This window comes from Emys orbicularis, chromosome 4, assembly GCF_028017835.1.
Source record: "Emys orbicularis isolate rEmyOrb1 chromosome 4, rEmyOrb1.hap1, whole genome shotgun sequence".
Lineage (NCBI taxonomy): Eukaryota > Metazoa > Chordata > Testudines > Emydidae > Emys > Emys orbicularis.
In genome coordinates, this window is record NC_088686.1 from 44,673,269 (window position 1) to 44,744,280 (window position 71,012).

The window sequence follows — 71,012 nt, forward strand, 5'->3', positions numbered from 1 at the left end:
CTATATGGCAGGGCAGTGACCTAGGGCTGCCAGGGTCATGACAGGGGAAAGGTTAGAGTGCAGCATGGAAGCTGTTCGGGGATGCCGGAGCATAGTATGGGCGAGGCTTGAGGAGGTTTGAGTGGGTTGTGGTCATAGCAGGGATGAAGTTTGAGAGTGTGAGGGGAGCAGTAGGGAAGCAGTTTAGAGGGATTGGGAGAGGCCCGGGGAGCTATTTGAGGGAGTAGAGGAGTTGTGGGGGGAGTGAGGAAGGCATTGGAGGGTTGGGAAGCTGTATGAGCTCTTTGGAGTGCAGGTTGAGAGTGGATAGGGCTAATGGGAGTAGGTAGGCTGAGGCTTGGCTCCGATCTCACTTCATGCTGGTGTAGATCAGGATTAACCCCATTGAACTCACCTGGGTTTTACCCTGGTGGAACTCTAATGAAGCAGATCTGAATCAGGCCTTTTAGTTTTTATTCTGTACAAACTCTGTGCCTTAAGAAAATAATCCCACATAAAGTAGAAGCTCAGCTTTTCCATCCCACAAAAATAAACAGCTGAACTCTGGCTCCAGGATTCCCAGATGGACTGAGCCAGCCCTGTCCCACTGGAGCAGAGAGCACCCTGGCTGTCCCAGTGAGACCCAGTACCAGCGCTGGGCCTCCTTGACCCTTAGCACCGGCACAGAGGGACCCAGTTTGTCTCTTTCTTGAAATTCTGCTGTTCAGCCCTACGTCTTTCCTTCCCGGGGTGTTTGCGGGAGCTGCAGAGGGAGTAGCAGTGCTGAGGGAAAGGCAGCGAAAAGAAAGAGAATGAAAAAAGGCAGCATTTCTGAGTCCTTAGCTGAATTAGCAGGACAAACATTGTGGGAAGTAATCAGGCAACGTGCAGCTCTCCTTCGGGAATGTTTGCCGCTGATCACACCGCAGCTGGAGTGCTAGAGAGTGAGTGAACGCTGGGCTCTTGACACAAATGTGAAGTAGGGTTTTGCTGCAGCTAGAGGGCTGTGCTGATGCACATCTCTAGTGCTCTGTCTGGCTATGCTGATGCACATTCCCAGTGCTGTCTCCGGCTGCGCTGAGGAGCGGTCCCCAGTGCTATACCTGGTGCTGTCACTGACTACCTAAGGCTTGCAAGCAAAGCAGCTCAAGAATCCGTCCTGAAAGGAAGAGGCTGGAATCATTCCAGGGGAAGGGCTGTTCCTAGCCAGCATCATGCCTGGATCAGGTTTACTTCAGCTACCTTCTCTCCAACTTAGTGGGTGAGACACTGTTCATCACTCAGGTAAGGAACATCCCTGGACTTTTCTTATCCAGGTTACTTTCCTGCTTTGATCAGACAACAGCAGCCAGGGCAGGATTAACGGATAGTTGTTTCTGGGAGGGGCAGGGGCTGGTTAGGATTTAGCAAAAGATTTTTGACCCCAAATATTTCAGAGAAATTGCAGAGCCACTTCAGGCGGGTCTGAAAATCTGAGGCGGCTGCAGAGAGAAGGGCTCTGTGGACTTTCCCTTTCAACTCAGCCCTCTGCTAAAGTTTGGAGATCCGTAATTAGACGGTGTGGCTAAAGAGAACTAATAGTCAAACCATGCATGATAGATGCTAGTCATGTCACTCAAGGCATCACTGGAAAATGCTGAGGTTCCTGGAAGATGTATAAAAAGCTAAATAGAATAGAAGAGACAATTAGTCATTTTGGTTCATTGTGCCAATAACAATACCTTCTACTTGTATGCATGCAAACCGGGATTGAAAAGGGGGTTACAAGGTCCTATCAGGGCAGTGCCTGTGGGAAAGGAGCTGTGTGTTTGGAGTTTCAAAGGGCTAGTGTGGAAGGAAAGTGTCTTTGGTATCTGACCAGTGCCTGGCTTGTAATTCATTCTCCTAGGCTGCTCCAGGTTTTATAGAAACCCCTGCTGTTCTACTCAGCCCCCCTTATGAAGCTGCTTGCATAGCTTCCAAAAACTAGATTTCCTCTGAATGAGCGCAGCATCTGCCACCAGAAACTTCTCCCCCCAAAGGGACCTGAAGGGAAAGCGATGATGCTATGTAAATAATACAGATCATAAGTGGAGGCAGGTGTGAGGCTGGCTGAGACTCACAAGAAAATCCACTTTGTTTCAAGAGGATCATAGATGGCTACTTCCCAACTTGGCAGCGGGAGGAATTAGCCCATCAAAAAGGGTGTCGATCTATTTAGCAAAAGTTTCCAGTGCAATTTAAATAGCTGGTAGATGTGCAGCATTTGGAAGCTAAACGCTCTTCATTCTGATTCCCTGCCTCTCCACCAGAGGCAGGGAGTAAACAGGCTACTGGAGAGCAAGTAGGTTGCTGCAGCTCCCGTTTGGGATCCTCAGTCTGTTCAGCACAGGTCCCTGCTTTGGAAGTCCTCGGGGCTTTGTCCCTCCCTGTCCCCTCCTAACCTTCAGACTTCAGTGCTCCTTGGGGAGAGGAGTCAGGCACTCTCAGGCCCTGCTATGAATCTCCCTTTCATACTGTCTGTCCCATGTCCCCTGTGCCCAGCCTGGTAAAGGCTGTCCGCACTGCCCAACCGGGGTGCTCTGTCAGGCTGGCCCAGCATTCTAATGTGACCCGTCCCCTTTTGATGAAAATCAGACACTGCCCAGGAAGGGTTAAACTGTGAGGCCGTCAGGCAGCTTCCCCAGGGTGAAGGGAAACGCTGCCTGAATTGTGAGATTGGACTCTCGGAAGCTGGAGAGGGAAGTCCCCTGTTAGCTCACCTTGCCCATCTCCTGGGCCGGGTCATTCCATGTTGGCTGTTCTCTAGCATTTGGTCCAGACTAGTGCTGAACGTCCAAGGGATGGAGCTACCCCTCACCCCTTAGGAGATGATCTCCCAGCCCAAGAGAAAAAACAACAAGGAGTCCTTGTGGCACCTTAGAGACTAACAAATTTATTTGGGCATAAGCTTTCGTGGGCTAGAACCCACTTCATCAGATGCATGGAGTGGAAGATACAGGAGCAGGTATAAATACATGAAAAGATGTGATTTGCCTTACCAAGTGTGAGGTCAGTCTAACGAGAAATTCAATTGACAGCAGGATAAATAACTTTTGAAGTGGTAATGACAGTGGCCCATTTCAGACAGTTCACAAGAAGGTGTGAGTAACAGTAGGGGGAAATTAGGTTTAGGTTGCTGTTCAGTAGGTGTTTCCTTATATTCAGCCCAAATGATCTCACTGTTATTTCCATCTCATTACACCTAGGTACATCCCTGTGTATCACCCTAAACAACCCCTCCCCCGCCTTGGGGCATACACCCTTCTGACATTTGCCAGCTGCTAACGTGCTGGCATTTTGCTCCTTTAATCTCTCCTGCCCTCTGTCATTTTCATTGCTTTTTTTTCTGGACTCTTTCCAGTTCATCAAGCTTCCTCTGTAACGGGGTGCCTAGAATTGAATGTGGTAACCCAGAGTGGTGGCACCAGAGCCACCTTCCCCTCCCTGCTCCAGGGCATTCAACCTTGGAGTGTGCAGCACCAAACTGCCTTGACCTTTGTTATAACACAATCCTTTGCAGTGTGGTATTTGCTGCCCACTCTCCCCACCAAATCTCACAGCCGTTCCTGGTCTCAGCTCTCCCTCCCGCTGATAATAGTGTTTGGGGTTATTGTCCCCGGGCGTAATAAAACACTTTCCCAAACTGAACCTTAGGCCAGGTCTGCATACAGACCTATGCTGGTATATCTATTTTGCTGCACGCCCCTGAGCAGTATAGTTACACCGACCTTAAACACCCCCCCCCCCCCCGTGTAGACAGCACTACGTTGACGGGAGAGCTTCTCTAACTATGCCGATAAGAGAGCTCTCTGAGAGCTCTGCGCATAGGAGCGTCTTCGTGCAAGCACTACAGTGGTGCAGCTGCACCAGTGCAGCATTTTAAGTGTAAACCTGCCCTTACTTTGCTATTTTTCTAACCTTTCTAACGCCAAGTGGCAGCTTCTTTTGTGGCTTTAGCATGGGACTAGCAAGCAGAAGATGCAGATTCAAGTTTCATCTCTGCCACTGACTTGCTATGTGATCTTGGGCAAGTCACTAAAATGTCTCGGTGCATCGGTTTCCCCATCTGTAAAATGTGGATAATACTGACTCCCCTCACAAGGGGGAGGAAGAGTGTGTGAGGACTTTTATTATGTATTGAGGGAGAGGCAGAGAGACCCTGAGCCAGTACAGTATATGCATAACATTAAGCCAGTGGTCCCCAAACTTTTTCACTTGTGCCCCCCACTTACCTGGTCTGTGCCTCCCAGGGAGCTTCAGTAGGGAGCAGGAACCAGGAGCGCAGTCATAGATGGGAATGGGGCCGTGGTTGGGGCCGGGGCCAGCATTGCAGCTAGGGCCACAGTCAGGGCCCAGAGCTGGGGGCCGCAGCCAGGAGCAGAGTCAGGGCTGGGACCAGAGCTGCAGCTGGGGCTGTGACCAGGAATGGGGCTGTTGGCAGCAGAGCCGGGGGCAGAGTGGGGCTGAGTGGTGCTCCCTCCTGGGGGACAGGCCTGGGCCCTGGCTATGCCCCCCAAACGTTCCTCCATGCCCCCTTAGGGGGGCGCACCCCACAGTTTGAGGACCCCTACAGTAAGCACATGAGTAGTATGCATTGATTTATATGGGGCTACGTACATGCTGAGGGTTATGCACCTGTTTAAGTGCTTTGCTGGATTCAAGCCCCAGCATCCAAAAGATGCTAGATGCATTACAGAAGTCTGAGACCCAGTCTCCCTGTGCCAAAGCGCTTCAGGCCTCAGGAGAGGACAAAGGGAAGAAATCTCAGTTGCATTTCTCCCCAGTTGTTCCTTCAAGGAGTTTTCACCCCTCTCCCCACCCAGCAGTCATGGGGGCTGCACCACAAACCCTGCTTACTGCCTAGGATCTCCACAGATCCCAGAGGATGTTGGTACAGGGGAGCTTGGAGACGTCTGCAGGGGGTCTTTGTGCCTCTGCAGCAGCTCTTTGGTACTTTGGCTCCAACAAAATCTCACTACTAGGGCTTCCCCTGGAATTCCCCTTAAAGGGGAATCCCATCATGGGGTGGGATGTTACCTTGGTGCCCTGAGCTCTGCTGGGCTGGGAGGGGGAGGATGCATTTCCCCACCTCCTTGTATACACCCCTCAACTGTGGAGTGCCCTCTAGTGACCAGAGGAACCGGTTACTGTCATGGAGGCAGCTGAGCCCCTTCTACTTGGGAGGGCAAGAGACATGCATGGAGGTTCCATCCAGGCACAGCTCATGGGAGCATAATCAGGCCCTTAATTGATTGATGTTCATGAATAAGGCTGCGATTCTTTCACAGAGGTCACAGAATCCGCAACTTCCATGACCTCTGTGACGTCTGCGGACTTCGAGCGCTCTACGGCCATCCACACCAGGCACTGCTGGAGCAACCTGGGGCCAGCTGCTCCAGTGGTCCCTGGGGCCAGCCGCACCGGCCTTTGCTTGGGAGGCCCAGGGCCAGCTGGCTTCAGAGATCACCCGAGCAGCGATCCTGGGGGTGACCTGGGGACTGCCCGAGCAGCAGCGGTCCCCGGGCAGCTGGAGCAGCGGTCCCCGGGCAGCTGGAGCTGAGGGGCAGTCAACCCCCAGCACTGGAGCAGGGGCCCCCCCGGAGCAGTGGGGCCCCCGAAGTAGAGATTTAGTCGGGTCGTTTTGGTAAAAGTCATGGACAGGCCACAGGTTGTGAATTTTTATTTATTGCCAGTGACCTGTCTGTGACTTTTACCAAAAATACCTGTGACTAAATCTTAACCTTATTCATGAAGCACTAGGTACCTTTAGACACACGAGTGCTCAGTAGGATAGATACCCCACTGAGGACAGAGAAGTGTGCTTATGTAGCTCCTCCTTAATATCATCTGTGAACATCATTAACCTCCCCATTTCAGATCACTAATAAAGATGTTAAATCAGACCAGACCCAATACTAGCTCTACAGCCCACTCCCCGCTCCATTCCTTGCTGTTTGTCTTCACCCTTTGTTTCCAGGCCCTTGGCAGGTTCTCAGTCCAGGTGGCTGCATCAGACCCAAGCCAGGCTGAACTGGTTTTTCAAGTCTGATTATATGGTGCACAGTCTAAAATTCCAGTGATGATGCTTTATTTTTAAAGCACCTAAAAGTGTGCGTGGCACTTCATGAAACGCGGAGAGGCCCAGCCCCTGCCTCCAAGACCTGCCGATCTAAATCCAGCTGGGACATGACAAGGAGGGAAGAAAAACAGACCGGCGGGGTAAATTCCAACTCCAGTAGACATAACCATGCTAGCTCAATCAGCCCTAGCATGTGTATATCTCCTTGGGCTGGAAATTACCCTCCCCCCCAGCTCCGAGGGGGCCAGACCCAAAGGAGAAGGGAAGGACAAAGGCAGTGATAACACTGTTCAGCAAGGCATGGGCACAGCGTGATGGCTCCATTTAAAAAATCCCTACATGGCATCCACTGCCATCATCTGCCTCCTTGCCATCACACCTGCCTCTCCCCCAACACACGGCCCTGTTGCTGAGTATAATCCCTCCAGCTACCGGCAAAAGCAGGAGGTGAGGGAAAGAGAGGGAGCGCCTTTGTGTTGGATCTTTTTGCCTAGAGCAACCTGTGCCTGGGGCTGGAAATGAACAGGGTTGAGGAAGGGCTTGGGGGAATATTGAATCCCTTTTCCCCTCCCCGGCTACAGTTGCTCCTGACTTCAGACTGAGTGTGGGAGAATCAGTGCTAAAAGTCTGGGGCGGGGTGTCTATCATCTGGGAGTCGTGGCTGTGGTAAGACAGTGCCTCAAGTGCTCCCCTCAGCAACCGGGCTCGGTTTTTAATTTGAATTTTCTTTTCTTTTGTTGCTGGGTCCATGACCCCTAAGCAGTGCCCCCCATCCGCCGCACACACTTTAAGCACTGGGGGGAATGCTGGGCTTTACACAGTCACTGCAGCACTGTGGTTTCTCTGACTAGAGCTGAGTGCCAGTCCAAGCCCAGACACATCAGAGGAGATTTGCAAAGGGGCGTTGGATGCCCAACTCCTGTCAATGTTCACGGAGATTTGGGGGGCCTGTCGGGCCTTCTGTGACTTTGAAAATCTCCCCCCTCATCTTATCTTTAAACAATTCATTTGCTGTGCATTTTGTTTTTATAGGCTGGCATGTGTGGCCTTTCTACCAGGGTTAGACATTCTCTGGGCAGGGCTCTCTTCTCCCTCCCAGCCATATGGCAAGAGTCTTTGTGACTATAAGCCATAAGACTCTACATTGTTGAAGTTCCCATACTTCCCTCTTCCCATGGGCGTTGCAAGGAGAGCAAGAGTAGTTTAAAAGCCTGAAGCAGATGTTACTTCTCCTGTCATCCTTGAAAACATAATAAGCTCCTTCACTCCAACAGCTCCCGCCAATTTGGAGGCAAACTTTCTTAAAGACAGAGAGCAAATCTCCATCAGACTAGTCCAGGTGGAAACATCAGACACTAAAAACAAGGCTAAAAAAATCTCAGGCTGCAGCTATTAAGCTGGGTAATGAGACAGGCCTCACACTTTGTATCAAACAGGGAATTCTTTACCTGAACTTTAATGGAATGATTCATTTCTTCACTACACCAGCTTATTGCATCTGTGAGAAATACTTCTGAGTTTGAAAAACTGAAATAGAAAAGTGCAGCATCCAAAATATGGCTTAGTTTTTAAAGTGATAGCAGATACTTAGCACTAGAAGTAAAGCATAGTGAGTAAGGGCTTTAAATATATTAGCAGTAGCACCCATGGGCCCACATGAGGGTCAGGGCCCCATTGCACTGAGCATGGTAGGCAAAGACAGTAATAGTCTCTGCCCTGAGGCTCTTAGCATCTAATATGAAACAAGACAGGATTCTGAGTATAACAAACACTAGGAAGGCAGAAATACCAGCAATGCCTGACAGCCCCACCTTTACGAAGCTGTGACGGGTTCCTGCCAGGGTGCCACTTGGAACTGAGGTACCACTGAACCCTCTGACCCACCAGCCTGGGCTCCCTCTCACACTGTACTGCTGTGACAAGCTGCAAAGCCCTCCAGCCTGCACTGTCACCAGCATTCACACAGGTAGGGACACACCCAGCTGCAGTTACATGCAGGCTCTCTAACCACCAGCTTCCCAGCCTAGGACCCCAGAGTAGAACCGTCCTGCCCTGGTCAAATCTGGCCACTGTATGGGTTTAATACCTGGCCCGCCTCTCCCTCAATGTGAAGAGGACAATGCACACGTGTGGTACCAAGCAGAGATTTTCCCCAAGCACTCCAGTCAAAGCTCACTGGTTTAGATTAAAACAAAAGCAAGTTTATTAACTACAAAAGATATATTTTAAGTGATAGCAAACAGATCAAAGCAGATTACCTAGCAAATAAACAAAAAAAATGCAAACTGAGCTTAATATACTAAATAGAATGGGCATGAATAGCAGATTCTCACCCTAACTGATGGTACAGGCAGACTTGTAGATTCTTAAGGCACAAGCTGCACTTGCTTTGCAGCTTGGAATGCCCAGGTGTTTCATATACAGGCTAGAAATCCCTTTAGCCTGAGACCAGCACTTCCCCCAGTTCAGTCTTTGTTCCTCAGGTGTTTCCAGGAGTCTTCTTGTGTGGGGAGTGAAGAAACCCAGATGATGTCACTCCCTGCCTTATATAGCTTTAGCATAGGGCGGGAACCCTTTGTTTCAAAACTTGATTCCCAGACCGGTTTGTGGAAAAATACTGACATCCCAAGATGGAGTCCAACATCATGTGGCCTGGTCACATGTCTTTGTAGAGTCATAGCAGCCATTACTTACAGGCTGTCTGGAGTGTTCTCAGGAAGGCTCAACAGGTGGGAGATAAGCTTCTCCTAAGGCCTATTGTTTTCCCTAATGGGTCATTGCCCTGACTAGGCCCTTCCCAACCAGCCATCTAGACTGAAAGCATCTTGTCTAGTGGGGGTTACCCAGGTGTAACTACATTTGAAGTACAGATAGATGGTCAGTATTTATATCTTTGGATACAAAAATGAGATGTGCATACAAATAGGATAATCATATTCAGCAAATCATAACTTTTCCAATGACACCTCACATGACTTATCTTGTACAAAATGCATCATAATTATGCCACAACCATATTCTAATAATATTACTATGACGAATATGGGGTGCAGTGTCACAGAAGCCATCAATGGTTGGTAGAAATAGATCTTGAGGAGGGAATCTGCAGCGGGCTGCTTTACAGGTCAGCTCAGGGCATTCCAGACATCGGGGGCAGTGTGGAAGAAGGCACAGAGATGTTCGGGAGAGAAGTAGACCAGTGGGCTGGTGTCTAGCCTAAGAGGTGGTGTGATAAGAGAGAAGAGTGGATAAGGAAGGCAGGGCAGAGTGGTAAAGGTTCTGGAAGGTGAGGGCAAGAAACTGGAATTGATGTGATGGAAAACAGGGAGCCAGTGGATGAATCCAAAGAGGGGGGGTTACCATAGGCTGGGAAGACTATCTTGGCAGAGATCTTGGCACTCCTAAAGCTCTCCATGAGACCAAATGCATATTGTAGTACAGCAAACATGAGCAACTGCTGAAAAGCATGGTGGAGAATTCAGAAACATAACCACTAGCACATGAAATCAACCACAGGCACATAATAGTGCACAAGCTTCTGTGCATGTTCAAGCAGCAGCAGCTATCTCTTGTCTCATCCTTAGCATCCAAAGCCTGACAGAGCTCCAAGAAAAGGCAGAGCTAGTTTTATGGGATGACAAAATCTGATCGCATTATACTTCTACCCCCAGCCAGGTCCCCTGGGTGGGGAATAGTGGAGTCAGTGAAGATGAGTGCCATCTCATTGTTGGAAAACATTCATAGCCACTGGATCCCATAAATCTAAGTTTGGTTCTCAGAAGCTGTACATGCTTGAAATTTCAAGCAGGTTTTCTTGGGGACTAGATGACAATCTCTCTTTCATCTTCTCTACTAGTGTTTATTTGCCAGCCAGCCTATATATGGCAACTCTGGCATGATTTTCTTGGTGAGATTCAGAAGTGAGCAAGGGGAACTTGAAGCACGCAGCCTGCACTCCTGTTACTCTGTTTCTGTGCTGTGAAGTCTGAGGATGGCTGCAAGTTGCTGTAGAAGTTACAATTCCCTTTTTCATGGCCCAGACTCTCTGGTCTGGCACTTTATTGCTGAGATGGGCTGTCAGAGCCCTGACAGCTAGCACCATGTCAGATACTCAAGTGTCTCCCAAGCTTCTCTCATGGGTTAATTCCTCAAAGGGCTTGAGAATTTGAATGACAGCCTCCGCCAGACTCCACTGTGCTGAAGTCAATGCCTTGGCCTTCACCTCCTCTGAGCAGAGCATTATCAGCGGCCAGTTGTTCCCTTCCAAATTAAAAAAAAAAATCAGTTGCGTCTGACACGATTTGCTCTTTACAACCCCCCAATGTTGCTTACTGCTCACATTGCCCTCTAGGGGTAGAGACTTTTCCTTTTACTCCTGGTTCCATTATTTGATTAGGGATTGAAGGCAGAGTTATGGGGAATGAGGCTGCTCTGGTGTAAATCCAGAGTAGCTGCACTGAAGCCAATGGAATTACACTAGTATCACAATCTGCACCACTAAAGCTCTTGACCAGGCCCTCATCATTTCCTGACTTCATTACTGGAACCTCTTGCTCTCCGGCCTCCCTGACACCTCCTCGCAGACCTCAGGTCAATTCAGGATGCTGCTCCTAAGGTCATCTTCTTGGGCCTTGCCCTCTGCTGGCTCTGCTTTCTCCACCACATCACATTCAAGCTTCTTGTCCTCCCCTGTAAGGCCCGGCACAGCTCTGCTTGTCCCTACTTACCTGCATTTGTACCTTGGTGTGTTGCCTTCCCCATCCACTCTGCTCCACCAGTGACACCAGCCTCCATTTGGCCACTTCTCCCACAAGCACCATTGTGCCTCCTTCCATGTCTCTTCACTGTGCATAGGACACCCTCCCAGAACTGATCCAGAAGGGCACTACCCTCTCCTCCTCAAGCCCCACTCCTGCCACCATCCCCATGGGAAATCGATGGATAATGGCTAGTGTAGAATGTCCTGGTGCCCAGTTTATTTATTTATGTCTTATAAATTAAAAGACCACACTGACTGGAAACATGCTACTATGCACCTGTAGCCTATGTAACCATGTGTTCCTCTTCCACTGTTACCCACGTCCTCCCTCACTCTTCCCTTTGATTGTTTGATACACCAAATTGTTGTCTCTGTTGCATTTTGCCTTAAACTAGACAGTAAGCTCTTTGGGGCATGGACCATATCTTCCCATGTGTATCTGCAGTGCCCAGTGCAATGGAGCCATGATCTTGATTGAGGCCCTTGGGTGCTACTGTAATTAATAATAACTAGTGTGAGCAAGACCAGAATCCATGTAATTGCTGGATTCATACTCAACTTTTTCTGAGGATCACTCCCACTTTTGTCTTTCTCCAATCTTTTACACCACTGGATCAAGTCAAGAGAGCTAGGAGTCCGAGGCCCCTCCCATTGGTTCTCAGCCTTTCCAAACTACCCCTTTCAAGAGTCTGATTTGTCTTGCGTACCCCAAGTTTCACCTCACTTAAAAACTACTTGTTTACAAAATCAGACCTAAAAATACAAAAGTGTCACAGCACACTTACTGAAAAATTGCTTACTCTCATTTTGACCATATAATTATAAAATAAATCAACTGGAATATAAATGTTATACTGACATTTCAGTGTGATACCTGAATCTGTTTTTCACTGGTGAGCCTTGTCTGAAGCCAAAGCCCCGCCGCCTGGGGCTGAAGCATGTAACTTAGCTTCACGGGGCCCGGGCAATTGCCCAGCTTGCCACCCCCTAATGCCGACCCTGCACTTGCAACCCCCTAACCCCATCCCATGACCAATATTCCCTCTAATTTTCTCCATCCTTGTGTGGAATGAATTTTTTTTATGTGCAGCACCAATATCGAGGTAATGCTAAGATCTGGGAGCCATTGTGACTTCATTGGATTATGTGGGAAAGTTATGGAAAAACTTCCATATGAGGAAAGATTAGTACTATTTAGATTAGAGAATGCATAGGTAAGAAAGGATATAGTAGAGTTGCATAAAATAATGAATGGGATAGAGAAGGTAAATGGGGAGCTCCTGTTTTACCCTCTCTTAATACAAGAACAAGGTGGCATTCAATCAAAATGAAAAGCAACCCATCTAAAACTGATAAAAGGAAACATTTTAACATAATGAACAATTGACTTATGGGACTCGCTGCCAATAGATATAACTGTACACAAGGGTTTGTAAGCATTCATAAAAGGATTACATGTTTATATGAATAAAAATACCCCCTGTCACCTGAGCAAGCAATGCTCTATGGAGAGACCCTGCTGCTACCTATGGCAGGTGGGAGACAAATATAAACAATTACTTTCCTTTCTGCAGCTCCGTCCCTTACCCTTCCCAGGAGTCTAGTGCCCTCTTCTCCCTGTTCCTGTCCTCAGAGCAACTACTGACCAATCCTGCTCCTCCCCGCTTCCAACTGCAGCTCCCTCCCCTTTGTCCCCTTCTCCATCAGAACCCATGTTGAGTGGCTGATTGTAACTCAGCTCACTGCCTGGGCTAAGACTAAACTAAGCACAGTAAACTGAGTGCAGTGCAGACCAGTGCCCTAAGCCTAAAGATCTAACAAGGAGAAAAGGAAAGGACCTTTCTACAGCAACCCCTTCTCTGATAGAGACAAGAAATACTCTCTTCCCCCCCAGCATCAGAAAGACATCCCTAAAAGTGTGAGTAAGTGCCTCTGATAGGCCTGAGGGACAGTGTGTGTGAACGGATATGTGGGAAAGTGTGAGAGAGCAGATATATGGGAGGGAGAATAAGATACACCAAAATATACAGTCAAGAGAAGGGGGAAAAAGGAGGGAAGGAAAAGGGAAGGACGTATAAACACAAATGATACATAATACATTACAATAATATTAATATAAAGCTATTTTATTAATATTGGTTTATTGCTTCGGATTCTCATTAACTAAAGGTTTCATATCCCATAAGTTTCCTGAACCATCCAAGCCATACAACCCCCCCCCCCCAAAAAAAAAACCCCAACATAGTTAATGGAGGAGTAATAATAAAACTACTAATAATTTACACCTCTTCCTTCTGAGGCCATCAAATAAGTTTATACATTTGAATTAATTTAGCCACACAATAACTATTTTGAAGCAGGTAAATATCATCAGCTCCTTTCTACAAATGGAGAAATTGTACTAATACTATTATTTCTGTCATCGTAGCTTTATGACAAAGTAGTCTGCTCCCCAAGTGCACAGGGTAAGAGCAGAGGTCAGGTAACAATGTATTTCTTTAAACATATTGGCTATTTTTAAAAGTTATTTTATATTTCAGCTCAATTGTACTAGAGTAAAAAAATGTGTCATTTTCTATTGTCTGGTTGTGGGAGCAGCAGCAGTTTTCAAAGCTGATAAATAATGTAAACTCCAAGTTCAGCTCAGATTTTAATATAAATTGCAATGTTTAATAATAAATTGTTTCCAGTGCTGCTGAGGGAGCCCCCTCTCCTCGCCGCAGCGCTGGGGCTGGGAGAGAGGCATCTCTCCTCCCCCATAGCCCTGCACACCCCAAGCTCCCCCAAGTCACCATCACCAACCCTCACCTCATCCCACTGCCCCCACCCACCCTACACGCTCGCCCATGTGCGCGCCTGCGCGGTTGGTGCACAGGCCTTGATGGCCTCCTGTGTAGCTGCGCAGGCATGCACCTTAGAGGGAACACAGCCCATGACCCCACTGTGGGCTGCAACCCCCAGGTTGAGAGACACTCACCTAGATGAATTGAGTACCCCCTGGAAGACCTCTGAGTACCCCAGGGATACACAGACCCCTGGTTGAGAACCACTCTAAACTATCCATGCCCCATACCTGATTGGGAATCAACTCTTTACCTTCTGATAAATGCACCATTCTCTGTAGAGCGACTGAGACATCTAGTGGCCAGATAGAAAAGTAGCAGGTCCATGGATTTCATAGGAAAATCTATTTTTTGTATGCTGATGCTGCACATTGTGTGCTGGGCGCTGCCTACACATGTGAAGAGGCTCCCGGCCCCAAGGAGCTCACATTCCAGAGTACAGGCAATGTAGAAATGATGTGGGAGAGCAGGAGACAGTCGAAATGTGGACCTCTTATATATACATTGGTAAACTCACATGTAGCGTGTTAACTTACCCTGCATGTTCCAAGCTCCTCTTGTCTAAGCGCACCCTAACCTGCGAGAGCCCATCTGGTTTGCGTTGGTACGTTTTAATAGAACTGGGAGGGAGGTATGGGGGAATGTAAGGAATCCTGATGAAGCGTCCCCTTTGTGATGCTGCTTAGGCAGCTGCTGGACTAGCGCCCCTGAAGGGATTGGGGGCTGATGTTCTGGCTGTCACCATCAGGAGCAGGGCCGGCTCCAGGGTTTTTGCCGCCCCAAGCGGGGAAAAAAAGAAGAAGCCGCGATCGCGATCTGCGGCGGCAATTCAGCGGAAGGTCCTTCGCTCCAAGTGGGAGTGAGGGACCGTCCGCCGAATTGCCGCCGAATAGCTTACGTGCCGCCCCTCTCCAGAGTGGCCGCCCCAAGCACCTGCTTGGCAAGCTGGTGCCTGGATCTGGCCCTGATCAGGAGCCATGCTTCGGCCCTAAGTAGTTTGGATGAAATGTTTCTGCAGAGAAACATTTATCTAAGTAAGAATGAAGATTTGATTTGCATCTGGAAATCAACCAGTTTCACTAGCGAATCCCTGAAAAGCAGCACACGGTATCCCAATTCTCAAAGCAATTTAGTCTCTGTCAGCTCTGGAAGCCCATCACTGAGGCAGCTGACTCTGCCCCTATTAGGAGGGCAGAACAAATGCCATATTCATTCCTTTCCAGCTCTCTCAAACAAGTTGCTTCACAGCTGTGCATGAGTTGTTCTTCATCAGAGACACCCTGTATCGTGCCCATTAGCCAGGTCCACAATCTGTGTCACCTTCTTCCCTGTAAATCCTTCCCTTATAATAGCTCTAAAATCCCCTCTCTCATCATCCTGCTTGCTAGAACCCCTGTACGCACCCGGCTCATAGGTTGCTTGGATTACACTTCCCTCTCCCTGTGTCTCCCGCAGACCCCATCCCTTCCATCCATATGCTGCTCTGACCAGCTTTTTCCCTTGGTCTCTTTCCACCTTGCATCCCTTCCCTGGCTTCCTCTCCTTTTGCATTAAGTTCAAGCTCCTCGCTCTCTTCTTCAAGGCCCTACGTAATCTCACCACTGCCTACATCACTGCATTCATTTCTGCCTTATCTTCCCCCACTATACCCTACTCTGAGCTTATTGCTCTCACTTTAAGGCTCTTTTGTCTCTTGCTCACTCTTGACCTGGCCCCTTTCCTCATGCTGCCTCGTCCACTTGGGACAGCTTTCCGCACACCCATGTGACTGAATGGCTGGTCTCTGCTCCTTCTGATCCCTCCTGTAAACTATTTCTTTTGCTCACCCTTCCAACCGTGACCCTCTTCCTGGTATCCTCTTCCCCTGCTTTTCACCTGCCCGTTTGGGTTGGTTCTCTCTTGGTCTGAACCAGATAATTAGCTCCCGGAGGCAGTGATGTCTCCTCCTTGTGTGTCAGGCAGGAGCAGGGCCTCCTCTTATCTCTGGAAAGCACCAAGCACAATTATGATCATGTGCACTTACGGGTTGGCACGCCACAAGTAACAATAATAACGTCTCCGTTGCCTTCTCTGTGCTGTCATGTCAAGTGCTGCGCAACATGGAGTCTGCCTATCGTTATGCCTTGAGGCCAAGGCAGGTGAGACTATTTGTATGCTATTTTCACTGTAGCTGGAGCAGGAGCTCCTCTCCCTGCAGCTGCTGTGCTGTGCTGTTATCTCCTGGCTTCCCTGATTGCTCCTCTCTCAAACAGCTTCACCATGAGCCTGGCAGAGTGGCTGCAGTGCCCGGTACTGCTCTCTGAATGTGCCAGCATGGCTCAGTTGGGAGCGCTCTTGCATGTCAGCCAGAAGGTCCTGTGGCTTAAAGTCTCACATCAGGATGTTCTAACCTCCTCTGGAGGCATCTGGGGAGATGTAATCCAGACATATCCTAACAGTGAGGCAGGGCTGAATGTTTACCTGACAGAACAACTAAATTGTGATTGATTATTGGAAAAGCTACTTAATTTACCATTAACCCAGCTTGTTACCCCCAGCATCTGTGCCAAGTGTCAAATTAGAATCAAGGACTGTCCACAGAGAGGCGTATTCAGTGACTGTAACCTTATTGCACTGGGGAGGATAAACATGCCAGTCTAGTCTTGAGAGCTGGGGGCTTTGGAGCTGGGAGACATCAGTCACACTCAACGAGACCCAGATTTATCCTGGGGCTACTGAGACCAGAATCTGGCCCTGTTTGTTTTTTCCTTAGCTCAGTTCATGTCCATTGTCTCCAATGCAGCACTTGTTTTGGTGATCTCTTGGTGTGAAGCACACTGATCAGTTTTGTGTTCTGCCAAGGACTGGAGCAATGGGCAGGGGAGGCTGAGACTGGGGGTGTAGAGGCCTCACCCTCTGGAGAGACTATGAGTGTGCAACTGTAGGGAGAAAACAGCCAAGTAATTATGGATACACAGCATCCATGGGTACCTGGGCGATATCCCAGCCTGACTGCAGGTACGGTCTGTCTCTGACAATCTGATAGACACTCTCCTCCAGGTGCATCTCTCTGTCTGAGCTCTGTGTGTATGTATCTTCCCTAACCACCAACGACACCTGCTGTTACCCGGTCTCAGTATTATGCAGACTAATTCTGTGGGGTGAATAGTGCCGCATTCCATCCAAGTGAGTTTATAATGAGGATGGAGTGTGCTTTGCTCTCAGCCAATTTTGTCTGTTCACTGCTTCTTCGCTTTGATCTGCCAGTTTCATTCTTTCTCTCCAAAGCCTGATGATGGGTAATAAGGCCCCAATTTCGTTAAACTCACTGAAGAACTCAAGGAAGTCCAGGCTGGTTTGGAGTTTACTGCATGATTTGCTGGACTCTGTCTCTTCAGGGGTCGGGGAGGGGGATGACTGTATGTCTTTCTTTTCTTGCTTTTCCTGTGATTCCCTGCACCATCCACGTATTCTCAGGAGCATCGTAGGTGCTGTGCAAACATATGAAACGCAGTCCCTGTCCCGAAGAACTTACTTTGTTCACTGCACACAAACACGTGTACGCACACACACTCACCTGCTATATTTGTGCAATGCTCTGACCTTGGTGCCTTTAAGAAATTAGAATGATCTCTAAACCTTCAACAATTGTGTCTTCCTTCCCCTGCCCTGGCTGCCTCTGTGATATTAGAGGGCTCTTCAGAGGACATGCTAACCCTGTTATATTAAAGCAGGAAGCATATTCCTTGCTTGCATTACAATATAGCTGAGCACAGCACCTATAGGGCTCTGACACGATATCCCTCAATGCTCCACTTCCACATAAAGCTACAGCTGCAACCTAATAATCAGACTGTTCCTGTGGCTGCACTTCAGGGTAACTTTGCATATTCATGAGACCTGTGGTGGAAAGGTCTCGCTTCTCATTTCTCTCCTTATCCTGGGGCCCTTGTTATCCAGCTTTCTCCCTAGAGAGGGAGCTGCCGATGCAGTTTGCTGGGATTTTTCTGTAGCTGTTCCACAAAAGAGAGATTGCTGACCATGATCCTCCCTGTGCAGAGTTGGCCATCAACTTCATACAGCAATTCCCGCACTCCTTCCTGCTGCAGCCACAGTCTTATGGGATGGCTCAGGGCAGATGTACTTAGGTTACCTCTGTTGGCCCTTTGATCCCCTACAATCAACACCCTAATATCGTTTTTTCCTCTCTTTATAACACCATCTCTGGGAGCCAAGCCCCTGAGGTGTTGAAGGGCAGCAAGGAAAAGAGTGTTGGGGGCCTTATATCACAGAGAACATTATAACAGAGGGAGCTCTGTTCCACAGAGTTACAGAAGCTAGCGAGGGAAAAGACCCTGGGTGCCTCCCGTCCACCCGCTGTCAATGCGGGATTGTTCTCTACGTAGCTTAGTGCTTTGTCCAGCATAGCTTTAAAAGTCCCAGGCGGCTGGCCTTCATCACTTCCCATGGGAGAGAATTCTGCAACCACTACCGCTCACTCTTGGGGAGACTTTCTTATTACTTAACTTACATTTTCCCATCTGTTCCTTGATTACTCCCAATTTTATTCCCTTGAGCCACCCTGAGTAATTCATCACCCTTCTGGATACTTACACCCTTCAGCTATTTGCAGACTGTTACCATGTCCCTCTGTGTTGTTCCAACTAGACAGATTTTGCTCTTTCAAGCTTTCCTTGTAAATCTGTCCATCCAGCCCCATCTTTGTTGTTCTTCTCTGAACTTTTTCCAGTTCATCAGTATCTTTCTAGTTATAAGGTTCCCAAGCTCACATAATCCAGGTTCAGTTGCAGTAGAGCTATATAAAGAGAAACAATCACCTTTGGGCTTTGTTATTTGATGCCTCACAAAGGCCTGTTTTGCTGCCATATTGCACTGCTGGTCTAACTTGCTGTCCAATATCACCACTAAATCTCTTTTAGCCATCTCTGCATCCCAGCGCTTCAATTCCATTTGATTGCCTGTGTTTCAGATTATTTTCCTCATGTTTTAGCTGCCTTTTTCCAAGTTCAGTTTCATTTTATCTCATACTTATGATTTCAATTTCCCCAGGACCCTTTGCATTATTTCTTTACCCACCAATATTCACAACGCTTCCCATTGTAGTACCGTGAGCAAATTTCATTAATGTGCAGTTCATTCCTTCTTCCGGATCGTTTAATGAAGATCTTAAATAAGACTAGATGTAACATTGAAACATGCAATATTCACTAAACGTTGCCCTGCAACCCCATACAGGACCATTTATCAGCACCCTTTGTTCATGGTCCTTCAGGCAGTTTTCTGTCCAGTTCAGTGACTATTTCCCACTTTGAATGAACTTTGGCAGAAAAAAATGTAATGAGAAAAGTTGTCAAATGCTTTACTAAAAATGCAAGTTTGTCTGCCAAGATCTTTTCTTCGCAGACTCCATGGTTGGATCATTATCCTGTAGACGTCTCGTGATTTTTCACCCCTTAATATTTGTTCCATTATTTTATTAGAAGTAGAATTTAAATTTACAGGAAAGTAATTGGCAGGATCACTTTTTTCCCTTTTCCAACCCTCCATTACAAGCCCAGTTCTCTGTGACTTCCTTGAATTAACTGTCAGTGCTATAATTTGTTAGATCATTCCTTCAATATTCTTAAAACACACCTCATCCAGATTGTTGTACTTCTCTATTGAAAATTTCCCATATATGCCTGTACCAGCCTTTATTAATTTATTTTAACTAGGTCTTCCTTACTTGTTAATGGTTCAAATAGAAATTCTTAGTAGGATGGGAAAATTAAAAATCTGGGGCATGCCATTAGTCTTATTTCGGTTGTTGGGTTTAGTGTGTGGGTGCTGGGTGGTATTGGTGGGCTGTGACATACCGAAGGTCAGACTATGATCTGTCCACGCTAACCCCCCAGTTCGAACTACGATACGCAACTTCAGCTACGTGAATAACGTAGCTGAAGTCGAAGTACCTTAGTTCGAACTACAAAGTACTTACTGCGGGTCCACACGCGGCAGGCAGGCTCCCCCGTCGACTCCGCGTACTCCTCTTGCGGAGCAGGAGTACCGGCGTCGACGGCGAGCACTTCCGGGATCGATTTATCGCGTCTAGACAAGACGCAATAAATCAATCCCAGAAGATCGATTGCTTACCGCCGAACCTGGAGGTAAGTATAGACGTACCCTCAATGACTGTCTTGGTGGGAAGAGACATGAAAGATGTGTGAATTAAGATGGGTAGGCCTTTAACAACACAAGATGGTGCTGAAGGATTTGAGGGGAGGGAGAGAATGATTTCATCTTCCTGAAGGGAGGCTCAACTTTCAAAAGTTTGGGAAATGCTGCTCTAAGGGAAGGGATGGAAGCTCATTGATAGGGATATTTTGAAGCTGGATACCATACTAGGAATTGTACAGTAGGGGATAAGCTGGGATTGGCCCTGGGGACAAACACATGGGAGCTAATTGGGCTTTTGATCCTCAGGAGTCTTCAATTCAACTTCTTTATTTAAATTTTCATCTGGAGGACAGATAAAACGAAGGTGATATGCTTTAGATCAGAAAGAGTGGCATACCCCAGAGAGCCCTACATGGGGCAGATGAATCTGCCTATACTATATAACATACTGCAGAGAAAGAAATTACTAAGGTGTCTAAAAAGAAATGACATTCTGGGCTGCAAGGCAGAAGGGTGTCCCATTGAGGTCTATTTAGGAGACAGGTGCATGCTAAAGAACTGCTGTAAAAACACTGTGTCTAGTGTTAGAATTAGAGGTGGCCAAATAACGGCGTTTGTACCCCAGGGGAAAGTCTGATATTCTAACATTTGTTTTCATGCCAAATCAGGAGGAAAAGTCAAAATATCAGCCATTTTCACAGAACAAAGGGTTCCAAAATATTTTGATTTGGAAATGTTAAAACGAGTGATGTCTACATTGTTAATTAAAACAAAATGATTCATCGTTCCCAAAATACAGTTTGATTTGAATTGACATTTTTAAAAAAAAAGATTCTTTTCATGTCATTTAAGAAATGTCTGTTCAAAACCAAATGTTTGTTTCGTTTATATTTTGCTGATGGAAAGTCAAACAATTTTGTCAAAATCAACATCTTCCCATGGCAAATTTTGATTTTGACAATCACATTTTCTGATGGGAAATTGTTTTGTGCAAAAAAATGTCAGCCAGCTCAAGTTAGAGTCTCCGGAACTGAGCTCAGTGGTAGGGCTTTTCTATGCCCAGGGTGCTGCTGGTTTGATTAAAGCTGTGATGTTGCGCTAGTTTAGAAAAATGGGTTTAGAAAGGAAAGATGGTGCAGTAGTTAGGAGGCTATTCGGGGCTGTAGGAGACCCGGGTTCAATTTCTGCTGTCACAAACATCCTGCGTGCCCCTAGGCAAGTCACATAGGGCTGTCCTACACTACAAAGTTAGGTCAGTTTAACTACATCTCTCAGGGCCATGAAAAATGTCACACCCTGTGTCGTATAATTAAGCTGACCTAAGCCCCAGTGATAGAATTCTTCTATCAGTCTAACTACCGCCTCTGAGAGGTGGTTTTACTACATGAATGGAGGAACCCCTTCCACTGCTGTAGTGAGTGTCTACACTGCAGTGGTGCAGCTGAACCATAGTAGCGTGTCTAATGGAGACATACCCCTAGGCTGGGTAGGTCTACACTTGAAGCTGGGGGTGTGATTCATGGCTCGAGGAGACATACTTGTGCTAGGTCTCATTGAGCCAGCAGCTAAGAATAGAATATAGCCATGGCTGTGAGACAGGCTAGCCACCGAGTATGTACCGCTCCGAGATCCTAGGCAGGGACTCGGGGTAGCCACAGCTGCATTCTGTTCATAACAGGCTAGCTCAATGACAACTAGCGTAAGTGTTTCCATGAGATGGGAATCACGCCCCAGCTCAAAGTGTAGCCATACCCTTTTTTCTCTGTGCCTCAGTTCCCCATCTGTATAATGGGGACAATAGCACTTCCCCACCACACAGCGGTATTGGGAGGACAAATACATGAAAGATTGTGAGGTGCTCAGGTACTACAGTGATGGGGCCATATAAGGACCTTCAATAGATAGGTAAATGCAGCTGTGGGTGTAGACCAGGCCTCAGCCTCTCAAGCCCTCTCTCCCTTACTGTGCTTTGTATATGTCAGATTTACTCCCGAGCCATAAGTTTTTGCTTCTTCAGCTTCTTTTGAGAGATCTTTTTCTTCTGAGCAACTTCCTCTTCTGGCTTTGGAACAATCTGCTCCTTCTCAGTGAGGATCATCTCAATATGACAGGGGGAGCTCATGTAGGGGTTGATACGACCATGAGCTCTGTAGGTACGCCTGTGCATTTTGGGGGCCTTGTTGACCTGGATGTGCTCAATTACCAGAGAATCCACATCAAGACCCTTTTTGAGCATGTGCATGTGCTCTTCCCCGGTGCGGGTGGCCCCTGAGTTAAGCTCTGAAAATGGTCCGCTACTCACTTGATCCAGAGAACCCCACCAAATCATGCAAGTCAAGGGGTTCTAACCTTCGAGTCCACTTCAAGAACACTCGTGAGACAGCTCAAGCTATCAAGGGCATGCATATCCGGAAAGCCACTAAATACTTAAAGGATGTGACCCTAAAAAAGCAGTGTGTTCCCTTCCGTCGTTACAATGGTGGAGTTGGCAGATGCGCTCAGGCCAAGCAGTGGGGCTGGACACAGGGGCGTTGGCCTAAAAAGAGTGCAGAGTTCCTACTGCACATGCTCAAAAATGCTGAGAGTAATGCTGAACTCAAGGGTCTTGATGTGGATTCTCTGGTAATTGAGCACATCCAGGTCAACAAGGCCCTCAAAATGCGCAGTTGTGCTTTGTATAGTGTATGGAGAGGCAGACCCCCAAGAGAACACTAAGACGGTAACAGTAATTAAAATATCCTCACAGCAACCTTCCATCTTCCCTGAATTTATACTCACTCCCTCACCAGCCCGAGCCCAGGCATTAAAAAGCGCTATGAAAGCTTGAGTATGTTTAGAAACCATTAGCTGCTGAAACTGTAATGCATGAAGGGCTGTAATTTACTGTGTGTCCTGCTAGTTTCGGACGTCAGAAAGGCCCCTCAAGTGGATGCCAGCTGTGCATCTACTGCAATGCCATCTGGTATCCTCTACAGCAATATAAATTATGAGCCACCAGAAAGGCATGGCTTGTATGGTCCCTTCTCAGTGTGCATTGTAGATACAGCAAATCCTCCACTCATTCCAGCCTGATGTTATCAGATCATCTCATCACATGCTTAGCTTACTATCAGCTTGTGACAGATGAACAGCTCCTCAATTATCTGAGCCAGTGTTCAAGCCATGGAATAGGGTTCCTAGATTCTTGTTCTCCCTAGTGCAGCCAGATAGTGCCATTTTGCACTGGCCAGTGTCCTGCAGTCCTCTCTGCTGTGCCCAGTAGATGTTACTATGAATGGTACCCCTGAATCTGCAGCCTCGCCTTGTTGATATTATACACTCACTCCTTCTACTCTCTTTTATTCCTCAGGGTTACCCTCCTGTTAGCTTCTCCAGGCCATTTTTAGCAGAATGGAAAGTTTGAGTGAGCTTCAGAACCCACTGCTGGCCAAGAGCAGCAAGCATCTTCACGGTAGCTACTCCTACCATCAGCATCACCCTAGTCATTGCTGCCAGGGGAAACTTTACATCTTTCAAAACACTGGCAGTGCCAGGACTCACCAGCTGCTGGATGCCAGTTCTCTGCAGCTGGCCGTTGAAGCATTGTATGGTCCCAACTTCATCCTGGTGAAGGATGAGACCAGTCTCAAGGCCAAGGACAACAAAGGGGAGAGCTGCGAGACGACCTTCATGGAAAACAAAGAGGCCCCCTCTGAGGCTGCAGATGGGCGAGAAAAACAAGGGCCATGCCAGATGGAGAGTGACATCAGAATCCAAACAGTGTCCTATGAGGTGGAGGAGGAGGAATTCCAGGAGTATGAGGTGAGCTACTTCTAGGAGAAACAGCAACAAGCTGCTCCCCGGTGAATATGTCCGACTGTCCTTGGGGGTAGATGGTGCACAGATGGTACTGAAGGTGTTAAATTTCTACCATCCCCTTCTGTGTCTGAACTCGGCATCACCACAGAGTGTCCCAGCTGCTTCTGTTGGTGTCCAACGGGGTTATTTTTGGTGGGATACTTTGCAAATTTAATCTGACTCTGAAATCAAAGTGGAGCTGAGATTAAAGCATCCAGGAGGACTTAATCAATTATTATAATGTGATCTCATTTCATTTGCATATTGCAGTCCCATTGGTTGAAATAAAAGAACAAGGAGTACTTGTGGCACCTTCGAGACTAACAAGTTTATTTGGGCATAAGCTTTCGTGGGCTATTTCCCCATGCTAATTTTTCCCCTACTGTTACTCACACCTTCTTGTCAACTGTTTGAAATGGGCCACCCTGATTATCACTACAAAAGTTTTTTTTTCTCCTGCTGGTAATAGCCCACCTTAACTGATTAGTCTCGTTAGAGCTGGTATGACAACACCCATATTTTCATGTTCTCTGTGTTTATATATCTTCCTACTGTATTTTCCACTGTATGCATCTGATGAAGTGGGTTTTAGCCCACGAAAGCTTATGCTTGTTAGTCTCTAAGGTGCCACAAGTACTCCTCTTTCTTTTTGCTGATACAGACTAACACAGCTACCACTCTGAAACCTGTCACCCTTGGTTGAAATGTTATCCTAGTATTGTGAGTTTCTCTTACACTGTAAAAAGCTCATTTGTCCTTTCCCACCCACCCACCCCTCTCCTCTCCAGCTCTGGCTTATTACAGAGCCAATGTTACTATTTCTGTCAGCTAGCTAGCTGCACAGCAGCAGCACTGTACTGAAGGTGTTGTTATATTTTTAGGGTTGGAAAGTAATCTGGGGCACCGTGAATTGGCCAGAAATTCAGCCAAGAGAATGAGCCATCTCAGGGGGGGTGTCCTTTGAAATAGCCCTTTTTTAACGCAATGGCTAAGTCTAGATGAATAATGATGTCACACTTTGTGTGGCAGCCACATGTGGCGTACATGCTGCTCTGTCACAAGGCACTTGGGTATCTTGATTGGCTGCTCAGAGGGGACCTCATTTACCCATGGGGTGAGGAAGCTGCCATTCTATCCCTCTCCATCCCCCTCCCCTATAGCATTCTTGTCTTGTCACCATCCTCCCAGTCCCCTCTTGACACCCTCTGTGCCACACCCAATCTCCTGCCTCCCACACATTCTCCCTACATGCTCCCCCTAGTTTCCTGTTGTTGATGCATGCCATGCTCCATATTTTCCCTCCCAGTCCTTTGATAGTCTCTTATCATTCAATTCTCCCACTCTGCTACCCACATTCCTCTGCATCCTCAATCTCTCTCATGCTCTCTGTATTACCCTGCACCTCCTCAATCACCTTCCTGGCACTCCTTAGCCTCTGACTCTGCCCCCACATTTCCCTCAGTCTCCCTCCTGTACCCTACATTCCCTAGAACTCCCTCAGTTTCCCTTCCTGCTCCTCATCTTTCCCAGTAATCTCCTATGCCTCCATGCACCCTCCAGCTTCCTGTCTCTTCTCTCTCTCTCTGTACCCAACATTTCCCCGTCTCTTCACAATTTCTGGTCCAGTTTCCTAACCCCAGAGCCGAGGAGGTGGCCAACTTTCCTGGTATCAGCCTGACTTCAGCTCAGTTGAGAACAATGGGAGATGGTGGCCATCTTCATTGGGAGCAGCCTCACTTTCCAATGCAAGGCAGTGGTGGCCATCTTGACTATGGCTGTGGCATTACAGAAAATAATGGGAAATGGTGGCCATTCTGAATAAGGGCAGGTGAGAGGGTATATAGACCCCACACAGACCAATAAGGGGTTAATAAGAGCCTATAGACTTAATCAGCCCCACCCTGCTATACCCGTTGTAGGTGTCAAGAATAGAGGGAGGAATTAAAAGGACGAAAGTACAGCACAGTAGTGGCTGACCAGGAGAGGGGATAGACCTCTTGTGCTAGCTCCTTGAAAGAAGGGCTGGCTGGGGCTAGGGCCTGTCCAGAGAGTGCCTGAAGGAAGGCCTGGCTGAGGCCAGGGAATATTCAGAGATTGTCAGAGGCCAAAGCCTCCCTGGGGGCAGAAGGGCCTGGTGTGGGACTCTAATATTCACTTCGTTGCCTGTGACTAATGCATCTTTTCCTTTAGGACCTGGGAGATGGAGTTTGTTGTCCTGTCTGGTCTTGCTTAAGGTCTTAAGGTCAGAGTACGACCAGGGTAGCCAGTGGGCTTTGTCTCCCACGCCCCAGCCCTCAAGGGGACAGACACTTGGAGTAAACCTGGGTTGATTGGACCCTACCAGAGCCCATGTAGTAATTCGTCATGAAATCTGAAGCAACTCAGTCATAGTTTGATACCAACTTGTGGATAGTTCCACAAGTTTGATACCAACCATCATGAGACGCTTAAAATATAAATATATCATGAGTCTTGCAATAAAATAATGACTGGCGAATCTGTGCTATGGCTATTTATATTGATGTGTCCTGTGTTCACTCAGGATTTTCCATGAAGTATAGAAGTCAAGAACAATACACAAGATTAACAAAGGCAGGACTCTGTTGGAGTGGATTCCATTAGCCCTGCTATTGTTGGCATCTGCTGTTTATCTCCAAATCCATTTCTTTGGACCATGGCAATATGCCTCTTCCAGACTGAAACAGGCACTTGCCCATTTCCATGGGTTTACACCACTAAAACGTGCCCCCTCCAAACTGAACGTGGGCCAAAAGGTGCCCAAGACAGGGAGAAAAGTACTAGACACTCTGAGTGGCACACACATTGAAAAGAGGAACAGGGGTCCTCATGAGATTAGGGTAGGGTCAAATTCAAGCCCTTTCCCTTACTCTCAAACCCCGTCTGGCAGGGGACTGGTCCACTTAGTCCTAATGAGAATGAGGCACTTCGCCAAAGCCAGCACACAGCCCATTATGCCAAAGCTCAAGATGTTTAGGTATAAGAATAATTTCCAGGGAAATCCCAAATCTCCACCAAGTTTGCTGAAGACTCAAGCTGGGAAGGAAATCAGAATCCATTTCAATCCCCAAATTTTCTCATTACATTTCTTTCTCCTCAAAGCAGCTTGAGAGGATGCAGTGTTTTAGAAACTCACTCTCTGAAGGTTTGGGTCAGAAGAGTTAGAGAATATATGAAAGGGACGGGAAAGAAAAGGAGGTGAGACTGAAATACAGAGAGTGACGGATGTGGGGATGGGGGTGGGAAGCGCTGCTTAGATACAAAGTGATAAGTGCCCTAGAAATACCATCGGTGGGCAGACTGACAGGGGCAGTTCTGATTCAGGGAAAGCCCTTAGTAATAGGACACAGAACATTTTGTGTCAAGAGCTCCGAGTTGCCAGAGGTTGGTAGTGACCAAAAGTTTTTTCCACCAGCGGCTGTGTGGTGGTCTGCAGGCCATGAGATCCTGCATCTCAGCCCCGTTCCCATCACACTTGCCCCCACACAGCAGGTCTGGACGGGCCACAGTGACTGCACCCCTTTTTTATCCCTGTGGCAGATCCCTCCAGTGCAGGCCAGCATCAGACTGGTTGGAGGAGGGGAGGACGCCCCTGTGTCAGTGTTTGCAGTCTCCCACCTCCCCCGCGCCCGGTTTTGACAGGCTGGCCTCATGACATGTTTCAGGGTCACGTAAGTGTCAGACATGCCAGCCTGTCCCACTAAGGGGTGAATGGGGTGCGCTTGCACTGCTCTTCCCAGGCTCGCTCTGCCTGGGCACTCTCCAGGCCTGACGGCTCTGCGCTGCTCAGCAGCACTGAACTCATTTGTTTTCCAGAGTGACTCCTCGAGTGACAGCGAGAGTGAGGATCATTTCCTGATGCTCCCCCCACGAGACCACCTGGGCCTGGCCATTTTTTCAATGCTCTGCTGCTTCTGGCCCCTGGGAATCGCTGCCTTCTACTTCTCCCATAGGGTGAGGAATCTATTTGCTGATGTCTCCTTTTCTGGGCTGCACATGCTGGGTTAGGTCCCTCTAATGCAGGGACCCTGCAAGCCAGAAGAACCCCTTGAGTCAGGGGCCTGGCACCATTCCAGTCAGTGAGACACACATCTCTGTCACTCCATTGGTCCTGTTTCCAACCCTCACTGACCCAGCTCTGTGTGCTGGGGCACAGCAAGTCATGCTCCAGGGCGTGTAGTGCTCTGGGCACCCTTCATCCATGCCCCACAGCAGAATTACATGGTTCCACTGCAGCCAGGGCTCTCCATGATCATGTGGGGGAACTAGAGGACTTGCCCTTCAGTGCAGAGACTAGATACTATGGACCAGAGTCCCACCCTTTGTGCCATTCTGGTGGTGCAAAGGGACCCGAAACTGACCATAACTTGCCAAATGAGAATTTCTCCAGCATGGGTGAGTCTTTGGCTGGGGTGGAGCTGCTATAGTCAGTTCCTACATTGCCCTGCTCCAATTTCTGTGCTTCAACAATCCCCGGAGGGTGGATGGTCTCCTGGGTGACTTTTACCATCTGGTGTAGCTTGGAGCTGCCCTCAGGCTACTCCAAACTGTTCCAGAGCCAGCAATGGACCTGCTTGAGAATCCAGCTGCCTTGGAGACTGGGCAGAGCAGAGGCTCTGGCCTCTGTTTCTTATTACAGGGGTCCCTCTATTCATTATGTCTGTAGTAATGGCCTCTGATGTTGTCAAATAAAGCCAGTTCCCCCTCTATAAAATAGGGATCATAACACCTCCCTTTGCCAACCTGCTGGTTAAACCTTGAGTCAATATTATTCTCCTGCTTAAAGCTGGGGAAGGATTGACAGCTCTCCCGATTAAAACATGAGTCCATTGTGATCTTCCCAGATCACACAAGGGGCTTGATTCTCCTCACACTTGTGTGTAAGTCAAGTGTAACTCGGCCGTGTAAAGCCTGGCACAAATAAGGAGAGAATCTGGGCCTTGGCCTGTGTTAGCTCATACTGGCTGCTGCTCTAGTCAGGGCATGGGCCAGATTCTGTTCTCAGTTACACAGATGTAGATCCAGAATAATTCACTCGGAGTTGATGGAGTTGCGCCAGATTTATACTGGATGATACCAAGATCAACGTTTTTCTCACAGTCTTAAGAATGGAGACAGTAGAAATAATAATAAAAGATAAGTTATAATGCACCTAGCTGAGAATAATATGAAAGGAACAACCTAGCACAGCATCTGTGAGGCAAAATGGGGTCTTTAATCTGCTGGAGTTCTTTGAAGAGGAACTCTTGTTGTTTGTTTATCTAATGTAATTGCTGTACATGGTGCTTGGTTATTACTCGGATTGTTTGTTAGTTCTTCAGGGCAGGGACTGTCTCTGTGTTTGTTTAACAACTGAGAACACGCACAGTGTTTAAAGGAAGTTAAAAGCACCCATCCTGAAGAACTTGCAGTCTAACATCTCTCTCCACCACTGTATCACTCCAGTTTTATGCCCAGTGGGTTTCCATTGAAATCAATGACATTATGCCAGTGTAAAACTAGAACAATGCAGTGGGGAATCAGCTTGTAGGTTTTAACTAAGAATGAACAAGTAGTGGATAAAAGATGATAGATGGGTTTATTTAGACCTTCAAAGGCTTTTGATAAAGTCCCAAACAATAGGCTACAAAGGAAAGGTGGTAACCCTGGGCAAGGTGGGTACAGTTCTGTTATAGGTTATTATACACTGGTTAGAAGGTAAAAAGTTAAAGGACAAGGCTAAATAATTGTCAATCCTCAACCAAGAAGGAGATTAATAATGGGTTCCCCTAGGGAACAGTTCTCAGATTAGTTATGTTAGATATTTTATTAATGATTTAGATGTTGGGGTTGAATAAAGAGGCGTCAACATTTGCTGATGACACAAAATCATTTAGGTGAGGAGGGCTGAGAGGAACTCTTGAAGAATGTAACACAACCAGGAAACTGGGTAACATGATGGCAGATGAGTTGGTACAGACAAGTGCAAGCTGATGCCCACTGCAAGGAGCACTTCAATCTTGCTGGCCACTGAATTAGCCGCTCAGGAAGCAGTGCGGTGTGTCACTGTAAGCAACCCTGAATCTGTGCAGTGTGCAGTGGTGGCCCAGAGAGCAAATGAGATGCCTGGATATTGAAAGGGGAATAGAGAGGAATGTAACAATGCCATAGCATAGAGTGGTGTGCGTCCTCACCTTGAATACTGCATTCAGTACAGGGCACTTCATCTTAAAGATGAGGTGCAATAGGAGAAACAGGAAAAGGTAACAGCAATTAAAAAATGACTAGGAATACAGGTACTGACAGATCCATGGTCCAGTCTGTCTGCTGCCTTTTCCCTGCTTGTCCCCAGAACCAGATGCCAAGGTGTAAATTCCCATAACAATCAATTATGGAATAATCTGCCTCTGGGGGAATATTCTTCTTCACTCTTATCAGTCAATGATTGGTTTTTCCTAGCTAATGTATCTACACTATTCTTGTTGTTCATATACATGTTGACTCCACTATGTCCTAATAGCATGTGGCAGTGAGTTCCACAGGTTATTTATGCATCGTGGGAAAAACTGTATTTCCTTTTATCACTTTTAAATGTGTTGCCTTTTAATTTCAGTAAATGTCCCTGTGCTCTGGGATTATGAGAAAGTGTAAAGGGCAGTGCACCATTTACACCCTCTATCCTATTCACTATATTGTGAATATTTTCATTTTATGGAAATGATCAGAGGCCTGGAAAGACCCTTTTAACCTCTACCACATGAAAGTATTTCTAGGCCTCTGATCATTTTCATTGCTCCCCTTCAAACTCTTTCTATAACTGCCATATCCTTTTTGAAATGATGTGGCCAGAACTGAACACCAGAGGAGGGTGACCCACCAATATATGCAATGACATTATACTGTTTCAGTATTCTTCTTTATCCCTTTTTTAATACAATGTAACCAGAAATAATTTACATATTCCTGATTAGCCAACATACTGAAGACTATTAGTACAATCTAGCTAGTATCTCTGCATGTACAATCCTTCTGGCATGACGACATGAACTTCCATTGCACTTATATTTCAAGACCACAAGTGCACGAAGTGACATATTCAAAAGTCCAAACACAACCAGTTCAAAGACTGATCCATCTACAAATGTATGGATATCTGTAGCTACTCACCAAGAAATACACCTCTACCCCGATATAACGCGAATTCGGATATAACGTGGTAAAGCAGCACTCCGGGGGGGCGGGGCTGCAAGTTTGATATAACGTGGTTTCACCTATAACGCAGTAAGATTTTTTGGCTCCCGAGGACAGTGTTATATCGGGGTAGAGGTGTACTGTGCTGGGAAGAGCTGGTGCAATTATCCCTGTACCATGAGAGTGGAGTTTAAGAATATCAGATGCACACATGTACTTCAAACTTCTTAACCCCTCAGACCTACCTTTTAAAGGAAAGCCGTGTCAAAGTAAAGTTGCACAGCAGGGAAGGGGAGGATAAAGGTTGGGAGTCAGTGCTGTTCCCTGGAGTAAGTGAACAGTCATTCCTCTTCCCCAGAGGGGTTAGATGGTGTTAATAGTCACTTACACATTGTCTTCTCTTTCCAGACCAGTAAGGCTGTTTCCAAGGGGGACTTCCACATGGCAAGTTCGGCCTCCCGGCGGGCCCTCTTCCTTGCTGCGCTCTCCATCACCATCGGCACAGGGGTCTATGTTGGTGTGATTGTAGCACTGATTGCTTATCTATCCAAAAGTGGCCATGTATAGCAGAGACCTTCACGCCAAAGCTCAGCACTCTGCACCCAAAGGCCAATGCTAGGGGGATTCACGCTTTTGTATGGAGCATAGGACATAACGCAACGCTTGCAAGGGCCGCTGAGCAGCTCCATGAGTGGAGGGATCCAGGCTTGGATGCGCTGTACAGGGTCTTTCCCTTTTACATGAACAATAGACTCCATTCTCCTTTACACCTTGGACAACTGGCTAACAATGTCCTGCTAGTAAAGAACTCAGCACAGGCTGAAAGTCCTGGATTCTGAGGCTGGGAGGAGCATGTTTCGCTTAAGGAAGAATGTGGAAGAGAGATTTTTAGTTCATCTGCAGGGCCTGGTGCAGCCACTTATAGTTTTCAAAACAACATGTTCATGTTCTAGTCCTGCACTGTGAATCCCACTACCTAGTGTATCAGCCCTGGTCTGATTTTGAGGCACATGGGGAAGAGAGGGCAGTGGCTCACAGGCTGATTGAGAGAGAGAGTGGTCAAGGCTCCTGTTATGGGGAAAACACTTCAGTTTTAGTGCCATAGGCTGGCAACTGTCCCTTTAATTGCCACAAACTAGGAGGACACAGTGCAGCCATAAATAAAGAGAGAGCTCTGGGACTCAGTCTGCAAAACCTCAGCTAACAGCTCTGACACCAGGCTTTATTTACCCTAGTCTCATTTACCAATCCATGGCTCAGCCCTTGGTGATTCAGACCTAGCTCTGGACTCATAAATCCATTCTAAACAAAACAACGAAAGGTCATTTGGGTTGGTAATTGTGTCTCATCATTTCATGTGTAGAAGCTGGTTGGGAAAAACCTCACAAGTCTTGTGTGTTATCGTCGTCACAGTAGCACCTAGTGGCCCAACTGTTGTGCTAGGTTCTGTAAAGACACATGGTAAGAGCTCAGGCTCCAAAGAACGTACAGTCTCAGGAGCCAAAACTGACAAAGGCTGTGTGTGAAACGGAGGCACTGAGAGCTGACATGATTTACCCGAGGTCACTGATGTCAGGGCCATAGAACCCTAGGCTAGGTACCTCACTGCTAAAGCTAAAGGTGAGCAATGAAACACTCCAGGTACTGCCAGTTAGGGCAACACCCAGAAGAAAATATCCTGTTCTGCCCCCAATGCGTCTACTTCCAGGTAAATAACAACCCCCTCAGCCGGAACTGGCCTGATCCCATTAATGCTGGTCACAGACAAATAAGGAGGTCAACAAAAAAACCTCTTAACTCAGCTTTGTGTATAACCTCCAGCCAAAAATACTGTTTGTTACTGGACAAAAGCCAGAGAAGGAGAAAATATATGTTCCAGGGTTGGAGACTGAATGACAAGTGATGGAGCCAAAACCCCAGGTGGAGGGTGGGAAGAAGTGTCTGTGCAAGGCTCTGTGCTGGACAGGACCCACATTGGAAATGCCAATGCCACTTAGCCCTGCTTACAGCCTATTGCTTATGTGTATAGTGCCAATAACACGCTAGGTGCTTCACAGACGGATGTGGAGGCAAGGTCTTTGCCCCAAAGAGCTTACTGTAAAGACACTCTTTCTGCTTCAACCTGAGCTCCACTCTGTGCCTCAGACGCCACATCTTAAACCCTCCTCACCTTGGCCAGTCCGCCCTGCACTTCTTCCCTTGCCTCCCCACGCCTTACCCTGATGGGGCGTAGGCAGGCTCCCAACTCACCCCTCCTCCCTGGGGTTTCCATGCACACTATAGCATATTCTGTAAGAAACTCAGCATGTTCCTTGATCCGTGTAGTGTTCATATGTACATTTAATTCTAAAGCAGCATGTTAATATCTGAGATTTCTATTGTACTTGAGCCATAAAAGAAGGAAACACACAAGAGATGAGACCTGTTCAGAAGCTTCTCTGAAGGTCCCATTATGTTTTATAACATGAAAGAGTTAATAAAAGAGCGGGAAACTGGAATGTATCCTCGATGAGTTGGATGTGGACAGAATGGGGGCACACTGTGCAAATGGCACAAAGCTATTTAGATCAGGAAAACCCCAGGATGCTTGTGAGGGAGGCTGGAGGATGTAATCCAGTCAGTGGCTGGGCAACACAATGGGAGATTACAGTTAACTTAGATCACTGCAAAGAAATACACTTTGAGGAAAAGAACCTAAACTTAGAGCCTTTGAATTCATAGTAGCTTCTTAGGGGAAAGATTTAGGAGTCTCCATGGAGTTCAGGTTGCCCAGTGCACAGTAGATGTTTAAAAAGTAAAGATGCTCAAAAGAGAGAGAAAAAATATAATGATTTTGAATAACAGTGAACTCCTCTGTGGAGTTACTAACAGGTCCCCCAGAGAGGCTGGAAACAGTCAGAGAAGCCAACAGAAATGATTCAAGGCCTGGCAGGACTTGAATAAAAGAGATGAAAGTTAGAGCAGTGCCAAGGTTTTCGTTTCCTTTTTTACCATTCGGTAAAAGCTTACCAGTTTGACCGATTCATAACTCAGGGAGTGGGGTCACTTGAATCATAGTGAAAGAAAGTAAATGGGAAACAAAGAGAGGGAAATGGGCATCTAGTTAGCCTGGGGGAGTCAGTGCCCCATGGGGTCACCATGCCGGAAATCATGGCTGGATTTCAAAAGAGAATTTGATGGCGAATAATCACTTCTGAAGCTGTGCAAACTAAAAGAAGTGTAATGAAATCTCAGCCCATCAACTAGCTCCCAAGGAGGTAATACGGACTCCCCCTCCCAGCCATAGCAAGGCACAAGTGAACAGCAGCATGGGTGGGAGGGTCCCATCAGCTACTGTCCACTAGATAGAAGCAATAGTCTAAGGGTCTGATGTGTTACATTATTTGTACTGCAGTGGTGCCTAGAGGCCTCACCAGAGATTGGGACATTACATTGTGTACCAGCATATAGTACAAGACAGTTCCTGGCCCAAAGAGCTTACTGTCTAAATAGACAGGCCCAGGGACCACACTGCCATGCGTCCCTTACAGCAGGAGCTGAAATACTGGGCACAGGATTGACCAGTGGCCTGATCCAGGACATCAGGAGCCAGGATCCCAGGGACTACATGGTATTGCAAATCAGATGTGGTTGCAGCACAGAGGGGCCAGTGTCTGGATGAAAATCTGGGGAAGTGTCTGCTGATCAGAGGGTGAGGACAAGAAGGTAGAATTTGATGCAGTAGAAAATGGGGAGCCAATAGAGAGATTCAACGTGTGTGTGGGGGGCAGGCACGCCAATGACCACGTTAGGAGTCCAGGGTCCCATCCTCCCTGTGAGCTGGAGCTGCCTGAGCCAGAGTAGGGCAGAGCTAAGGAGAGAGCAGACACCGGAGCTGAGCTGGAGGCAGAGCAGCAGTAGCCAGAACCAGAGGGACCAGAGAAGCAGCCCAGAAGGCAGAGCTGAGCTGGAGGCAGAGCGGAGCTGCAGCTAGAGCAGCCCAGAGTCGGGAGCTGGAGCCACGCCGACTGTGAGCCAGAGCTGAGCTGCAGGCCCAGCACTGGGGAGCTGATGCTCGCTGTGCCATGAGTAACACGCGAGCCAAGTGCGGTGAGCAGCTGGGGAGAGTGAGGGAAGGGGGGCTCTCAAGGTCAGGCAGGCCTCTGGATAAAGGGAGTTGGAGTGAGGACTTAGATCCGTTCACGAGCAATTTCACCGGGTTAGTGCATAAGCCAGGAAAGTTCCGCACAATAATAGGACCATCCCCCCACTTACCCTAGGAAACCAGCTATACTCCAGGTGGCTGGGCACTGGGATTGGCTAATTCCCAGGTCTCTGGAGAGGGTAATGTGGTGGGAAGGCGGAACAGTCTGTGGCCACTGGGAGGGGCGCTGGGCCAGGGTCCTGCAGCCTCCCCCGTGATAGGAGCCCTCTGCCACCCTGGCCTACCTTACCACCATGCCTCCACTCCCCTGTTGGGCTGCCACTCACACACCTCACTCTGACACTGCATGGGGTGGGCAGCAGCAGAGCCAGGCTCAGGGAGCAGCTGGCTGGACCCTGCAATGGCTCTCCAGGGAGGTGGAGTTCTCTGCCCACTAGGGACCCTCTTCTATATCTCCTGGGGGGGGGTGACCATCTACTGAGGAGGTGTGGAAGGGAGAAGGTCTCAGCCCAAGTAGGTCTGCCCTGAGTACCTCGGTGCAGAATGTGGAGAACAAGAGCCAATGTTTTCTCAGCCCCTTGAGGTGCCTTCCAGCCCTGCATCTTCTAGGATTTTATGAGAGTCCCAATGAAAAATCATTTCTGTTTGCTAAAAAAAAAAATCACTGGTTCTCAGCTTCCTGAGTCCCTTGGGTGCATTTTAGGTGCATTTATGAGTCAACAGTGAGATGCTGTTGCAAAAAAAGCAAACATGATTCTGGGATGCATTAACAGGTGTGTTGTGAGCAAGACACGAGAAGTCATTCTTCTGCTCTACTCTGCGCTGGTTAGGCCTCACCTGGAATATTGTGTCCATTTCTGGGCACTGCATTTCAAGAAAGATGTGGAGAAATTGGAGAGGGTACAGAGAAGAGCAACAAGAATGATTAAACGTCTAGAGAACATGACCTATGAAGGAAGGCTGAAAGAATTGGGTTTGTTTAGTTTGGAAAAGAGAAGACTGAGAGGGGACATGATATCAGTTTTCAGATATCTAAAAGGGTGTCATAAGGAGGAGGGAGAAAACTTGTTCACCTTAGCCTCTAAGGATAGAACAAGAAGCAATGGGCTTAAACTGCAGCAAGGGAGGTCTAGGTTGGACATTAGGAAAAAGTTCCTAACTGTCAGGGTGGTTAAACACTGGAATAAATTGCCTAGGGAGGTTGTGGAACCGCCATCTCTGGAGATATTTAAGAGTAGGTTAGATAAATGTCTATCAGGGATGGTCTAGACAGTATTTGGTCCTGCCATGCGGGCAGGGGACTGGACTCGATGACCTCTCGAGGTCCCTTCCAGTCCTAGAATCTATGAATCTATGAATTTTAAAAATGCTACTCAATGTCTGTCCTCAGGAGCCTATGGATCAGCCTGTGGGGCCTGACTGGAATAGTCTGGTTTTCCACACCCTCCACTCCCCTGAGCTGTGAGCGATATGTCAGCCCTGCTATCAAGAGCCCCTGCTCCACACCTCCCTGCACTCAGAAATTGCTCTTCAGGCTCCTGCTTGTTCAGGGAGCATCTCTTCACATGCTCAGTCTCACCAAGCTTCCTCTGGCTTAGCCCTTCATCTCCCTACAGATTGGCTGGCTCCAAGTTCCTTCTGCTCGTCAGCTGTACTTGGTGGCACCTCCTGGGGTGATGCACTGGGACACCTCAGCCTGCGCCCTGCATTGCCGGTCATGGGGATGAGTGTCAAACACAGAACTTAGCTTACCATCCATTGAACTAGAAATTAGACCGGGCTGGGCTCCACCAGAACTGCGAGGGCCCAAACTCACTTGCACAGGCTCTTTAATGACTAGCGCTCACTGGGGAATATGTGACACCCTGTGTAACAGAACATAGTCAATTGAAACTCAGCTCTTTGGCTTTTTAATTTAAGCTATAAGGAGAAGAACTTGATCTGAAAGGGGCCGACAAAATTAAAAAGTGTTTTCTGCTCATAAGCGGGGTCTCTGGTGATACCATAAGGGGTGGGTGGTGCAAGAGCATCCCCTGGGGGGTTGTTACGGAAAGGAGGATATTAGTTAGAAGTAGCCTAAAGGGAAACTTGGGGAAATTGAAATCCAGAGAATCAGCATGGCGGCTGCCTCAGAATAACTTCTTATAGACTCCACAGTCTGCTGCATGCCCGGGAGCAAAGGGAAGGGACGCACAAAACCAAGAAATCAACAGGCTGGTTAAAAAGCAGCTCCAGGAGTTTGTACAAACTACAAAATCCTTCAAAATTATATTTCTGCTCGAGGCTTTAAAAGAAAAGGATCGTCCCTGGCCAACCCTGCCTTCATCCTCTCTGCTCCTTCCTCCCACTCCCCATCCCCTCCACCTCTGCTTCTTCCTGCCACCCCCTCCACCTCTGCTCCCTGCCTAGCCATAAGGATCTCTTTGCCCCACCTCCAATGAGGACTGAGAAGGGGGCTGGTGGTGGCCTGCTCTGGGCCCAGGTTCAGAGAGGAACAGCAAGTCTTTCTCTTCCCATCCCACCTACACTGTTAGGAGGAGAATCAACTCTCTCTTTCTTCCTCCCCCCGCCTCCATTAGTCACTGTAGGCTTTTATTTTATTTTTAAAGTGAATTTTGTAATGTGGTTTATACCACCGTGGGTTTGGCTCTGCCAGCTACAGTTTCAAACTTAACAGAGTGGAAGTCACCTCTGCTACTTGCTTCAGATTTAGAGTTTCTAGGAACACATAAAGACCAAGGGTAGTGACCACACAGACATTCACAAGTACAAGGTCTAGACTGTTTTACAAGTTTTATTAAAGTTACAATTAAAGTTATGATTACCCAAGCATATAGAAATTCTATACACACCTATGTGAAAGTTACAAATATAGTTGTACTCACATCCTTAACAATAGTGTTAGGGTCTGATGGGTCTCTCATGGATTGGTCATCAGCAGAGGAATAGTTCCTGCTGGAGTTTCCCATAGTGAGCTCAATTCCCCCACCCCTCCTTTTTATAATGTAATTCTGACTGTACCTCATTAGCATTTATACACATAGTGCACTCTGTGGTTAGAGCATATGTTAGAAAAATGTGACTACTGGGCATCTTGTAAGCAAAAATTTACTTTTACTGTTAATTTTTTGCAATATCACCCATTGGTACATCTTTTCCTGTAATCCTATAATTCTTTGGTCACTTACTTATGTCAGCATTGCTTATCTCCCAGGCCTAAAATAGCTAAGCTGAAATCTTGCAGGCCTCAGCCTACAGACCTTGTGTTTCAGCCCTACTTACTTAGTTACCTAATACATAATTATCTCTTCTAACTACTAATCAATCTTATACGTCTATAATCCTACAATTTAACATACAATGATTATATGTGACATAACATGTTAGTTAATCATAACCACACAATAAATGAACAATAAATTAAAATCATTGGCTACATCACAGACCCAGACCTCTCTGACCCAGACCTAGTGTTACTACAGCACTTTGACCAAGTAAACCCTCTCTTCAATGATGCTTATGCATTCTAGTCCTCCCTGTGCTTCATGCTGCAGGAAATCCCACTTCTGTGGAGTAACCCTGATCCCAGGGCAGCTCCTGACAACAGCCTGGTTCTAGCAAAGCAAGATGTTGCTGCGTACACTGGTCAGTGAGTTACTCCACAGAAATGGGATTTCCTGCAGCATGAAGCACATACCATCTTTCTCTTACTGGCTGGGTTTTTCCATTTAGGATCCCAGTTTCTCAACAGTTGCCTACACTGCGCCAACTCATAGGTCTGCTCATATTCAGGAGAGAAATCCCACTTTTGACACCACAGCTGATCTCCTGACACCCCTTTGCTAAGACAGCTCACGCTCTCTTGGACAAGAGCCCCATTGGCCTTTCACCATGCATGGACAATCAGCACCACCAGGAAACTGAAGACTACATCCTTACAGAGTGGACGCATCAGTTTGGAAAGAGAGTCAAACACACACAGACTCTGTCTGCACTGCCCTGCAGTTCAGACTTTGGGGGTGTGAATTGCAGGGATGTAATCCTGTCCGACGAGGACTATGTTACCGTGCATTAGGAACCTTTTAGTTCGTGCCCACAGCATCCACGCAGGGGAGTTACAGCGCAGCACTTTGGTATGCTCCGCTAGTCACACCTCCATAGTCCAAAAGACAAGCCCTAAGTAAATTCAGGAGCCCATTGCTGCACCTTCCTCTTTGTCCACTTGAGTGTAGATCCTAGACCAGGCTCAGCAGGCTATTCGCTGGCTCATCCAGAGTTGCCACAACTATGCCCCAGCTTGGCCTGATTTCCCCCCCATGCTGTGACTGTGGGGGCAATATTGCAGACAGTAACTCGTGGTGGAAGAGTGCCCAACCTTCCATCTGGAGGGCGTTTTCCACCACCTAGTCTCCCTGGGTACAGAGACCGTCCTCTGGTTACGAAGCTGGACGTTGAGCTCTGACATCATCTACACATGAGAGAGAACAGTAGCAGGGGAACTCACACCATTCACACCTCTGTAAACAACAAGCCAATGGAAACAGGCCAGGTTTAACCCAAACAAAGTAAAGCCCATTAAAAATGTAGGCAAGAGATAAACTAAGACTAACAAAAAGCGAGAGAACATGAGGGTTAAAATTAAGAAACACTAAAAGGGGCAGTTAGGAGTCTTTGAAGCCTTTTACAAAATCTTAGATCCCTTTTCCCCTCCCCTCTTGGTTGGTAAGTCATTGAGTTAGACTAGAAGTTCTTTGGGGCAGGGATCTATCAGACAGATCACATGTCTGAAGCACTTGTGGTTGCTAGCTCATATTAATAAGCTATCTACATTAGCAGCCCAAGGATGTAACCCCCCAGGATCACACACACTGCGCAGTCTGGCAGGGAAGAAGCCTAAGAAGAGAGCTAGGATGATGAAAGGGACGTGGGTATCTAACCTAGACAGATGTACCTTACCTGACACTGCTGTCACTACATCCATGAGGTTGGGAGTAAAAAGCGATCCCTGGCTTTTGCCAGCTGTTAGGCAGAAATAGGACCAGCTGCCTGTTCTCTCCTCAGGAAGCTCAGATCTGCCAGGTGGGCAGTTATAAAATGTGCATAGATTTAAGAGGACAATTCTCCTTGTTGGGCCTGAAAGTCTCCCTGGGGCTCAGACCTTCCATCGGCTCCTTGCTCCCATAACCTGGGGCCCATCAATCTGGTACTTCTTGTTGCTAGCTGCATTGAAGTTTCTTTTGTTTGTCCTTTTTGCTCAAAGTGAAAAATGTGCCGTCTCCCCACTTGTATTTTCCTTCATCTCACTTTGTAATTTCAAGTCAAACTCATCCTGGCAGGTTTTAATCTTAGGAAGTGCTTCCCTCCTGAGACGGGCCTGGCTGATGGAGCGCTCTTTTATCAGAGCCGGGCTACGCTTTGTACCCTGCTGCCTATTAGGATGCAGTGAAACAGAACATTATAAAAGGAAAATGCACTGGTTTGTCCAACACAGATCTAAGTTACTGACACATCTGAGCCAAGTCTGTCAGCACATGCTTCCTTTTTTCCTTTCTTCATGCTCCTTTCCCCCTTGGCGAATGATTTGAGATGGAGAAAAGCAGAAGCTGCCTCTGGATGCTGGGCTTTGTAGTAGTTACAAAGGGTGCAGGGGCTGGTTCTGCGCTTGATCTATTTCAGTTCTCTTTCCCGTTCTCTGAAGCGCATCGGGAGGAGGCAGCAGGGAGCACAAGGAGAGGGGCTGGTGCAGGATATTCAGGACAGAATACGCTGGCTTCTACCAAATGAATGTTAATGAATGGGATTCCTGGAAACTGAAGATCTCTATCCCCAAACCAGGGACATTGGGGGCAGCAGCAGTGTGTCCTTCCCTGTCCACACCATGCTGGCTCATGTGCCTCCGCTCTGTCCTGCAGAGACCTCTTCTAGAGCTGGGAGCAGGAGTGCAGACTCCAGAGGTCCATTCATCCTTTGGCCTCTCAGCTGAAAGCCACCAAAGGGGCAAGTCGATGACAACTATGAAGCCATCTGCCCACTAGACCCTCTCGCCCACTAGACCCTCTCACCCATTACCCATAACCACTGAACAGTGGCCAAGTGATTAGGAATTTGAATCACTACAGACCTGGGCCATATTCAGAGTGGTGACCTATCAGGTTCTATACCAAGGGGAATCCACGTGGTCTAGTGATCAATGCAGGGGACTGGGAGGCAGGAGCTGGGTTTTATTCCCAGCACTGACAGTGACTTACTGTGCAGTCTAGGGCAAGTCAGTTACCAACAATCAAAAGTTCAGACGTGGTGATTGATTTTGGGTGCCCAGCGTGAGACACCTGGGGCCTGATTTTTCACAGGCACTGAGCACCAGCAGCTCCCGTTGGCTTCAGTTGGATTGTGGGGGCTCAACACCTCTGAAAACCCCGTCTCAAGGTGTCTGAAGTTGTGCACTCAAAATCAGTGGCTGTTTTTCACAATGTTGGTCTTACCCACTCCATCTCTCAGGGTTGTCATGGACAATAATGGGAACACGAACACTGCCCCAGGCGTGTAAAGTGCTTGGAGAAAGTGTTATCTAAAAGCAAAGTATTCATCATTCCCAGCCCCCTAAATCATCCAGGCCCCTCATGGATGGGAAATTGTCATCTAAAAGTGAAAAACTCTGTCTATTAGTCCCTGCATCACCTGTGGCTGGATTGGCACCGCTGCCCTAGAGCTGAAAGATGCTAGCTCACCCTTCCCTGAGTCACTCCAGCCCCTCAGCAAACATGCTGTCCTCATTTCAGAAAGAGTGACTCAGAAATAGAACAGGAACGATGCTTTCTCCTCCCTTGATGGCACAATCAATATTTTCCTTTCACAGCAATCCAGAGAGGAACTGTCTAATTATCTGAGGCAGAGTGAATTTTCTATTCCTGTAGCAAAAAAAGGATCTCAGAAATATACTCACCTGCCCCCTTCCATTCCGGTTCCTCCCCCCCTCACCCTCAGCCTGCAGCTGGGAGAGACTGTGAAGGCTCCGCCTGTGGCAGTGCTATCTCTCTAGGGGCTGGAGGAAAGGGATTTACTCACAGAGAAGCCAATTAAGGGCCATCATTCAGGCATCAGCTGCTGTAAAACCAGGATACTCATTATTGCTCCTCTCCCTTGTGACACCTGCCATGATCTCCCCGTATAAAGATCTCCAGCAGCAGCATGCACCAGAGCACAACGGTTAGGGCTGCCCAAACAGACACGAGCTCAGCCAGCTCCATTGGGCAAGGCAGAAAGAGGCCATGTAGCAACACCTCCCACAGGAGAGTCCCACCAGCCTCTCACCATGCGAGTAATAGGCTGTACCTGTATCCAGTGGGTGATGCAAGCAGGCAGAGAAGAGCTGTCCAGCTAGCTCAGGCAGCAGCAGGAGGAACCCCAGGGCACCAGTGTCTACCCCTCAGAGACCACATAGGGCAGGAGCTGCCCCTTCCAGCAGTGGAAGCCAGGCCCGAGCAGCTAAGAGTGAACCTGCAACCAGCAAGGCAGCTGCTCCCATGCCCCTTGGCTTTAGAAAATGTCTGCTGCCTGGAGGAGTTAAGCAGGGTGGAGTGGTGGTGAGCCCTGGGAGCACTGCCAGGAACTGCCCTGCCCCAGGACAAATGGGCCAGCTGTGATGCTTGCGGATCAGGTCTACAGATGCCAACTCTGGTGACGCTACTGCAACTCGCGATATTTAGTGTCTGTCATAACACCCCAGCTCCAGGAATCAGAGATGTGCGAGGAAATCTCAGCTTTCCTTTGAGACGTAGATTTCTAGCACTTGCGGTTGTTGAGAAGAGCTTGGAAATGTGACCTGAGGGCACTCGAAAGACTCTGAATCCGGACAGTGAATAAACAGACCCCAAGACGTATCATTGTTCAAAAATCTCATGGTCTAGGGGGGCCTGACTAACAGTTTCTGAACACAGTGCTGGGTCCGTATTACCCCTACCTCGCAGAGCTGCAGTAAGTCCCATCGGGGCTTCTGCCAACTTAGAGAAAAGAAGGTAAAGCCCTAAAAGAGACAGAAACATCAGTGTCACTCCGGGCACTTAAAGAGAGTGGGCGAAGGCTGTTGGGGATTGCTGGGGGCTGTCTACTCCCACAGAGCCAGCTGCATGGAGGAGCTTTGCCTCCAGCTCGAGACTCCTTAGCCTTGATTAAATGGTTTGGCTGTTCCTGTCTCCTCTTTCTGGGACCAGCGTCTATTTCGTAGCCCCCTCCTCAGCTCTGCACAGCGTGCTCAGGACATCCCTGTTTGCTGCAGAGACCTCTCTGGAGCAGAGCGGGCCTGTGGCGGGAACACTGAACCTGCAGTTATTTCCTGCAGCCCCATGGAGAAGTAAAGACTGGGGCTGCTTGCCATGTTGTGGAACTACTTTCCCTTTAGAAACCACACCTGAGACAGCGTGGAGCCCGCGGGGAACACGGAGAGCAAAAGCACATTCAGCTTCATCTCCCTTCTCCTCGCCCCTGCCCTCCCTGCCGAGGGCCGCTGCAGAGGCTGGGCCGAGGAGGGGGAAGTGGTGAGGGCTGAACGCTAATCTAAGCTGATGTCTGTCACAGACTGCGCCGCAGTGGAGAATTAGTGTACAAGGAGGTGCCCGTTGCCCCACACTCCATGGGACACTCCTGCCAAAAGGAATCAGGCTGGAGAAGATACTCGAGGCATAATTCAGTTTTATTTATTTGCTGTGTGTCGGAAATAATAAAAGGAAGGGAAATTGCACAGAACGGAGGAATCTTAATGCTCCAGCCCATGAATAGCAGCCCCACTAAAAGGCACAACGACCTCTGAATCCTGCTCTCCATCCCCCCATTCACATCCTAAACAGCCTGGAGCCTTAGCTCCCTGCATAAATAACAGCAAACTGAACTCCAACCCTAATGAGAAGAGCAGATACATACACCAGCACCTGCTAGAGAGTATCTCCTGATTTTTCCCCACCAACATATGTACCTTTATTGGTTTCCTTTACTCCTGCATGTATAACAATTTTGGTCACACTTTATATGGCAATTCCATTTGTAAATAGTCAATAAAGGGTTAATCAGTAGTTAATAAATTGTTATAGAGTCACACTGGTCAATAAGTTGCTAGACCCTACTATAGCTGATGTGCTTAGAATCCGCTCTTACATATACGGTGACATGCTTAAAAACCCTATTAATCATTTATTAACTCTTTACAAGCCATTTATAAAAGGCACCTTAAAATCAAGGGTGACCATTCTATCTTCAGCGACCCCTCAGTCTCACTCCTGAGAGCCGTTCGCAGATTCAATAACACAGCTGAAGTGAGTTAACCTAGGGTATGTCTACCTTGCAATTAAACTGGGGCTGGCCCGTGCCAGCTGACTGGGGATCGGGCTAAGGGGCTGTTTAATTTCAGTGTAGACATTCAGGCTGGGGCCACAGTCTGAACTCTGGGACCCTCCCTCCTTGCAGGATCCTAGAGTCTAGGCTCCAGCCAGAGCCCCTAAGTCTACACTGCAATTCAACAGGTCCACAGTCTGAGCCCTGCAAACCTGAGTCAGCTGGCATGGGACAGCCGGTGGTTTTTCATTGCAGGTTAGACATACCCCTAGAGCACCCAGGAGAGAGGTTTGGGGTGCAGGAGGGTGCTCTGGGCTGGGATCGAGGGGGTTGGAGAGCGGTGGGGGGGATCAGGACTGCAGGCGGGGGTCAAGGGTGCAGGTTCTGGGTGGCGCTTACCTCAGGCAGCTCCTGGAAGTAGCAGCATGTCCCCCCTCTGGCTCCTACGTGGTGGCACAGTCAGGCGGCTCTGCACACTGCCCCGTCCGCAGGCACTGCCCCTGCAGCTCTCATTGGCTGCGGTTCCTGGCCACTGGGAGCTGTGGAGCTGGCGCTTGGGGCGGAGGCAGCACGCAGAACCCCCTGGCTGCCCTTACATATAGGAGCCGGAGGTGGGACATGCTGCTGCTTCCAGGAGCCGTGCGGAGCCATGGCAGGAAGGGAGCCTGCCTTAGCCCCGCTGTGCTGACAACCAGACTTTTAATGGCCTGGTCAGTACTGAAAACCGGACACCTGGCAACCCTGGTGCCTTGTTGAGCCCTGAGGTGAAGCTGTGACCTGGAGTCTTGGTTTGCTACTGTTTTCCGCTGTCAATGACTGGGCAGGCATGAACTACTTCGCAGGCAGCACATGAGCACTCTTGGTCATTTGGGATTCCTAAAGAAACAGAGATTTGATGCCCTCATTGGTTTTATTTAGCTGTCTCCTGTTCCTACTGAAGAACTGTGTCTCAGAGAGGGAGGTGTTTGCAATGGGGAGTATACGCCCACTGGCTCTGAAAAAGTTCGCTGGAGAGCTCAATTAGGACACTTGGCTGCACCCGGAGAGTGGACCAGGCCCAATGGAAGATAAGTCCCAGCTGGGTGCTTACTATATAGAGAGGAAGCCTAGAGCAGAAGGAAGGCAGCATGACAGAGAGAAAGAACACTGTAGCTTTTTCCTGGGCAGGTGAGAGACATTCAGGGCGGACTTTAGGGCATTGGAGGGAAGAGGAAGCCTAGGGAAAGAGGTGGCCTTGGGATTCTCCCCTGCCTAGAGAACTCTGGCAAGAGGCAGGGAGAGACATGGAGCAGGCGCTGTGGTGCAGAAAGCTCTGGCCTTGTTAAAAGGGCAGGATCTGGACCTCCAAGGAGAAAACCCTGGGAGGCTTTCAAGTGAGGAACAGGGCACAGGGGAAATCTAAGAGGGATGAAAATTCAAGTCTGAGGAGGGTAGAGTAGTTTGTATTTTCACTTGGGATTTGTTGGGTGCCTGTAGGGGAAGTCCTGACCCCTAGCCCTGAAAGAAGTGTGAACCAAGAGAGGCCTCAGAGCCTGAGAAAAATACAGGTACCCAGTGGGCTCAGGAAGGAGCTATGGAAAAGGCCTGTGGACAGGCTGAGGTAGGAAGAAGCCCAGGAAGGTAGTGGGAGTAGGTCTGAATAGACAGACCTTGCCTGCTTGTTACAGGGTCCTTGTGATATGTCCTTCTAGTATGTTGAGTTCAGCCACTTGTGTGCTGAGACCATTGCCTCTCATGCTGATGAATATTGTCTCGGTTTTTTTTTAATTATTATTCCCGTTGGCCTCTCTGTATCCATCTGTTGTCTCGTCTTATACTTAGCTTCAGCGGCGGCTCCAGGCACCAGTGCTCCAAGCGCGTGCCTGGGGCGGCAAGCTGCAGGGGGTGCCTTGCCGGTCCCAGCCTGCCTGCCATGCTTGGGGCGGCAAAATAGCTAGAGCCGCCCCTGCTTAGCTTGTGAACTCTCTGGGGCAGGTGCTGTCTTTTTGTTCTGTTTGTACAGCGCCTAGCACAGTGGGGTCCTGGTCCATGACTAGAATTCCTAGGTGCTCTGGTTATCCTACAACTACTAATAATACACTCCTCAAATCTCTGAACAGTACCAAATACGAAGTTAAGATCCATGCCACCTCCCAGCATCCCCCACTGCACAGCGCTGAGCACCTCCTATCCCCCCCACTCTGCTTTACATTGCTCTGACCTCCCATGTTCCCCCTCACTGCTCAGACTCCCCTACTGCTCTAACACTGCCCTAGTTTCTCCAACCTTCCCTCCATCATGCCCATTGCTCTGACCACCCCCACCCTCTCTGCTGCTCCAACCCCCCGCCTCCCAGCTTCACCCCCCTCTCCTTGTCACTCCATGACCCTGGTAAACTTGGAGGGGCTGTGAGTGTGTACATGCACCAGCTGGTTGCAAGAAGGGGTAGGAGAATGGAGATGCAAAGGCCCTCCCCCCATCTAGGCCTGGTGTGTGCAGAAGGCGCTTTACACATCCCTCTGTAGCCTAGCAGGCTCAGAGAGGTGTGAAGTGGCCCATTCATCTCAATGAGTTGTTTTCAGCTGAACTAGAGCTCTCCGTGGAGATTAACACAGTCTGAAACAACAGTTCTGAGAGGGGCAAACTGCTCCATTCATCACAGGCTTTGTCTACGCTACAGTTTTTAGCCACACGGCCCTGTCGCTAAAAGTTGGGCAGTGTAAACGCTGTTTGTTGGCACTTTTGCGTACAAAATACTTCCACCCCCTACAAGCGGGGTTTGGGTTGTTGACAGGAGAATGCTCTTGCCGACAACGAGCGGTTTACACTGCTGAGGGAGAAGCTTTTTTAAGCACCTGTGACCGTTCAATTGGCAGTGTAGACAAGCCCTCTGTGGGTGTTTTTATTTCCCACCCCCCCCTTGTGGTTTCAGCAGTAGTAGGCCTGAGCCATGTGTAAGGGGACTGTTGCCCCCTTACTAACATTCAGTGGGGGTGTTTTGGTTGGCTAGCTCCCAGCACTAAAAGGGGACGGGTCGATGGGAAATCAGGACCCTGAGACTGACAGTCCCCAGGAACAATGGCGAGAGGCCAATGCTCCAGGTCAGCCTGATTGACAGGGCGGGCAGGCTAATCAGCATGACAGGAGGCCAGGGTGGGTCCCGTCCTCCGTGTGAGTTGGAATTGCCTGGGTCAGACTGAGTGGGGCCGAGCTAAGGAGAAAGCAGGGGCCCAAGCTGAGCTGGAGAGCAGAACCGTGCCAGATCCAGAGGGGCCAGAGCCGCAGCCACAGAGCCAGAGACGCAGCCCAGGGAGAGCAGATCCTGTGCTGGGAGCAGAGCTGCAGCCACAGAGCCAGGTGTGGTGAGCAAGTGGAGCCAGCCAAGGGGGGACCTTGGGCAAAGGGCCCAGCACAGAAAGACACCCCCAGACAAGGGCCCTTGCAGGCCAGACCAGGAGGGGGACCTTAACCTGATGGGGGGCTGACGCTGGGAAGAAGGGTCCCACCACTCAAAGCCCGGAGGTGTGTGGCCACCACCATTGCAAGTGTCCAACCCGCAGCATACCTGCAGCACAGCCAGGGCCTGAGAAGGAAATCTGGGACCTACAAGGAACAGACTGCGAAGTGCCCTGATGTCCAGAGACACTGTTTGTGATGTTCCCTGCCACAGAGCGGGGTGATGTGTTTTCCTTTACCCTTTCCCATTTTTCCTTGTTCTTTTCTTTAGATTAATTGTTAATTAAACAACTTGTATTTGCTTTAAATTGTATGTAATTATCAGTGGGTCAGGGAGGTGCCCAGTGCCGAGAGGGTACCCCGGAGTGGGGACACCCTAGCCCCTGTCCTAGGTGACCACAGCAGGGTTGGGGGTTGAGCCCCCAGGAATCCTGGGCCCAGCCTTGTTGGGGTTACGAGGACTCTGCCAGACAGGAGAGTGGAAGGGGAGCCCTCAAGGGCAGGGAGGCCTCTGGGTAAAGGGAGTGGGAGCGAGGACTCAGATCCTTTCGCTAGCCCACTTCACCGGGGTAGTGCAGAAGCCAGGAAAGTTCCCCACAATAGCGGGACCATTCCCCCGCTTACACATGCACAGAATATGCCTGTTCTTAGCTGCTCACCACAGTCTCTACACTGTACTTGGTGCCTGCTCCGAGCATGCCTGTTCTCAGTTCTCAACTATGATCTCAGCGCTGTGCACTGTGCCATGAATTAACCATGCCCATTCCTAGCTCCTCACTGTGGCATCGGCATTGTATGCCTGTGCCATGCACTGAACATGCTCATTCCCAGCTCCTCAGCTTGGCTGGTCACAGCAAGGTGAGGGGCATGTTTTGAAGGCGGGACAAAAATGGAGCATATGGATGTGCATAGGTTTGTGGGGCACAGCTGAAGCCTCCCTACTTCCTCATTGCCCAGCTCTGACCCCCTCCTTTCCTTCCCACTCTTCTGCACTGCTCTGACCTCCCCTTTCCTCCTAGAAGCAGCAGCAGCATTGCGGGGAAGTGTGAGCATGGAGACCTTTCCCTCTGCTAGAGGCAGCATGGAGAAGGAGGGGAGTTCTGGACTCCACCCCTGACCAGGGGATAGTGGAGGGAAGGGGAGCCCCTGAGTCCTCACCCTTGGCCTGATGGAGCAACTGTTTTTTCAAAATCAGTGGTTGAGTGACCCCAACACTAATACAAGATGTTGTCCAGGGCTGTGCTGGCCCCTAACAAGCTGTGCCAGAGCACAGATTTAAGGGGTGAAGGTTGGCATAGGGGCAGAGTCTCCCGCCCACCCTGTATTGGCCCAACTCACCTACCCCTGCGCTGTTCCAACATCCCCTCACATTTCCCTCCTCACTGCTCTGACCCTTCATATTCCTTAGGTCTGCACCAAAAAAGTTATAAGAATCTGCAAATGTTACAAGAAGCTTTTGTTGGGGGGGGGGGGGGGGACTTAATATTAGGAACCCCTTGATCGAGTAACTCAGGGACTTGCTTGCCTTTGATCACACTCAGTTCTATTATTCAAGAAATTCAGGAATTACATGACCTTAACTGCTCACTAGAGTCTTTCATCTTCCCTCTATTTAATGCTAATTTCTTTGACAATACATCTAAAGTGAAATCAGAGTCTGAATGTGAATTTTAGAGTACTTTAAAATATCGTTCTTAAACTAGACATTTGGTCTTAGGGTAAAACTTTCAAGAGGAGCCCCTGAAGAATGCAGGGAACATGCCCAAAGCGCATTCTCTGAAAACTGCCAAGGGTAGGGCTTAGACTCTCAAGTCTGGTCTACACTACAGAGTTAGGTTGATGCAAGGCAGCTTATGGCCACCTAACTCTGGACGTGTCTACACTTAAATTTCGCTCCCGCCAACGTAACTGCTCCACCTCCATGAGCGTCGTAGAGTCAAGGTCAATGTAGATAGGTCGAAGCGGTGTCAGTACGGACACTGCGTTGCTTATGTAGAATATTACTGGCTGGGATGATTTAGTTGGGAATTGGTCCTGCTTTGAGCAGGGGGTTGGACTAGATGACCTCCTGAGGTCCCTTCCAACCCTGATATTCTATGATTCAGGAGCCATCCCATAATGCCCCATAAAATCAGTGGTATCCATACAAGTGCTCCTGGTGAGGATGCAAAATGTAGACACGCCCAAGTGATGTAATTACTGCAGCGGCTGTATGCCCATGTAAGTTAGGTCAACTTAATTTTGTGATGTAGACATGGCCTCAGTGCATGGGTGCTTCTCAGGTTCAAGGACCCCAGCATGAGCCTGAGCTACCCAGTTACTGTAACAAGCTGCCTGCAAACCCTCAGGCTTCGGCAGAGACCTAGTCTTGCTGCACTTGTTCATTTCACTCTTTTAGGCATGTCAGTTTAGTTCCTGCGGATCCGGAGTGCAAAACTTTGTCCTTAATACATTTTTTAGTATTGCTTCCTGTGATGGGATGTATAGACCTCATCTTGTGGCAGCCAGGAAGGGCTTAATAGATGAGTCAGTTCCCTCTCAAGCTGTGACTAATTGGCCAATTAATCACAGCTGGGTTAAAAGGCTGCAGAATGGTGGTGCTAGAGGGGCTAGGAGCTATCCAACTGGAGAAAGTGCCTTAGCAACAAAGTGGGAGGAAGCTGTATAGAGGTGAAATTCCAGGGAGCGAGGACTGGAGAGTGCAGCTCTGTAACAGGTGCCTGCAAACTGACAAAGGTAGGAAGCAGCAGCCCAGGGATCCAGCAAGGTATTGTAAGCCAAGGAACAGACCGTAGCTGCTTATTGCAAGGGCCCTAGGCAGGAACCCAGAGGAAAAGCTGAGCCTGGTTTTCCCCATCCCCCTGCAGGAAGGGCAGGCAGTGTAAGCCAGTTTTGTACCCAGGCTGAGACTGAAGACTTGGGATAAGCTATTGAAGGGGTGAGGTGGCTTCAAGTGACTTGGCTGAAGGACTGAGTTTCAAGAAAGAACAGGCCACCAAGCAGTCTAAACTGCAGGTGACAGTATGAGACTGCTGAGCTGCTATGCCACACCCAGCCATGAGGGGGCATGCTGATCACTGACTGAACCTTTGCCGTGTCCTGAAAGGAGGAGTCAGTGGATGCTGAGCTAAATCACAAGCAGCTGAGATCAGTTCAGGGAGGATTTGGAGCAATAGGTTGAGCCCCAGGAGTGGACACAAAAAAACCCAAAACCAGGTGATTTTCTAAACAGCTGATTTTTTTTTTTTTTTTTTTTAGGGGGATTATATTTCAGGAACCTCTTGCTCAAAGGATCCCAAATTTGGGCTACTAACCCTATCCCCACATCCTTACGAGGCATAGCAAATGTCAAGACCATCCAAGTCCCCGGTTGGCCAGTTGCCTCTTAAGAGCCCTTAAAATTCTCATCTTTTAAACAGCAAGTGCCTCAAACTTACAGAGCTGCTGCTCTGCTATAATGCAAATAGCCAAAATGAGCCGTTCATGGGTTGCAGGCCCTTAGCCATTGTTAACTCATTTGGAGTTTCCTGGTGAACAAAGTGACTTATGAGGCTTAGTACGCTGCTAGGGGATGTGTTGTGCAGCACCTCAAGTGGTGTGGTGTTTTGTTATGTTTTTTTAAATTAACAGTAGACCACTTTAACTCATTTGGTTTTTATTACATTTAATTTTACCATCTGGTCAAATTTTGCTTTTACCTTTCTTCGCTGCTAAATGAAATGTTAGGTGTTGATATATTGTTGTTGGCACCCACTGGGATTATTATGGATTTGATGAATCCTAGTTCATTACGTGGTTGCACTACATGCTGTTGCAGCCTTTGTGCTGGACACAGTGTATTGCAATGGCTTCTACATTCATTGCAAACAAATTGGTCCCTGTCATTTGTTTACCCTTGTATTGTGTCTTTCTGCCTTTGTGTGCATGCTTCACTGGATTCACTTTCATCCTTTCACTGCTTATTAATGTTTTCATTGAGAAGCACAGCTCTCACTAGCCTCACAAATACCTACTGTTCTTTGCAAAGTCAAGTCCGCCTCTCACAATCTCCTTGCTTTGACCTGTTCATCAGTTATACCACTCTGATTAGTTTATCTGTTAACGAGGTTTTCATGGCTTAGCTGAGCTTTATTAGGTAGGTAGGCAGGCTTGTACCATAAGGCTCAATTATTTCATCTGGCTATTGGGTTTTTTGTAAAGAAAAGGTGCCTATGTCAAGTGATCTTCTTCTGTGGGTCACAGTACTGTGGATATGTTTGAATTATTTTTGTCTGGCAGTTTGCAGTCTCCTCCATGCTCCCACTGGACTGGATTGCAAGTCCTCAATGCTTTTAGACTTGCCCCGGGGACCCTTGTGTTTCACTCTCTCAGATTTCTGAGCAATACCACTTGCTTCCAAGAAATTTTGGAAGTGCTACAGCCTTCTCCAGCAAGTCTCTGCCAGCTTCCCTCCCAGGCTGGGGAATTAAAGTGGCTTCAGTTACTCCATATTTTTTTTTTCTTCTAAAAATGCAGTCATCTTCAGACGCAGGGTGATTAGAGCTGGTTGGGAACCTGAATTTCTATTTGGCAAGAAATTCCAACATTTTTTAAACGAAATTAGTTCCAAATCAGTATGAGAACCTGCAGTGTCCCACAAAACACCTTCCAAAACCTTGGTTATTTGGAACCATTAAAACATTTCATGTTAATTTTATTATATTGAACATTAAGTCAATTTTAGTCAAAACTAATCAAAATGATACAGTTGAAACAAGGTTTTGAAGGGAAAAAGTTAAAACATTTGTCAAAATAGACACGTTCCCACAAAATATTTAGTCAAAACTACCTTTTTTTTGACAGAAAACTTCCATCAAATTTGCTGACTGGTTCTACTTGTAATAAAGGTACAGGTGTAGTAGAAAAAGCATGAGGTCTATTTTGTGGCCCCAATCGCACAACGTGAGGTAGGGTTCCAAAAAGTTGAAGGCCCTGCTGCTGACTCCAAGGGCTACTGCCACAGATGTGGCTCAGAAACAAGCAACTAGCTCTGAAAAAACTGAAACAGAACCGGAGCGAGAGAACACAACCCCACTGCCTTGATTAATGGGAAGAAGCGCTAATTATAGCTTGCAAATAAACAACAAAGTAAGTCCGGATGAGAGGCGTTTGAGTGTCAGGACTAGCGGAAGGAACAGGACTTCTCACAGTCTGTGGTAGAATCCCAGCTCCTGTATTTGGATTTGAGAGTGACCCCAATTAAGCAGAACGATGCTTTAGGGCTGTCTCTAGAGTGACTTGTAATGTTCACTAAGGAGAACATAAGCTTTGCGTTTTTCACCAGTGGACGCTGGAGACAAAGACCGCATCATAGCCAGGCTTTGACAAGTGGGAAGTTCTCTGCATCATCCAGTTTCTCAATCAGCTGCTCATCAACTGCTCTGATGAGAGGTGGGGTTGGGGCAAAGGCAACCCTGCTCATGCCAGCACGAAGGCAGGAGCACCTGTAGCACAGAAGCGCTGGTCACATGTCTCGAAAAGGTTCTCCTGCCCTCCCATAGCCATCTCTTAGGTCTTCCAATCATCTTTATCAATTGAGTCCCCCCTTGCCAGCCTCTGTTTGCTGATCTTCTCTGAGCTCCCCTGCTGATCTGTCTGAAAACATCAGTTCTGCTATCAAGAGGAGACCTGAACTGTGCAGTGTGCTCCATGTTCAGGGACCCTAATGCGAGCTGTGGGTACTCAACACTTCTGATAATCACCTCACTTATTTACGTCTAAATAGGCATGTAGATGCCTAATGGCAGTGGTCACACGGAAAATGTTGGCCCAGTCATTGACCCCTGCTAGAGGCAGGATCCAGCACTGGATAGGCCAGTGCTCTGACAAATCTTGTGTTCTGCGAGCCTCTCCTCCTGGCATGGGGTGAACCCGGTGCCATGTGCTGCATAGAAGGCTCTTATCTCTCAGTTCCTGCACCGAGTCTGGCTGGTTTCTGAGTAGCATGACAAACGTGGATGAATGTGAATTAGGTGCGTCAGTGATTGAGAACAGCCCCTAAATCAGACCCAGGCAGGAGGGCTCCTCTGTGTGGGTTTTACAGTCCTCCAGCTTCTGCATTTTAATCTCCTTTTACTGTTTTCATTTCCTGCTTTGCTGGGGTTTGTGTTTTTAAGTACCAGGCTGTGAGGGATTTCAGGTGACACTTGAACTAAATCTTATTCCACACATGTGAAGGGAGAGATTTATTGGCCCAGGGTTGACAACAAAGTGAGGAGCAGCTGGGCCTGTTTGAAATTCATCTCTCTCCCGTCAGCTCAATGAGAGTTCAGTGTGACAGGGATACATCACAGGTTGTTTTTCCCCCCAATTAGACTCCACTCAGCCACAAACTACCTCAATAAATAAAAAGTGCCCACAACTGATCATTACTGCCAGGAGTACTCCTCTGTCCACGTCCCTCCGGGCTGGCCGGGCAATAAAACATCATCTTGTTACAGCAGACCAAGGAAGAAGACAAACTGGGCCTGAGCTGGCAGGGGGAGAATGCAGGTTTGTCACATTGAAACCAAGTTGGAGAGTCTGATATTGGGCTGGGGATTGGAAACAATGACCAGAGATGAGGATGGGGATTCGAAACCAGAGGGATGCGAACTGGGAACAAAAACTGACACTGGATGGAATTTAGACTGGAATTTAGGATGGGAAATGGAAACAGAAACCAACCGCAGAGAGGGGAAAAGGAAACGAGGCCTAGGAAGCAGACACCAAGGGCAGAGGGAATCCCGGAGAGCTGAGATTCTGTATCTGGAGGATTCATGCTTTATGGGGGTGAGTTGCCGCAAACCCCAGACAGTGTCATCTCCAGCAATGGGAGGATGAGCGTAAAGAGCTGCACAGTCCTCAGCAGCCTTGCATGGCAAGCTGATAAGGCTGGCTGGGAAAAGCAGAGGGGATGGGTCTGTTGCTACTGCTGGAACCCTCACCCAACCTTCAGACCCCAACCATGGCTCCAGGATTGTAGGTTCACAAAGTGTTAACCCTGGGATCCAGGCCAAATTCCAACCTGGGCTAATTCCATTCTGCTCCCTCAACTCCCCCTACAGTTTCTACTGAATACACAATTCCTCTTCACTTCCTGTCCTCAGATGTCCTGCAGCGTTGCTGCAGGGATGCCAGACAGCTGGTGTGTTCTGCAGCCCAGGAAGACAAGCCCTTTATCGATTATGCACAAAGTCTGCAAAGCACTTTGCGATCCCTCTTGGAAATAAGTAAGATGAATTGAAAGTGATACTTGTCGCTGTCACCATCCTTTAGTACCTCGTGGGAGTAAGTGAGATCTGGTGCTATAAATCCCATAAATGGGCTATTAATATTGATAGAAAAAAACCTCTACAGGGAGAGAGGAAAAGTAGAAGAGGTAGAAAGAAGGCCGTGTGTCAAAGCCAATGAGTCATAATGTGATAACGCAGGGGGATTGGAGGCAAAGATACAAGGAATGTACAGTAAAGGACGAGCGACCTTGGGCATCAGCTTCACACCTCCCCGTTCCCACGAGTGAGAGAGCTTCCTGGATCAACTTTCAAGCAGCTCCATACTGCAGGGAACAATAGTCATGGGGGCTTTTAACAGTCCAGGCATCTGGATGAGTGACAGATAGAAATCAACAAGGATTATCAAAGTTGTTCTTGCGGCAAGACCAGTCCTATGATCCAGAACACAGACTCCAGGAAAAGGCTTTCTGGATCTGCTCCTTGCTGAAAGGGAGGGATCAGGTGAGCATAGGGAACCAGTGACCAGTGTAGCCAGAGACCATGTGCTACTTGAGTTGGGCATGTGGAAGGGATTGGTCATTGTATACAGCAGTACAACAGCATTAGATTTCAGGAAGGCAGATGTTGGCACTAAGAAATCTAGTGAGTAAGGTCCAAAAGGAGGCCCTTACAATCCACCAGTGTGGGAGAAGGTGGCTGTGGAATCCTAACAGTCCCTATAACAGACAAGAAACTAAGTGCAGGTCCTCTGGAAAAGAGGAATGGGAGGAACCAGGAGCAGCCAATGTGGCTGGCCTAGGATTGGCTCAAGGATTTGGAACCAGTACTGGCACTGGAGAAGGGGCTGTCACTCACATGGGAACCCTCCAAATCAGGGAAAGCTGCAGAGAGAAGATCAGAAAAGCAGAAGTAGTTAATGTTGTCAGAGCGGCCCAGGGTGTATGAAGGATTTTTATAAATCTATCGGGGGGGGGGGAGGAATACTTAGGGGGAATAAAGACCATGGGAGGGGGGTGTTTAACAGGGACTCAAACAGGGCATCTCAGCCATTCTTCAACAAGAGAAATAAAAAAGGTGAGGGAGGGAGATTGTAACATAGCTACTGAGGAAGAGCAGGGGAGGGAACAGCCATGTGTGAGCAAGATTTTCTAGGGGTTTGTGAGATGTCTTCTTATAGGAGGGGCTTCGTTAGAGGGCTGTAAAGAGGAGCGGTTTATGCATGATTCCAGGAAGTGGGGCCTGCTGCGAATGGGCTTGAGCCCACAGCTTGGAGTGCTAATGCATATGCCTGATGTAGAGGCAGAGCCTTTTTGGAAGCGTGGGCCCTGGTGGTGGCTATCTCATAAGCACAGGCCAGACCAGGCTGCCTTACATCTGTCAGTGGACAGCCCTTACCCCTGTGCAGTTCCATCCGGGAGGCTCTCTGGGGGGGCCAGTGAGCCATTATTCATCACCATTGTCTGACACCCTCCCACAAGACATGAACCAAACCCCCTGGGAGCAAACCTGGGCCTGTTTGCAAGTGCATGCAACTAGACCTGCACTGTATCACCGCCACCAGTAGCGACAGCAGTTGATAAATCTACCATTCTCCCTCTGGAGAGCTTTCCTATCCAGTGCCAAAGCCATCTGTCAGGTACAGCAGCACGAGCCTCATGGCTGACTGGGGCCTGACCCTAAGGTGAAAGTTACTAACAATTGCTCTTCTATTCAGAGGCCCTTAGAGCTGCTCAGGTAGCACCTTCCCCAAAAAGGGATGCTCACAAGACTGTTGGAGAAGTGGATCGCTCCAGAATGTCAAGCAGTGGTTTCCCCAAGCAAAGCCTGAAGCTCAGTGGAGTTCTGCTGGGCTAGCACCATCTTCCTCAAAGGATGGATTGACCGTACAGCCCGCCTGCTAGGCTACCATCTGGGCTTTCGAATGGCATACACCAAGGATCTGCCTGTGAGAGGTGGATCCATGCCATAAAGGCCTTCTGCCTATCGAACCCATTAGGAGAGGGCACATTCTTGTGCCCACTTGCTCTGACAGGCTTTCTCCTGTAGGAGATACTTGCGCTGATTTTCTGCTCCTCTATGCTGGTTTATGTTGCTCTGATGTCACAAAAGCACTGGGTCGTAGGTGGAACTGGCCCTCAGGGCCTGCCCCAAAACAGGGCTGTTCCACTCTGTGCTTAGAGCTGGCACAACAGCTCTACGCTGGCCCCTCACAGCCTTCAGTGTTGGTGTAGGCTGGGGGAAGGCAGGGCCTGGGGGAGGGCTAGCTAGTCTGCACTGTACTCCAGCCATTCTCAGCTGCCAATAGTCCCAAATATTTATTTGTCTGCCCTATACCCTTCCCCCTGAGACACCTGGCCCACAGCCAGACTCAGGGCAGATCTGTCATTCTTGATTGCAGTCAGGGCAGGCACCAGCTCAGCAAACAGGTGCTTGGGGTGGCCAAGGGGAAGGGGCGGCACATTGGGCTCTTCGGCGGCAGGTCCCTCAGTCCCTCTCGGAGGGAAGGACCTGCTGCCGAATTGCCATCGAAGAAGAAAGCAGCGCGGTGGAGCTGCCACCAATCGCGATTTTCTCCCCCCCGCCGCTTGGGGCGGCAAAAACCCTGGAGCCGGCCTTGATTGCAGTGCCTGGAACATCCTCCCTGATCCTGTGTACCCTGCAATCTCACCCCCTCCTTCAAAATATACAGCTGGGGTTAAACTCCCAGCCTCTGCCTTGGCCACTTCCCTCCCAGGGCCAGTCTTGCCTTGCCCCCCCCACTTGGCACCAACCTACACACTGCGCTACCCCTTGGCTCTGACCTCCAACTTGGCTGCTCTTACAGCCTTGACCTCCCCCAAGCTGGGGCCAGGCACTTAGGAAACCGAATCTCTCAGCAGACTGAGATCAACATGGCTTTATGGACGTTAGTCTTTAAAGAAGTCAGCTATTAAATCTTGAGTGCAAAATTAATGGACCTACAAGGGCTCCCATTTGTGACCATGCTGCTTGATTGCAGTGGAGGAGTGAACCCCAGTGAGGTTCAGGAGCAGCAGGAAGGTTTTGTACTTTCCTTAAGATGTGCTGAGGCTAGGGGGAAGTTGAAATTAGCATCTCAGACCCAGTCGTCTGGCACACAGTCCCCAGGGCACTTCAGTTGCTCCAGGTGTGTCCCCTGAAATGCGAGGAGAGAACAGTGCAGCGATGGCACCAATTCCAGTCTTTTGGCTGTGTGAGACACGAGGCCAAGGCAGACTCCCCAACTCCATTTCATCCTGCTCCAGCAGGAGCTTGCAGTGGAGGAAAGTCACAGAAGCTGAAAATTGAATCCGCAACAAGTCAGCGTGGAAAAGAAATCTGTGTTTACACATTACAAACTAGAACTCTCCTGATCTTAAGTTGTGGGCCCCATTGCCCTCTGGCCCCTTTACACAAGGCTATACCAGAGGAACTGGCCCCCGGTAGCTCTCCAGCCTCCCCCATTACAGGGTCGGTGACAGGCTCTGGGGCGAGAGAAGGGTGGGTGACAAATATGAAACTGATGAAAGAAATAATTTAGTTAACACAACTCACGATTAATCTGTGGAACTCACTGCTGCAAGAGCATAGTGCGGGCAAGAACTTAGCAGGATTCCCAAAGGACCAGGTAAGCACCATGAAGCCACCCGCAACTATATCTGATAGGATAAATATGTGTATGGCATATAAACCGCCTGCTTCAGGGATAAACCAACCACTGCCTGATGCAAGTTTAAAAGAAGCTTCCCCTCTGGGCAGGGAGTTGCATAATTGTCCATCATGGGGGTTTCTTGTATCTTCCCCAGAAGCATCTGGTTGCTCTCAGGGTCTGATTATAAAAGCAGATGGAGCACCACTAGGCTCATCTACTCAGGCAATGTGTTGTACATACCATGCTCCTGATCTCTGGGGTGCATGTATTTCTGAGCCTTGGCCCTGATGCTGAGTAGGCTCGGCCACTGGTGCCTAGAGTGGGAACCTGTGCTTTATTAGGCTGAGTGTCAGACAATCCACCCTCTATTGCTCTCTTCCTTTGTCTAGCTGAGGGAAAATACCACTTAATCTTGATTTCAATTTCACAGCTGCTGCTGCCACTGCTGCTGAGGGGAAACAGCTGATCTCCCAGCCTCTAGGCACAGTTCAGAGACATGGATAATCATTCTGGAGTAATTACCAGCTCACTCCCTCAGAGGAATTCACTGATGAGAAGTCACTGGGAGCTAATTACTGTATGTGTGTCTCTTTCTCACACTCCCCCCCAGTGATCAGAGCAAATGCAGCACTTTCTGCAATAGCTTCACCCATCCCTCTGTCTTGGGGGAGTGCTCGCCCGTCCCTGGATCCTGGATCCCAGATCCCTACCCTGGTGGAGGGCTGCTCACCTTTCCTACTGGCAACTGCTCTGGATCCAAGATCTACTGGCCTACTAACACCGGTTGCTCCTCATGGACCAAGCTGGTAGAACAAACCCCAGGACTAGTTCCACAAGCCCGCCACCTGAGTTTGCTGATCCTGCACTGATTCAGTCTGTGCCAGGGATGGGGGCGGGGAAGCCAGAGAAGATGTTGCAGCACCAGGGTTAGGGGTGGGATGGGGACAACTGCTGCAGTGCAAGGAGTAGGAGGAGGAAGGCAGGCCTTTTCCTACAACCCCAGCTATCTCCAGGGGTGTCTGCGTCTCAGGCTGGGGGGGCGTGTGTGAGCAGTACCAGAATAAGTCTCCCCAGGGCTTGGCGCCAGCAGGAGTCAGATCCTAGGTGGGCAGGCCCTCCCTACCAGTGGGATTTGGGGCAAGGGCTATAGTAGATTGAAACAGGATGTGGGGGAAGGGTTTGCACCTCACCAGCCAAGGCGCAGGGGAGTGGAGGGGGAATGCTGCTGCCCCATGGCAGAGAAAGGAGGGGGCTTTTAGTACAGGAGTGGGAGGCTGAGTTGGACCTCCACCACTTCTCCTATTTTAACCCCTGACTTAGGGCCCATTTCAGTCCCACTTGGGATACCCTGCTGGGCCTATTGGAGGCAACCCCCCAGGACTAAGTCCTAACAGGGATCAGGCCAAACTGCCTAGCCACAGGCTTTCTGGGCCCACAGGAACCAGAACCCCAGATTGCCAGGGTTGCCAGCCACTCTTCCATGGGCCTGAGATTCTTCTCTGCGTACACAGAAGGACCCGGTGGCAGAGGGAAGTAGGGGGTACCAGGAAGCACCGGGTTCTCGGGGGAGGAAGGCTTTGCTGTTTCCCCACTGTAGACAGGCAGCGTTAAGGCACAGCTTTCCTAGCAAGCAGTGCAGAGAGGACTGTCCGATAGGCAGGGGCTGCTGAGTGGGGAACTGTGCATTTTAAACACCAGCTGCACTTCCAGTCTCCCTTTATCAGAGCACCACCTGCTGGCTGTGATCCCATTTCACCAGCCAGACCCCACTTTTCTCCAGGGACAGGTAGTGAGCAGATTTATCACCCCATTCATAGTATATTAATTTATTTTTGAAAAAAAAATCAGCTCTCTGACGGACACTTGCTATGATGAGTTGTGTGTCCCTTTGATTGTGAGCTTGTCAGTGCAAGGACTCTCTCTACCTATGTTTGTACAGTGCTCAGCACACGAGAGGCCTGGAGGCACTAATAATAAATGTACAAGCACCCTCTGGCTCCTCCATTTGGGGTTATTTCTAACAGGCAGTAGCTTCCCTTCCCTTTGTCAGTAGCTGGGGGTGGGTGCTGCTGCATACCACAGACAGACTGCAGTCCAGTATTGCAGTGTCTCTCTGCCCTGCCACCTCTATGAAACCTATCCATGTGTGACAGGCCCCCATGGGTGGGAAACCACCTCTGTTTCAGCCAAACGTGCAAATACCAGCTCATTTTTTAACATTATTAGAAGGGGAAAGTGGCAGGCTAATTGTATGAGCCTGATGCATCTTCCGTTCAAGTCAATATAGAGACAACCCCCCCCTTGTTCTGAATAGGGACTGGATCGGTTCCTAGGTCACTGGTTTGGATCTGGCCCAGCTCAGCAGTAACCCATCGGTGGTAGTCCTTGCCCTATGCTGTAGGGAGCAACACCCTCTGCTAGTGAGAAGGGCTAGATCATCTTCCCTGTCTCTGCCTTCCATCACCTCTCTAGCTGTTCAGTGAGATGAGCTGGTGGGTGTGCAAAGCACCAAAACTTCTCTCCCGCTGACCAGTTGCAGCAGAGAGGGGAAGGGAGCCTGAAGTCCCATCTTCTCCCTAGAGGTGATGCCGCAAGCTCAGGGCAGATGGTGTATGGGGGAAAGTTGTACAGGTGCTGCCTGCACAGGACCTTGGAGACAGAGAAACTATCACCCTGCTGGGGGCCCCACTGGGGCCAGCTTTCCTCTAAAACAAACAGGAGGGCAACAACCCTCATTAAGGCATTTCAGTCAGACAAGGGGGGTGAGACAAGAGAGACACCACACAGGGCTGGGAGTGGAAGGGTTTTTATTGCTTTAAATTTCTACAGGTCACACATGCACATCCAGCCCTGTCTCAGCATAGGGCTCTGCTGCTCAGCCATGAGTCACCCTCCCACTCGCTCACAGTTCTTTTTAGATAGTGAAAGCAGAACCCCCACTTTCCCCCTCCAGCCCACAGTGCTGTCTCTCTACCCCCTGCAGTGGGCAGCAGGTTGGGGCATCCTACCAGACTCCTGTGAAATAGATGCTCCTGGAGAGCAGGAACATAAAGGCACATGCTCACTGGGATTGCAGAGGGGCACAGGAGTCAGGTCACTTACTACTAGGGCAGAGGACCCAGGGAAGTTATTTTTCTCCAGAGTGTGCAAAGGACTGCAAGACACAGGCTTGAATGGGACAAGGGCAATAGGTCCCTGCTTAGCTGAAGATCTACATGTGATCATTCCCAGAGAAGAAGGGCAGACTGAAGGAAACAGGAACACAATCCACTTGTCAACCAAGGAATGCCAGGAAGTCTTATCTCCTGTGACTAGAGGCAGAACAATGAGTGATCAGGGACGGCACAGAGTCACATGGCCTCTGGAACTAATACAATCACAAAACCCCAGATCATGTCACTGCTGTGCCTGAGCTAAACTGCTCCTCAGCTCCCAGCCCCTGCTCCTAAACCAACAAGGAATACACCAAAGCAGGGAGGCTGCTCCCCAACAGTCAGTGCAGCTTCCAGGGTGCCCACACCCAAGGCTGGGCTGTTAGGAATTCTTCCTAAGAACACCATGCATGGGACAGTCTCAGCACCACTTGTGGGGGCCTGAGCGAGAATGAGCTTGTTGACCTCTGTGCCGGAGGAGGCTGGGCACCTCTGTGCCAGGCACCATATGGCTCACCTCATTCCCAAGAAAATCTTGACGTTAACAAGATCAATTTTGGATTGGACAGTGACCTGGGGCAGGTGAGCCCGCAAATCCTGCACACAGCATTTAGAATGGAGGCCTGCAACTTGTCAGCCCATGAATTAAGGGCAGTTACACCCAGGGCACCTACAGGAACATTTCAGAGTCACATATCCCTCCCTCTCCCCCATTCCACCACCCTGTATCCCAGTCTAAGCACCAGGAGAAGGCAAACTCCATTTTGCCTTTTTCTTTTGGGGCATCTTGGCAGCCCAGAAATAAACCCAAACACAAAGCAGAGCTCTCATTCCACTCCCCCCACCTCCGGGGACTGGTAACATGCGGACCTGGTCCCTGCACCCCGAGACCAGATCTAGCCAAACAGAAGGGAAAACAAAATAAAAGGGAAAAATAAAAAAACCCCACAAAGAAAGAGAGAGAGCGAGCGAGCTGAATCACAGCTCACAAACACTGCCCTCCCGACTGGAGAGCAGAGAGCAGGTTCCAGCAGGCAGCCCACCCTCAGGCATCCACTAGCGTCAGTCCATCGTGCAGCGCGCGCTTCCACATGTAGTAGGTGGAGCGTGCCGTGAGGGGGAAGTGGGCACTGAACTCCTTGTAGGTCGGGAAGGTTTTCGATTCAAAGCGCTGCTGCAGGAACAGTTTGGCCTGAGCTTTGAACTGGGCAGTGGCAATCACATCCATCACGAACATCCGGCTGTTGGCTCTTTCTGACATGGCATAGCCTGAGATTGTGGCATTGTAGGGGGTGACTGATGCCTGCTTGTCTAGATGCCTGGGAGCCACTTCCATTTGTGACTGTGGTTTGATCCCAGGCTCTGCTTTTCCAGGAGCCTCAGAGATGACCTGACTCTGCTGTTGGGATGAGCTGGTCCAGAGAGGATGCTTGTTCATCGGCTGGCTGCTTCTCTTCCAGAACCAATAGGCTGTGGAGGAGAAGCCTGGATAGCGCAGGCGGAACTTGCAGAATGGCAGCCGCCACTGCTGGACATGCCTCTTGGCCATGTCTCTAAGCTGCTTTCTCCAGTTATAGAGAGAGGGTTTGAGCTGGAGGAGACTTCTGGGCTCTGGCCGGTGTCCGTTCAGCCTTTTCCTGCCAGGCAGATTTCCAGGCTTGAATGGCAGGTATGCCTTCCCTTTCACTAGGGGCTTCTGGCTGACTGAGGGAGGCTGAGGGGGTTTGAAGTTGGGGTTCCCCTTAATGGCTTTTCTCCGCCAGTTGTAGTAGGTGGACCTGGAGATACCAGGGAAGCTGCGCTTGAAGCACCTGTAGGGCACCAGAGTGTTCATGGCAATGCATTTCTCTAGGTATGACTTGGCTCCTTGCATGAAGATTCCTGCTTGGTTGGGCTCCAGGGGAGGGATCTTCGGCCTTAGGCCCCCCTCTGACTTTGCTGCATCATCCCTGTCTGGGTGGGGCTTTTTTTGATGGTCTCCATGAGGCTCCTGTGACACCATGGCCTCAGCTGGAGCAGAGGTATCACCGCCATTGACCATGCTCTGCATCTCGTGCTTCCAAGCGTAGTAAGTGGAGCGGGAGATTTCTGGGAACATTTGTCGGAAGTGCTGAAGAGGGATCACATTGCCCTCTTGGAAGCAAGACTGCAGGAAGTGTTTGGCTGCAAACCTGGTGGCTGCTTTCTGCCTGTGCTCCCGGGACTGGCGCTTCCAGCGGTAGAAGGTGCTCTTGGTGATGCTGTAGCGGTCACACAGGTTAAAGTAGGTCAGCCGGGGGTCACTCTTCAGCAGCTCCAGAGTCTGGACTGGCTGGACTGGAGGCTCTGGAGGAGGGCTTGTGGGTTCCAGCTCTTCCAGGCCTACCACAGCCACGAAGTACTGTGCTTTGAAGACCTGTGAGGAGAGCTGCTGCCCTGACCACATGATGTGGAGTGTGGAGGTCTGCGGGCCACACTTCCTGGGCCGGATGAGGCGGTTGAAGTATGGCCGGATCTTCAAGTTGCTCATGGGGTAGATGGAGTAGATGTTACACTGCAGCACCGAGGCCAAGGCGTAGACATGCCACATGTTGGCAAAGGTGCCAGGGAAACAAGTGGCCTTGATGTCAGCATCAAAAATGGCCTCGAGGATGGCCAGAGGCAGGCTGGTCATCTCAGGGGACTCCTCGGTGCAGAGGGAGTAGCGGGCAGCCTGCAGCATCACCTTGGAGTCAATCATGCCGTTCAGGTAGTAATGCTTGTGCAGCAGCATCTCCACAACTGTGCGCACCTGCAGCTCCAGACTCAGGCTAGGGTTCCCCCACAGCAGCACACTGGCTGCCTCAAACAGGTGGTTCCCCTCCCCCTTGCAGACCAGAGGCAGCATGTTGCTGGGGGCATCCTCCGGATACAGGCTTCTTGCCACCCGGTCAACTTCCAACTCTTCCTGGAACTGCCTCCCGCAGTAGCTGGGTAGGGAGAAAGAGGACAAGGTCCTCTCAGCCTCCAGGGCTGCACTTGTTAGTCCCTCTAGCCCAAAGCATTCGGTGGCCTCCTGTAGCTCCTGCAGTACAGACTGCACTAGCTGGTGCCGCTGGATCATTCTGCAAGACAAGAATTCAAACGATGTGAGCTCCAGCTCTCCAGCAGAGACCATGCCTACCAACCCCCCACCCCCACTCTCAAGGGGGCTGCTCTTGCTCTCAGTCCTCCAGATTCAAAGGAGGAATCCTGGGTCACCACACACAAACATGGGCAAGGGATAAATCTTGTGTTGCTCTCAAGTGACCTCTTGTGGCCAATGTATAAAATGGCACTGATGGCCTCCAGAGAGGACAGGCTGGCCAGAGTGATTTGAAGCAAGGTGTAGGAGAGTACAGCTTGAGGGGGGGAGGCAAGGATGGAAGAGCAGGGGGTGCTGCAGACCAGGAGTTTGGTGCCTGGGCAGAGCTGTGAAGAGGAAAAGCTTACACCTTGTCTGTTCTGTGCCTGGCTTTGTGCTCAGGCCCACACTAAGCCCAACATTTACCCCAAACGGTAAAACCTGGGAATCTCAAAGGGAAAAAAAGGTGTATTCATTTTATTATCCAACAGCACCGGGAGAGGGGAATGGCCACTCCCCTCAGTCACCAGCTTTCCTGTGAGAATGAGTTTGTTAGAAAGCAACATTGCACACAGGGCTGTACAAAGCACAGAGGAAACACAGAGCCTGTTCTCAAGGAGCTTTCTACCAAATAAATGGGACAGTCTAATTCAGAGCACTCCCTCTGCCTGGTCAGGTGAAGGAGTGAAGCCTCAGACAATGATCCCAGCTGTGAAAAGAACAACAAAGCTCTCGATACTGATCCTGGTGAGTCTGTACCGTGACAGTACAATACACATCTTCCAACTTCTGCAATAAATTGTGGTTGTAGTTCCCTTTACGCCACCAGGTGGCACATGCCACTCACTGTAGAAGCATGGAGAACGGCTAAGTGTATGAAGCAAGAGTGATTTCAGGAATCTAGGACCCAAGTCATCCTTGCCCTTTGGCACTGGAATAAGGGCCCTCTCGATGAATAATGCCAGCACAAAGGGCCTCTGCAATCCCTCAGCAGGGACATTCCAGGGTGGGAGGAGCAGGAGGCATTCCCACAGTCCATTTATTCCCTGCTGTTGCAATGCCTACAGACACTATGGCAGCGGGAGGAGGCAGGAAAAGGGTGCAGCTGAGGCTTAGCCTCTGCCAAGGGCTGAGGAGGCAGCCCCAGGGTCAGGAGAGTGCCAGCTGCCTCCCCTCAGTGCTGGCACAGGGATGATCTGGCTGTAGACCCTAGTCATTGTGGAAACTTTAACAACATGATATCAAAGCCTCCTCCATCTCTCTACAGCCAGGCCATCTTGTTGGGTTTAGTAGTGTGTGGGTGGTGACCTGTGATATACAGGAAGCCAGACTAAATGATCTAGTGGTCCCTTCTGGCCTTAAACTCTGTGTCCAAATCCTGTCCCTCCTTGCTCTATACCAGCCTGAGAGCCAGCCATTTCTCTAATCACAAGCCAAAAACTCCAGTCCAGTCCCTTATTTCCCCTCTTGGTTACTCTACACTCTTTCCTGGCATCCCTGGCACCCACATAGCCAGCCCCCCCCCCCCCCCCCCCCCGCCATACAGTCCATTAAAGCTGTATTCCATGATCTCACAGCATGCCTCCCTCTTTGTATCCCTCCACTGGCTCCTCTTTTCCACCATATCAAATTCAAACTTATCACTCCTTCAAGGCCCTGCATAATCCTGTGCCTCCTTATTTATCTGCCCTACACTCTGACAGCCACCCCTTCCCTGCCACACCCCTAAATGACAAGTTTGAGTAGCAGCCGTGTTACTCCTGTTCTTTTTGCGGATACAGACTACTTGTGGCACCTTAGAGACTAACAAATTTATTAGAGCCACAAGTAGTCCTGTTCTTTTTGCCCCTAAATGATGCAGCCTCAACATGCTGTTTCTTTGTTTCTCCTACAAGTATAGCTGTGCCTTCTTCCATGCCACCTGCTCTGCATGGCACATCCTTTCTTAGCTGGTCCACAAGGTCCCCATCCTCTCCTCATTCAGATCCTAGCTGAAGACTCACCTCTATTGTGATGCCTGCAAGTAACCTTATTATTTGTCTAACACTAATGCCTAGACGCTCTAGCCAAAATTGGGCCCTATCGTGCTAGGCATTGTGAAATGTCAGAGGGAGAGAGTCCCCTTCCCCAAGAACTTACAGTATCCACAGATATGACAGACAGAAGGGGGGACAGACACCCCAGAGGTGAAATCCAAACCAGGACTAGGACTCAACTCTTCTGACTGCTAGTCAGGTGCTCTGTCCATAGATCACAATGACATCCTGAGGCAGTGAGGCAAACATTACCTTGACAAAACAAAGGCCACCGTGCTATTATTAACCCTTTGTTTTGTTATGCTAGGGCCAAGACACCTCTGTACCGGTTTCCCTTTTCCAGGGGTAAATGGTGAGGTGGCAAAATTTGCAGACAATTCAAAATTACTCAAGATAGTTAGTCCAAAGCAGACTGTGAAGAGTTACAAAGGGGTCTCACAAAACTGGGTGACTGGGCAACAAAATGGCAGATGAAATTCAATGTTGATAAATGCAAAGTACCGGTAATGCACATTGAAAAACATAATCCCAACTATACATACAAAATGATGGGGTCTAAATTAGCTGTTACCACTCAAAGAGATCTTGGAGTCATTGTGGATAGTTCTCTGAAAACATCTGCTCAATGTGCAGCGGCAGTCAAAAAAGTGAACTGAATGTTGGGAACCATTAGGAAAGAGATAGATACGACAGAAAATATCATAATGCCGCTATATAAATCCCTGGTACACCCACATCTTGAATACTGCGGATCTGGATGCCACATCTCAAAAAAGATATATTAGAATTGGAAAAGAGAAGAGAAGAGCAACTAAAATGATTAGGGGTATAGAATAGCTTCCGTATGAGGAGAAATTGAAAAAACTGACTTTTCATCTGGGAAAAGAGATGACTTGGAGGGGGCGGGGGAGGAGGATATGATAAAGGTCTATAAAATCTTGACTGGTGTGGAGAAAGTGAATAAGGAGTTATTTACTCCTTCACATAACACAAGAACTAGGGGTCACCCAATGAAATTAATAGGCTGCAGGTTTAAAACAAATGAAAGAAAGTACTTCTTCACACAATGCACTGTCAACTTGTGGAACTCTGCCAGGGGATGTTGTGAAGGTCAGAACTATAAGAGGGTTAAAAAAAACCCCAACAAAATAAAAACCCACAAACTAGATAAGTTCATGGAGGATAGGTCCATCAATGGCTATTATCCAGGATGGGCAGGGATGCAACACCATGCTCTGAGCCTCTGTTCACCACAAGATAGGAGTGGACGACAGGGGATAATCACTTGATTGCCTGTTCTGTTCATTCCCTCTGAAGCACCTGGCACTGGCCGCTATCGGAAGACAAGATACTGAGCTAGATGGACCATTGGTCTGACCCAGTATGGCCGTTTTTACGTTCTGGCTGGTCTCAGATTGTGGGCTCTTCAGGACACGGCCTTCTTTTATGACTGGAAAGCACCTAGCACATTACAGGCAGGATTGAACATCACCATCAGCATCGTCACAGGGGAAAGTGTCCAGGGGGCCTGATGCAGAGATAGGACAAAGCCCCACAGCTGGGAGCCAGACTTGCCCTTAAGTCCTAGTACAGTTGCATCTGGGTTTGCCATTTGGGCTCAGGGCTACATTTGTATTCTCACTGAGGCTGTCAGAGAGGTGCTTTGTGAAGCAGTGTTCAGACAGGCCATACATCTTGGTCACCTGTTTTCATAGGCACCAACTCCATACTTTCATAGGCACGGAAAAAAGTTAGTGGGTGCTTAGCACCCACCGGCAGCCATCTCCCACCCGCCACGATCAGCTGTTCTGCGGTGTGCAGGAGGTGCTGGGGAGAGGGGGAGGAGAACAGCTGGGGTGCGCTCGGGGAAGGGGGCAAAGTGGGGGTGGGAAGAGGTGGGGCAGAGATGGGGGCTTGGAGGAAGGGGTGGGGTGGGGGCAGGGCCTGGGTCAGAGCAGGTGTTGAGCATCCCCAGGGCAAGGAGGAAGCAGGCACCTGTACCTGTTTTGGCCACCCCATCACCTCTGCTCCTTAGGTTTGTTGGTTTGTTAGGAGAGCAAGATTTGCCCGTCACTCAGGAGGGTCTTGCAGAGTGTGTGTCAATGAAACCCTTTTGCAAGGGCTGACACAGCCCACCCCACAGGACTTGACTTGCCACATCCTGCCACTGCATCCTCCACTCCCAGCCCAGGGAGCGAGGTGGTCATTCCCCATCAGGTTGAATGTGCTACCCCCACACCACTCCCAGCCCAGGGAGTAAGAGACCAAGTAAGATGCTCTCACTGTGGGTTGTCGATTTGGGAGTCAAGAACAGCCTCTCTTCCTTATGATGAAATGGAAGGGGCGTCCCTAACCTTTTTCTCTAGTAACACAAGGTCACGGTATGGAGAAGGGGGGAGAACCACCGCTTTAACCCTACTCCTCAGGGCTAAGCTTGCTGCTCCCACACCACGTCCAACTCCTGCTGATGACAGCCTGAGCCAAGGGCTGCTGCATGGATCCCAAATGCAGACCCCTTGCTTCAGGCAGCACAGGGATCCGGCAGGGCTGGGCAAGGGTGGTGGAAGAGTGGAGCTGCCACAAGGTGCTGGATTGCCAGCTTTAAAACAATGGGCTTGGTTTCATCCCCAAAGCAGCTCTACCAAAGCAAGCTCCCAGCACCCACCACCTCCTTCTAGATGTGGCCAGCCCTCCTCCGTGGAGACTAGTCCCCAAGGTCCGACTCCTTGGCCCCTTTGCTGTGGCAACAAGGCGGCCACTTGTGATTTGGGCACCTCTCCTCTAGGCACCGTACTTCAGTCACAGGCTCATTACACATAGTGCCAGCTGGCTGGGTAGCCCAGGGATACACCACCACTGGCCAACATCACATTTGAACCTTTGACCTAGAGGTGAGGCTTCATAGCCTATTCCTCAAATCCTGGAGCCCAGACATCTAATACCAGAGGCTCACACAAAAGCCTGTGATGTGGCCAGCAGGGAGGTCCAGGGGCATGGTGAGAAGCCCTGCCCCCAGTTGCTGGGCTGGAAGCACATGCAGGAATTCCCACTAGGGTGCTATCCTGAACCCTGGTCAGGGGCTGTAGCTTTCATATTAGTCTCTGGCTAGTAGGCATCTCATGAACTTGAAGCCACTGCCCACTCCTTTGCAGCAGGAAGAGGAGAAGCAGCTCTCTCTTCCCGCACCCTACCCAGAGCCATTAGGGGAAGGGTCTACTATTCCACCCTTCCCTAAAGCCTCCTGGATGCTGGGGGAGGAAGGAGGAGTCTTTGCTTTTCTACTCAGAGCTGGATTAAGGCACAGACACAATAAGCATGTGCCTAGATTTTCGTCCCTGGGAGTCACATGACCACAACAAAGTCTCGGCTTTCATTTCAAGGGCAAAAATAACATTTCCATCCCTTATGGTTATAGAGAGATGCTTGAAAACATGAGTGTAAAGGGCTTGTCTACACTAGATAGCTTTGTCGCTTTAAGGATAGCAGGATAGTAAAAACACAAAACAAACAAAACAATCCTGTTCTTGCGAATACAGTTATACTGATATAAAGGTACTTATACTTGTGCAACTTATTCCAATTTGGGAGGGGAAATATGCTTTACTGATATAAGGAACCTTATACCAGCATAACTGCATTCACACTAGGGCTATAATAGAATAGATATAAAAGTCACCTCTCCCCCCCTCAACCACAACACTGTTATACGGGTATAAAATTTTCTAGTGAAGACTAGGCCTGATAGTGATGTCTGACTCAGACCTGGTTTGGGGGTGGGAGTGGGGTGTGGGTGCGGAGACTTTAACTATCCCAGTAAAGTGGCAAAACTTTCTAGTGTAGACAAGACCTGAGTCCTCCAGCAGCATGACACAACAGCTCTAAGGTGTGAGCTGCCCCATTCATCTTAACACACCCATGAACGCCTCCAGTTCCTCAAACAGCAACCATGTGAATTTGACCCAATATTAGTTGGTGCATTTTTCCATTTGTGTTAGCTTAACTGAGATAGTGGAAAGCCCTTTAAATGTGTTACACTGTGTCAAAGCCACATTTGTAGTCTAGGCATCAGGGCTGC

General features: G+C 49.0%; 3 protein-coding genes across 3 annotated transcripts; 2 read left to right on the forward strand and 1 right to left on the reverse strand.

Annotated features, from left to right (window-relative positions):
* The first annotated feature begins 22,079 nt into the window (after nt 1–22,079).
* Nucleotides 22,080–22,552, forward strand: LOC135877734 (large ribosomal subunit protein uL22-like). The gene has a single exon (XM_065403289.1). It carries the CDS (start codon nt 22,124–22,126, stop codon nt 22,550–22,552), a length of 429 nt encoding a protein of 142 aa, XP_065259361.1. The 5' UTR covers nt 22,080–22,123.
* A 675-nt stretch (nt 22,553–23,227) lies between these two features.
* Nucleotides 23,228–31,429, forward strand: SYNDIG1L (synapse differentiation inducing 1 like). The gene is made up of 3 exons (XM_065404374.1): nt 23,228–23,638; nt 27,509–27,646; nt 31,271–31,429. Exons 1-3 carry the CDS (start codon nt 23,228–23,230, stop codon nt 31,427–31,429), a joined length of 708 nt encoding a protein of 235 aa, XP_065260446.1.
* Nucleotides 31,430–62,864: 31,435 nt separating this feature from the next.
* On the reverse strand, nt 62,865–64,901 carry VRTN (vertebrae development associated). The gene has a single exon (XM_065404446.1). The coding sequence runs from the start codon at nt 64,899–64,901 to the stop codon at nt 62,865–62,867; it is 2,037 nt and encodes a 678-aa protein (XP_065260518.1).
* Nucleotides 64,902–71,012: the final 6,111 nt, after the last annotated feature.

Coding starts and splice junctions, on each gene's coding strand:
- LOC135877734 (XM_065403289.1), top strand. CDS start 22,124: ATGGTCCGCTACTCACTTGATCCAGAGAACCCCACCAAATCATGCAAG.
- SYNDIG1L (XM_065404374.1), top strand. CDS start 23,228: ATGGAAAGTTTGAGTGAGCTTCAGAACCCACTGCTGGCCAAGAGCAGC. Junction 23,639..27,508: donor AGGAATTCCAGGAGTATGAG/GTGAGCTACTTC, acceptor TTTGTTTTCCAG/AGTGACTCCTCGAGTGACAG. Junction 27,647..31,270: donor CCTTCTACTTCTCCCATAGG/GTGAGGAATCTA, acceptor TTCTCTTTCCAG/ACCAGTAAGGCTGTTTCCAA.
- VRTN (XM_065404446.1), bottom strand. CDS start 64,901: ATGATCCAGCGGCACCAGCTAGTGCAGTCTGTACTGCAGGAGCTACAG.